This window comes from Rattus rattus, chromosome 5 (genome assembly GCF_011064425.1).
Source record: "Rattus rattus isolate New Zealand chromosome 5, Rrattus_CSIRO_v1, whole genome shotgun sequence".
Classification (NCBI taxonomy): domain Eukaryota; kingdom Metazoa; phylum Chordata; class Mammalia; order Rodentia; family Muridae; genus Rattus; species Rattus rattus.
The window spans coordinates 144,935,644-145,004,689 of record NC_046158.1 but is presented as its reverse complement, the minus strand read 5'-3'; the positions used below and the strand labels follow the sequence as shown (position 1 = coordinate 145,004,689).

General features: G+C 52.7%; 3 protein-coding genes across 8 annotated transcripts in view; all 3 read left to right on the top strand.

Moving 5' to 3' along the window:
- Spo11 (SPO11 initiator of meiotic double stranded breaks) overlaps positions 1 to 8,919 on the top strand; it is a 13,944-nt gene extending 5,025 nt beyond the window's left edge. For 2 of the 4 annotated variants that reach the window (XM_032902459.1, XM_032902458.1), the window contains 10 exons: positions 8 to 74; positions 721 to 829; positions 1,208 to 1,294; positions 1,960 to 1,996; positions 2,313 to 2,422; positions 3,989 to 4,088; positions 4,490 to 4,527; positions 5,103 to 5,179; positions 7,427 to 7,538; positions 8,350 to 8,469. In XM_032902459.1, the coding sequence (XP_032758350.1) occupies positions 8 to 74; positions 721 to 829; positions 1,208 to 1,294; positions 1,960 to 1,996; positions 2,313 to 2,422; positions 3,989 to 4,088; positions 4,490 to 4,527; positions 5,103 to 5,179; positions 7,427 to 7,538; positions 8,350 to 8,469 (857 nt within the window). Of the gene's footprint in view, positions 1 to 7; positions 75 to 675; positions 830 to 1,207; positions 1,295 to 1,959; positions 1,997 to 2,312; positions 2,423 to 3,988; positions 4,089 to 4,489; positions 4,528 to 5,102; positions 5,180 to 7,426; positions 7,539 to 8,349 lie in introns of all 4 variants that reach the window. The other 2 variants (XM_032902461.1, XM_032902460.1) reach the window with 2 other exon arrangements.
- Positions 8,920 to 15,409: 6,490 nt separating this feature from the next.
- Positions 15,410 to 30,720, top strand: Rae1 (ribonucleic acid export 1). 2 transcript variants are annotated; one of them, XM_032904712.1, is made up of 13 exons: positions 15,410 to 15,667; positions 16,816 to 16,966; positions 17,879 to 17,973; positions 18,517 to 18,621; positions 20,112 to 20,204; positions 22,073 to 22,159; positions 23,562 to 23,648; positions 23,753 to 23,824; positions 24,821 to 24,928; positions 27,314 to 27,420; positions 27,496 to 27,571; positions 28,119 to 28,313; positions 30,304 to 30,720. In XM_032904712.1, the coding sequence occupies exons 2-13, from the start codon at positions 16,960 to 16,962 to the stop codon at positions 30,388 to 30,390; spliced, it is 1,119 nt and encodes a 372-aa protein (XP_032760603.1). In that variant the 5' UTR covers positions 15,410 to 15,667; positions 16,816 to 16,959; the 3' UTR covers positions 30,391 to 30,720. The 2 variants fall into 2 exon arrangements, with proteins under 2 accessions (XP_032760603.1, XP_032760604.1); XM_032904713.1 differs by lacking the exon at positions 16,816 to 16,966.
- Positions 30,721 to 40,681: 9,961 nt separating this feature from the next.
- On the top strand, positions 40,682 to 53,439 carry Rbm38 (RNA binding motif protein 38). Of its 2 annotated transcripts, XM_032904711.1 has the most exons (5): positions 40,682 to 41,033; positions 41,338 to 41,424; positions 41,559 to 41,682; positions 42,172 to 42,226; positions 52,212 to 53,439. In XM_032904711.1, exons 1-5 carry the CDS (start codon positions 40,803 to 40,805, stop codon positions 52,513 to 52,515), a joined length of 801 nt encoding a protein of 266 aa, XP_032760602.1. In that variant the 5' UTR covers positions 40,682 to 40,802; the 3' UTR covers positions 52,516 to 53,439. The 2 variants fall into 2 exon arrangements, with proteins under 2 accessions (XP_032760602.1, XP_032760601.1); XM_032904710.1 differs by lacking the exon at positions 41,338 to 41,424.
- Positions 53,440 to 69,046: the final 15,607 nt, after the last annotated feature.

The following is a 69,046-nucleotide window of genomic DNA, read 5'->3' as shown; positions in this document are numbered from 1 at the left end:
TTTCCAGCTCTAATTCTGAAAATATTGTCCATGATTTATAAATTAATACAGAGCAACACTTACGCAACCAAGAGGTAAATATATTGTTCTGGCAAATTCATCTTCAAAAATGCAATGCAGGGCTGGAGATGGCTCAGCGGTTAGAGCACCAACTGCTCTCCCAGAGGTCCTGAGTTCAACTCCCAGCAACCACATGGTGGCTCACAACCATCTGTGATGGGGTCCGATGCCCTTTTCTGGTGTGTCTGAAGATAGTGACAGTGTACTCACATACATTAAATGAATAAATAAATCTTTTATTAATAGATTGCAGTATGAGAGTTAGTTAAATTAATTTTTTTACTTTTAAATTTAATGTCTGGGTGTTTTGCCTGCATGTGTGCCTGTGTGCCATGTGTATTCCTGGTGTCTGAAGAAGCCCGAAGATGGAGTCAGTTCCCCTGGAGCAAGAGTTACAGATGTGTGTGAGCTACTATGTGGGTGCTGGGAATTGAACCCAGGTCCTCTGGAAGAATGGCCAGTGCTCTTAACCACTGAGCCATCCCTCCAGACCCCATTAACTTTCAAAATCTGCTGTGAAAAGCCATGAAGCCTGGACCCTGGGTAATAAGGAGCTTTGCTTGTATGGTGTTTCCTGCAGTCTGTGTTCTCTGCAGTGTTCTGTGTTCGTCACAGTCCGGGAGCACGTGCTCATTCAGTGTTGACCTTACATTTGCACAGAGACATATACTACACTGAGAGCCAGCTCTTCAGGAACCAGGCTGCAGTGGACAGCATTATAGATGACATTTCCTGTATGCTGAAAGTGCCCAGGAGGAGTCTGCATGTGGTGAGCCACTCTAAGTACAAAACACTGCCACAAAACCGGAGTCCCAGAGCAAAGTCTGCAGAGGCAGACAGGTCGGCTGAAGCCACACAGTGAAATCTTGGTGGGGGGCAAGTGTCTCTGCCTTTTTTATGTTGTTTGATACTAAATTTTCTCAACATAACCTTAATCTGTTTCAATGTGTCCCTTTGGTCAAATGACACAAAGCAGGGACCTTATCAAATATTTTTATTTCCTAAATACCCTTACATGTTCTCTCCTTCATCTCTACCTAGATTCTGGTCTAAACTAAAATACAAATATCTTAACAGGTGAGCACGAGGAGAGGCTTGGAACAACAAATACATTAGTGGGCGTTTTCAAATATGTTCTTTTTCCCAGTTATCTACATCGAAGGGATTGATTGCTGGCAACCTGAGATACGTGGAGGAAGATGGTACCCAAGTCCAGTGCATGTGTAGTGCCACGGTGAGCATCTCCCCACCTTACCTGCTCAGAGGCACACGGCCCTCCGTTTTGAATTGTATTTCATTCCTTGGTTTTTGTGTGTAATTTATAGATCGGGCTAAAAATTAATTATTATTGTGTGAATATGAGCATGATGTGTGTGTGTGTGTGTGTGTGTGTGTGTGTGTGCGCGCCCGTGCACGCGCTACAGCACAAGTGTGAAGGTCAGAGGACCACTTTCAGAAACAGTGCCTTCCAAGGAGGGTCTATTTTAAGCACACAGTTTTCTTATGCTATTGCCGTACTGGGATAAAGAGACACACGTTCTTTTGAAGTGTGCTGTTATTTCATGGAGCTGTGGCACAGCAGCCCTGGCATGGCTGTTTACGTAGTCTGTGTGCTTCTGAAGTGAACGCATCTCACTTCAGCGTCTTTGCTGATCAGCGTCCTGGAGTGGCAATGTAGATGCTCTGCTGCTCCATCGGGTGTGCAAAGCGTCTACAACCTCCTCTGCTGGGGAAGCCACAGGACCCTGTGTCTGCTCTCCTGGGAGCTGGTCTGCTCCTCCCTGAGCAGCAGCCTCTAGATGACCTGGAAAGAAAAGTGAAAGCATAGGATTGTTGAGTGAATTATAAAATGCAGCTGCACCCACCTTTGTTCAACTTTTAAACTGTGTTTTAACTCAGGCTACTGCTGTGCCATCTAACATTCAAGGGATGCAGAGTATCCTTTACTGGTGAGACTGTGAACAGGAACGTTCCTTCTACGACCTTTGCCCTCCTGCTGTGTAACATGCAAGTTAGGCTACTGAGACAAGCAGCCACAGTCCCCTTGCCAGAGCTCCCAAGAGCGAGGTCACTGTAGAATAAACACAGGCCCCGGGTGAAGACAGATGCTGGAGGGTACAAGGAAAGCCTTTTCCCTCGAGTGGGCTCTCAGTCGAGGCGTACAGTGCTGTGATGTAGCAGGTGACGATGCTGGAGTGATGATGCTGGGGTGACGATGCTGTGACAGCAGTTTCTCAGCCTTAGCTCCGCAGATCTGGTCACAGATGCGAAGTTTCTGCTAATCGTAGAGAAGGATGCAACATTTCAGCGGCTCCTGGACGACAACTTCTGCAGCAGGATGTCCCCGTGCATCATGGTTACGGTAGGATGCCTGCCTTACTTACCACTATGGAGCCTGGAAGAGGCAATAATGTGTGCATTGTGTCCCTGTCCAACATAATGGGCTCTCTAGCACCACAGAGCAGAAGTGTCCACGGTTTAGTTTAACGTCCCCAAGCCCACTCAGGTTCAGACTCTGGTCTCCATTCTTAAACAGCAGCAGTTTCCCCAAACAGGGTTTGTCTTCATGCTCCTCTGTGCCCACTCATTCCTGCTGCAGCGGGTTTCTTCCTGTGGGTTTCTGTCCCAGGCGACTCACTGGGTCAGCCCAAAGGAGCTTGCTTTTGTGAACACCCGTGTGCAGTCGAGGAGGAGCAGTGGAGCTTCAGGACGGCTCTGCTAAAGACAGGATCTCAGCCAGCCAGTGACAGCCAGCCCAGAAACACCGCAGGCAGGAAGACGAGACAGGAGGACGCCTTTCTGGATTCCCGTACATAAGGGCTTTCATCCATTCAAGGGGTCCCACCCTTCGGTCCTCTACCCCAACGCCCTGTCTCCTGAGCTCACATTGAAGGGAAGGGTTTTGACATGAGTTTGGGAAGGACAAATGTATCAGTCCATCGGGGCAGTTGGTGTCCTGTGGTATGGTGGTGTTTGTGAGCCTGAGTAGCCACAGGAACAGGCTTCAGGAGGGAAGAAAGCTTGGGGTGCAGCATGCGGGGGCTGCAGAGTGAGAGAGTGGACCAGGCTCCCCTCTTCGGTGATCTCTTCCCAGCCTGACTTTACCGGGCTGTAGAAAACCTGCTCCTTGGAGAAGACAGCGTCTCTAGTTTGTTAGATGCAGCAGGAGCACAGCCTCAGCGGAGCAAGGAGCAGGGACAATGAGGCGGCGTCAGGCAGCCAGGGAGCTTCGCAAGGCCTGTCCTGTTCCATAGCATCCCAACTCAGAGCAAAAAGATGGGCTCCCAGGAGGCTTTGCAGTGTGGTTTATGTGGTCGCTGTGGGTCAGATGGCAGAAACGAGAGTCAGATAGCTTCTTGGGAGGTTTGGGCTAACCTGTGAGGGTGCAAGAGGACAACTGAGCGGGAGGACTGTGTGAAGGACTGTGACTGCTGACCGACCGTGAGGAGAGTCTCTGTGGCACTTACTGTGATGTCACCACAGAGCCACAGGAGGACACAAGCACTCAGCTCTTTATCCGAGAAGTCCTAGGGTGCCCTGGGGTGATGGCAGGAAATCCTAGTGGCCTCTGCTTTGCTGCAAGAGCCAAGACACAGAATAGAATAGAGACTTTCAGGTGTCCGGTGTCTTCCCCGGCACCAAGTTGGCAGGCTTTACTGCTGGGACCCTGCACTGGCCCGTCTTTGCCACCTGAGCACTACAGTGAGCACGGTTCGTGTGTAGGCCTTTCTTACTCCCCTTCCTGAGCGTTTCCCTGGGATGGGGTCCTCAAGCAGGCACACCCAAGCAGAGGTGTGAACATGTGGCCCTCGGCTCTCCCCACCCCCGGAAGTCAAGATGGGCCCCACTTGTCAGTGTTGGTGAATATGGGCAGAACGGACCCAGTTCCTCCTCTGGGGTCACAATGCCTGAATCTGTCTGCTTTCAGGGAAAGGGCATTCCAGATCTGAACACGAGGCTCTTGGTAAAGAAGCTGTGGGACACCTTTCATATTCCTGTCTTCACACTGGTAGATGCTGACCCCTACGGTAATCCTTCCTGGACAGTCTGGGACAGTAGTCGTGACTGTTTCCTGTTGTGATTGTGTTTTTCTGCTTTTAGAACATTTGCATAATACATTGTATGGGCCAGGGGAAGGCTCAGTGGTATCATACTTGTCTAGCATGCATGACGTCCTAGGTTCAATCTCCAATATGGTAATCATATTACCATATTAATATAAAATATTTATCAAAATAAATTTGAGACTAGTAATACAGTCAGATTAAAGGTTGTAATTATTTAATGTGATGTTTAACATATGAAACTAAGAACATAATTCTTCATTGGTAATATCTACAGAAATAGAAGATTAGACATTAGATGAAGTTTGAGAGTGGTGGTTCTGTAGCTGTGGCCTGAGTCTAATCTTAAAGCTCACTTTCAACAGGCATCGAGATAATGTGCATCTATAAGTACGGATCCATGGTGAGTACAGCCAAGCGAGCCTGCTCCTCTGCCGCCATACACAGTGTGCATTCGTCGGGGCGGCTGACTTATAGCCCAGTAAGGCGAGGCTTTCCAGAGTGTCCTAGGGCAGCCAATCTGTGCTTCATGGTGTGAGCCCAGCTCAGCATCAGCACCACACTCCAGGTAATGGAGACACGAGGTGTGAGGTGTGTGCAGGAGGTACAGCCATCCCGCCCTCGCTCCTAAAGAGCGCCAGATAGTCCCTAAAGGCCACATGCAGCTTCCAGCCTTGACTTCGCCACTGGGAATGCTACAGTGAGAGAGGGGAAAACACCATCAAGTCCGCTCTGCAGGCTATGCTGACCACATTCAGCATGTCTTAAAAACCCGTAGAGCGTCCCTCCTGCTTCCCTCCAGAGTGGCTGAGCCTGAATCTCTGAGTCAGCTGTAACACAGCCCAGGTCATAGCAGAGGGGAGGCAGAGCAGGAGAAAGGAAGTGAGTGCAGGCCCGAGAGATCACTAGAGGAATGGGGTGCACCTCACCCTGCTGCCACCGGGAAGCCACCTGACACAGCTCCGCTCTTTATTTCAGTCCATGTCTTTTGAAGCCCACAATCTCACTGTCCCAGCAATCAGATGGCTTGGTCTCCTCCCTTCTGATATTAAAAGGTAAGACGGTGCCTGATGTCACTTGCTGTCTGTAGTCATGAGTTAATTTCTTGGAGTTTCTGTTATTTAAACAGTTAATTAAGTCCAAGCATGGTGATACATAGAGGCCCCGTCTCAAAAACAGAAGCAGAGCAGCCTAATGAATTTAGTTAATTTCCCTTTCAGCCAGCTACGGCTGTTTTTACAATTTTTACAAGGGGTTGTGGTTAAGTCCCTTGTACAAGTTTTTCATATGTAAAAGGATAATGCATGGAGAGGTGTGGCAACACACTTATAATCCTGTGCTCAGGGGACTTAAGGGCCAGAGTTGAGGACTTCGAGCACATACCATTGAGAAGCATTTGAGGCAGATCAGTCCTGGGTGACTGGAGATTTTCTGCCAACAGCCATGACCTTTTCCCAGAAACCTCAAGGTCCTCAACTGTTTCTTTGTGATCTTGTTTTTGCATACAACACAATGTGATCACTTTTTTGAACCAATAAATATGTCTTTCCTGTGACCTCACGGAAACAGTTCCTACTCCTGAACTTCAGCTCTTCCTGTGCTAGCATTTTTTCAGGTCGTCCCTCACAGTTACTCTGGGAGGCTGTAGAAGATAGGCAGATCAAAGGGTCCTCCAGTAGTTACCTGAATCTTTATGAAGTCTCTGAGGATTCCCAGAGAGTCGGTGGGTCAAAGGGTGTGCATTTTCGAGGTTTCCCCTGACTTCAATAGGTTCGTTGATTTGTTCTCCCTGGAGAGTGAGCCACCTGGCCCTCACCATGGGGGAGAGCACTGCTTTTCAAATACTTCAAAATATTTATTCAGTGATGTGCAGGCACTGGGGCATGAACATGGGAGTGCAGGTATTGTGCCTGTAGCCATGGGACCTGTGAAGCCAGAGTTACGTGCGGTTATGAGCTACCAAGACAGATGCTAAAATCAAACCTGGGTCCTCTGCAAGAGTAGTATGCACTCTTTTTTTTTTCTTTTTTTCGGAGCTGGGGACTGAACCCAGGGCTCTACCACTGAGCTAAATCCCCAACCCCTAGTATGCACTCTTAACCACGGAGTCAACCCATCCCTCCAGCCCCTCAGGCATCCTCTTGCTATTCTCTTTCCCCTAAGAAGAACTTGAGTGTGTGTGAGGGATTTGCTGTGGCAGTGGGCTGTCTTTGAAGATGCTTATTTCCTGCACATGGGGACCATAAAGCTACAGAGTAAGCAGTAAGGAAGTGTTCCCTTTGGAGTTTTAAATGTTCCCATTAAAGAGAAGCAGAGTTTCAGTCAATGCAGCGTGCTTCTCATGGTCACGATCTCTGGGAGTGTCCTCTTGCAGGAAGGCAATCTCAAGCAGATTTGCAACATGGAACCCAATAGTTTTTAGGGCAGAGAGAGGTCTAGAGGGAACCCAGTGGTGACTCATAACCCTCCAGTGCTCTCAGAGCCACTCCAGATAGAGCATGTGAAAGGGAAGAGGCTTCAAGGAGCAGCCTAGGTTCCCTTCAGACATACAGACAGGAACTGCCACTGGGCAATGCTGGGAATGCTGGGGACACTGAGGCAGGCTTACATTAGAGCTCACCTGAAACCCGGAACTTCAGAACAGATCATGTCTGTCACAAGTCCAGATATTTCTACTGCTTTCCGACTTCAGCTAGGTAAATGTGCATAAGAAAATAAGAGGTATGGCCTTGATGCTGAGACCCCGGTGCTTATAGGCTGCCACTTCCTGATGGTTTTGCGGTTCTGAGTGCCAACCACTGGCCACTCTCACCAGAGCTCACAGCTACAGGAGCAGAAAGCTCCGGCTTGCCCATGCTGAGTGGCTTGACTGGATGTGTCTGACATCAGTGCTCCCTTCAATAGCCACTATTCACCTATCTGTGGTCATCTCTTGAGGGCGAAGAAGGGGAGGGAACCAAATCTGTTGCTATGACAACACAAACTTCTGTTTGTTTGGGTTTTGTTGTTTTTTTTTTTTTTTTTTTTTTCTGGAGCTGGGGACCGAACCCAGGGTCTTGTGCTTGCTAGGAAAGCGCTCTACCCCTGAGCTAAATCCCCAACCTGACAACACAAACTTCTACTTTGAACTGGGAAAACTCCCTGGCCTATGTTACAGAGCCCCCAGATGTTGAGCTTAAAGGAAGCGATGGACAGATCCTCATTTTGCTTAGTTTGTCGATGTAACATCATAAATGAAGGCGAAATAGAGGTGTTACAGGAGCAGCTGGTCTTTACTGATCACTCCAATCCATTTTTTCCAGGTTAAATATACCTAAGGATAGTTTGATCCCACTGACAAGGCGTGACCAGATGAAGCTGGACAGTATCCTGAGGAGGCCTTACATTACCTATCACCCCTTCTGGAAAAAAGAGGTAGATGGTGTGTGTTTTTACAGAACTCTCTTTTCACTGTCATGGTAGCTGTTCACACAATACCTTCAGCAGATTTTATCACCGTCACTGAGTTTTAATCAGTGTGCCCAGTTAGTGTACAAGATAACAGGTCTTATTATGGAATGCCATGCATATATATCACGGTACTTTGTTCATCCCCCTCCCCCACACACACCCCTGCAGGTCCGTTCCTCTCCAACGTGCTCCCCTACCTTCACACACACCTACATGCTAGCCTAGAGTCCACGCAGAAAAGAAGACATGACATGCAGCACTTTGTCCTCCCTCTCCCACTACCAGCTCTGTCCTGCAACCTGTCCCCTGGCCCATGAGAGCCTTCCTCCCGACCCAGCGTCTCCTCCGTGTTCATGTCCTACATGGACATGTTTAAGTCTGGACTCTGCACATGGAAGAAAGCAGGCACTACCTGTCCTTCCGAGTCTGACTTATTTTCTTGAAATTCTGTCTCCAACAACTGATCCCAGCATAGTTTGGCAATGAGAGTGTGTTGGAGTCACATCCCTGAATCCCTCTGACAGAGGAAACCAGTAGGAAGATGTCTGTCTGTGCTCCTTCACAGTGATGTCACGTTATCAGTGATAGAGTGGTGCCATTGCCATTTGTGGTATTAAAAAAGAAAAAACTGTAAAAGTCTTAGAACAAAAACGCTGTAGTCTTGAGGCCGTACCTTACCTCTTGACCAGAAGCCACTCTGGCTGCCCCAGTGGGTCTGAAGACTGTCTGGTCTCAGGCCTGACACATGTGGTAACACTGCGGTGCCTTCTGGCAGATGGAGATGCTGGCAGACTCTAAGACGAAGGCGGAGATCCAAGCCTTGACCTTCCTGTCGTCAGACTATCTGTCCAGAGTGTACTTGCCCAACAAGCTGAGGTTTGGAGGGTGGATATAAAACCACAGTGGGGGACCGTGAACCTCCAGAGCTCTCTATTGGCCTGTTTGAATGAACTGGGCTAAGGAGTGTCGAGTCTTAGTTCTGCGACAGTAAAAATAATTTTACATTAACATATTTTTGTCAAAGCAAACTTCATAGTGCTCTTTAGAAGGTTTGATCTTCTGTAAAGACAGATTTTTATTCTGTTTTAGAGTGATTATAAAATAATTTATTTAATTTTAAATTTTTTATTAGAAAAACTGTCACATATCATAAGCCTATAAAAATATTTACTTCCTACAACATAGCTTGTGTAGCATGAAGTGTCTCACTAGTAACAAAATAGCAAGCGACCCTGAGAGGTTGCAAAGGATCACAAGGTATTGTTTTCTAGTACTTCCTTTTGCCTCATGTATAGGCACCTTGCCCTGTTAATGCATCCTTGAAACTAATAAAACTTATTATAAACAAGTATTCAAGTTGGTGTGTGTCCCACGTCTTCTTCTACTCAGTTTAGTGTGCTTCTCTACCCATAACACCGCCCCAGAGCCGCCACACACCACTGCTCACGGCAGGCCCCGGTTCCACTTTGTCCCCTGAGTGCTGAGATTTACTGCAAGCAGGCTTCTCTTATGGTAGGCGATGCTCTCTGCTCCTCTAGCCTACCATGACCTTGTCAGACTTTGTCAGATGAGACCCTTCATGGTCTCAGTGCATCCCTACAGGGGCAGAAGCTTCAAGTGTCCCCTGCACACGTCCAGAGTGGGAGTGCTGCTCAGTGTGAGGCTCGGGGGCAGCAGGTAGAACAGGACCCACTGGGCTAGCGTGAGTGTGCTATCACCGTGTACACTGCTCATTTCACCTGGAGGGATGACTCGTTTACAGGTCGGAGCTCGAAGGTGTTACTGTCCAAGGCCACAGTAGCATTAGGAGACAGTGATACCACCCGGCTTGGTGGACAAATGAAAGAACATGCAGGGGCTACAGAGAAATGAAGGCAGCCCTGTTCAGAGTTTAGAGTTCCAAGACATTGGCAGCAGAGAATTCAAGCTGGGCTGAATCCTATGTGACCCCACACAGGATGCATAGTGTAACCCCACACAGGATACATAGTGTGACTGCACACAGGATGCATAGCCATGACACTGGCCCTGTCCAAGAGCTTGTAGTAAAATTAAATGAGGCAATGTGACAATCAAAAAAAAGAGACCCACTATGCACAGACCCAGTACACACAGAGATAGTATACATAGACCTAGTGCACAGACCCAGTACACACAGACCCAGTACACACAGACCCAGTACACACAGAGATAGTATACATAGACCCAGTACACACAGACCCAGTACACACAGACCCAGTACACACAGACACAGTACACACAGACCCAGTACACACAGACCCAGTACACAGAGATAGTATACAGACCCAGTACACACAGACCCAGTACACACAGGCCCAGTACACACAGACCCAGTACACACAGACCCAGTACACACGGACCCAGTATACATGGACCCAATACACATGGACCCAGTACACACGGACCCAGTACACACAAACCCAGTATACATAGACCCAGTACAGACCCAGTACACACAGACTCAGTACATTCAGACCCAGTACACACAGACCCAGTACACACAGACTCAGTACACACAGACCTAGTATTCTCAGACCCCAATATGCATCACATGGAAGGTATTTCTCTAGACGAATGCTGACCTGGCTCACCCTGTAAGTTAGGTACCCATTCACCATCCCACTTTATGCATGGGGAATGGGGTGCAGGGAGGTTTCATGACTCACCCTGTAAGTTAGGTACCCATTCACCATCCCACTTTATGCATGGGGAATGGGGTGCAGGGAGGTTTCATGACTAACTGCCCCGTATCCACAAACTAATAGGCAGAACAGGGGACACACCTGTGATCATACCTATGGTGTTAGGATGGCCCCTGCACACACGGGACACTGAAATTTTTGTTTTGAGAACATTTTAATATGCTGTTGACTTCCTTGTGAGACACAAACATTTAAATTTTCTGTAAATTAAAATTTTTTCTTTAAGTTTATATCCAGTACCAATATGCAATAATGTCACTGAATTTTGACAAGCTAAAAAGGAAAATATCAAGTTGGAAATATATTTAACCAGAAGAACATCTGGGTTAGGCTATTTTGTCAAAAATGGGAGGGAAACTCAAGTCTACAGTAGTCATGAAAATTTGGAAATAAACTTCAAAATGGCTTGCAGATTCAGTCATCTAATTAAATTATCTAAAGTTTATGACTGGAAATTTTCTTAAAATAACTTCCCATTGTTTGGGAGGTGGAGGAGCCACCACACTGAAGTTGGCTCTCCTGCCCACCTTTACTGGATGCACACGAGGAACTGGGGCAAGCGTTTTGGGAACCCATCTAGAACTCACAAAACCTGCTTTCAGAACGCATTACTACACAACAGCTCTTTCCAATGGCAGCTGGCAACAGACATGCCCTCAAGGTACCCTGGGCCCATGTGGAAGAAGACAGGGCTGGAATCTGTTTGTAGTTAGAGTGAGGAGGAATGAGGACCACAAAAGATGTTCAGAGACTCTTGGTTTCTCCTTAAGGGCTCGTAATGACCCTCATTTAAAAGGAAAAACAGCTGCGTGTGACATCCCATTTTCTGGGAAATCGGACCGCGGTTATTGGTGATGCTAAGTGATTTCAGAAGTCATGATTTCATGCGGGGAGACAAGCAGTGCACGTCATACAAACATAGGGCAAATCCTCTTGGCTGTCCCTCGTGGCTTCTTTTAGGCCTCTTGGTTGACTGTTAGTGTGGGACAGGTATCTGTCGGGTGCTGCTGGAGAGACCAGACCCTGAAAACTGTGCCACAAGGGTACTTCAGCAGAGACGCTGGGGTGTCTCCAGAAGGTGTTGTGGATCAACGCTGACTTTGTCACCAAGTGAACTAACCCCCGCACCCCCGCACCCCCACATACGCACACCCCACAATTACAGCTACCTAATGCGAGCCAAGGCTGCCCTCTGCTGGCAGAAGCTTGCTCAAATTCTTCCATTCTTTTGAGTAGTAATTGCCTTAAAATGATTTCCACGTTCCACGTCATTTTTAAAAGGGCCTGATGGGAAAGCGCAAGACTCCTTAAAAGAAAGCGTGGGAGGCCAGGAGATGTCCGGTGAGCACTTCTCAGGCTTCATGAGCTAATCGGCTCCAGTCCCAAATCCCAAGACTCCACATTTGACTCCCAAACTGGTTGCAAACCTTAAGCCAGCCTATGAGAAATTTCCTGAAAATTTTCCAATAAAAGTGTCAAAATTAGGGGGCTGGAGAGATGGCTCAGTGGTTAAGGGCAATGACTGCTCTTCCAGAAGTCCTGAGTTCAATTCCCAGCAACCACATGGTGGCTCACAACCGTCTGTAATGGGATCTGATGCCCTCTTCTGGCATGCAGGTGTACATGCAAATAGAGCACTCAGACATTAAATGAATAAAAATAAGTAAATAGAATATGTCAAAATTAAACATCATTTAAGTTGAAATATTTACTAAAACAAAAGTCATAAGCATATCCAATTGGTTGGAAGCAAACTATAAAGTACAGTGCACCCAGACTCCACCACATGTGTTATTCACAGCCAAAATTTCAGTGCTTTATCCTTCTGTGAGGTTTTACCCAGACTGAGTGCATAGATGATTGATCTCCCTTTGGAACTGAGGCATGGAGAAGAGACAACATTGCCTCTCGTGTTGTCCAGGCTTTGGGGCTCCCCTCACTCACTGCCTCTGTGGTGGGGAACGAGTTATAATCTGGTTTCCACCTCACGGCCACGACAAGGGATGGCAATAGCAGTAGGGAAGACCCTAAAAGTGCTGTGAGGAGGAAGTGGGATTATTCATGGGAAGTATGCGTCTGCACGCTAGAGTTTAGAAACAGCCCCAGAATGTGAGCTGCTGTGTTTGGGTAAGCCACTGCCATTGGTGTGCTGACGGGACATGCAGCAGCGGCCAGTCCCTTATATTCCCCCGAACAGCAGGGCTCTTGGCTGTATCTCAAACTCTCTGGGGAGATTTAAAAGAATAATGTCCTGAGCCCCACCCAAGACCTACTAAATTAGAGTCTCTGTGAGTGCAGCCCCGGCGTGAAGGTTTTTTAAAACTCCCAGTGATTCTAACAGCCCGGTTGGAATCTTTTGGTGGGGGTCTTCGGTCCAAGAACCCTAGCTGAGAAGTGGTAGAAATATGGGTCCTCAGGCCTTCCTAGACCTATGAGATGTACATTTTACAAAATCACACGGACGAATCTAAAGCTCTCTGAGAAGGTCACGAGGACTCGGAACACATAAGCAGCCTCACAGTGCTCAGTAGATTCTCAGTAACCAGCAGGCTTTGAGGAGACCCGGGTCCAGACCCACGGATTAGTAGTCTGCAGTCTGTAAACCCCAGGGCTGGGGTGGGGTGGGGGTAGGGGTTGGTAAACATGCTGAAGCCAGGGAGGAAAGATGACCTCTCTGCCCGACACGATCTCTCAGGGGCCTGCGAGATGGACGATGACGACGATTTGAAGCGGGCTCCATAGGCTGCAACACCACCCTTGTCAGTTACAGCTTCTTCTGCTGCGATGAAACACCATGAGGTGAGCAAAGCACACTGGGGAGGAGAGTGCTTACTGGCCTGCTACTCGTGGCCTGCTCAGCCTGCTTTCTTACAGACCCCTGGGCCGCCAGCCCAGGGATGGCTCCACCCACCAATGGCTCCACCCACCATGGGCTGGGCCCTCCCCGCTGGATCACTCACTAATTAAACGCTTTACGGTCTTGCCTACAGTCTAATCTTATGGAAGCATTTTCTTAATTGAGGTTCCCTCCCCTCAGACGACTTCAGCTTGTGTCAAGTCGGCATCAAACCAACCAGCACACCCTGTAGAACTACAGTACAGTACGGCAAGGGCCATGGCCCTAAAGGAAGCCGCGCTGTTTGTTGCTTGAGGGGTGTGAAGTTAGGGTAAAGCTGTGGGCCACTGTCAGCTGCCCTCACTGAGAGCGTGCTGTGCTTGCTCCTGAATGAATTCTTTTTTTTTTTTTTTTTTTTTTTTTTTTTTTTTTTTTTTTTTTTTTTTTTTTCCGGAGCTGGGGACCGAACCCAGGGCCTTGCGCTTCCTAGGCAAGCGCTCTACCACTGAGCTAAATCCCCAACCCGAATTCTTTTTAAAAAGATTTATTCATTTATTCATTTATTATATATAAGTACACTGTAGTTGTCTTCATAGGGCATCGGATCTCTTTACAGATGGTTGTGAGCCACCATGTGGTTGCTGGGAATTGAACTCAGGACCTCTTAACTGCTCTTAACCACTGAGCCGTCTCTCCAGCCCCCCCCCCCCCGTGAATGAATTTTTAAACAGGGATCACAAAGGCTGGGGAGACAGAGGAATCTGCCTGGACTGGTCATGGGGTGGTGCTCGGAAAGTCACAGTAACAATTCCCTGTGAAACCAGACTAAAGGAGCCCACTACTGTGGACCCAACTCTCCCACACTGGACCCCAACAGGAACAGGCACGGCTGCAAACCAAACTCTATGTAACCAAACCGAAACTTGTTATTTGGCTTTCTTTGGGATGGAGGTGGGGAGGAGAGTAGATAGATGATCACCAAATGTCCTACACAGGCCAGTTTCCACTGTTGTAGTGAGGTCCCTTAAAACAAGAAACCAGTGGTCAGTTTTCATTCCATTGTTCTGGAACCCTGTTCCTCCCTTAAATTTTAAAAAACTGCTTGTTTTGGAGTCAGAGCCTTACTGTGTAGCTCACAGAACTAGAACTCACAGAGAATCACCACCTCTGCCTCTACCTACTGAGTGCAAGGATTGGAAGGCCTGTGGTTGCCCAACGAGGAAACTAATTTCGTAGTAACCAATCACATTTTGTTCTTCCTTAATAGCATTCGGCCTTTGTCTCTCTAAAATTGCGTTCCCTGATTGGTTCATTGGAATCCCCATTCTGGAATCTAGCTAATTGTGTCGTCATCTCATCTGACACCTTAAACACTCTATATGGAAGGTATCATAAAGCAAGTCTTTTGTGTGTGTGTGTGTGTGTGTGTGTGTGTGTGTGTGTCTGTTTCAGGCCAGCTTAATACTGACCAGTACATGGGGTTCAGTAATTAAGAGTACTTGTTGTTCTTGAAGAGGGCCTTGGTTTGGTTCCCAGCACCCGCATGATGGTTTTGACTATCTGTAACTCCAGTTCCAGGGGATCCTATACCGTTTTCCGGCCTCCGCATGCATGTGGTGCAGGGAAAACATCCATGAACGGAAATAAATCTTACACATCCCAGGGAGTAAGCACCGTTTTCTTTATCGTTCCGCTCAGGATGTTCCAGGTAGGCAGCCTCTTAGAGGACAGCGCTGGACTTGAGCTGGTGAATCCATTTTTTTTTTTTCCTATTCTTTTTTTCGGAGCTGGGGACCGAACCCAGGGCCTTGAGCTTGCTAGGCAAGCGCTCTACCACTGAGCCAAATCCCCAACCCCCATTTTTATTTTATGTATATGACTATGTTGCCTGAACACGTTTAAGCACCACTGCGTGCAATGCCCATAGAAACCAGAAGAGGGCGTCAGTTCTCCAGGAACTGGCGTTAGTTCTCTTGGAGCTGCGAGTCGTCCAATGGATGCTAGGAATAGAACCTGGGTCTTCTCCAAGCCTCTGCTCTTAGCCACTGAGCCATCTCTTCAACTCACAACAATAAATATGATGATACACAAGTGAAAACAACGCCCTCGCTCAACTAGTTGCCTGGCAACCGTGCCCTCGACTTTCCACCAACCCACAAACTGCTGGCATAAAGACTTCCTCTCGACCTCAGCAGGGCTTCTGCGCATGTGCGGCCGCCTTGAGACAGGCGGAACGTCGTCCCCTGACGCTTTCCGGGCAGTCCCGGAAGTGGCTTGTGGCGCATGCGCGGTGCTTCTGTGGTAACTGGGCAGTTTCCACCGGTTTAAGACGACTGCGAGATCTGGGGTCTCCTTGCTGCGCCCCCTCCGCCCCGCGCCAGAGCAGGCTCGTGGCTTCGGGCCCCGCCGCGTGCGCAACCCTCAGGCGGCCGCGCGCCCCCGTCCCCGCCAGCCGCGCTCCCTCAGGAAAGCCCCCGGCCCGCGTGGGGAAAACTGAGTCCCTCTCTGCAGCCGGACCCTGTGCGCTCCGCCAGGTAGGCCGGGCCTTTCCGCGTGCGCACCCTGCTCAGGCCACGAAGATGGGGAGACGGTGGGGGAGACGTGGCAGGTGGCGGCAGTGCCCGTGGCCTGCGCAGACGGGAGGGGCGCGGCCGAGCCGGCGGGCGTGGACAAGCACTCGGGCGGTGGAGGGTTGGGAGTTCAAGACCAGTCTGAGCTAACAGTGAGTGCCCAGCCAGCCTGGGCTGCATGAGTCCTTGTTTGAGAAAGCATCCCTCAGAGGTACTTGAGGTGGAGAGATGGCTTCACTGGCCTTCCAGAGGTGGGGCAGCTCACAGCCGCCTGTTCACTGCAGCTGCAGGGGATCCGATGCCCTCTTCTGGCCTCGGTGGATACCACACTTTCATGCTCATGCCCATACGATGATCTAAAACTAAAACAAATTATACAGTAGCTTGCTACCTCAAGCACACACTGGGGGTCCTTTGTTTCATAACCCCAGGGAGGAGGAATTAATGTTTCCGGTTTAAAGGTGGGAAAATCAAGATGAATTCACGTTCCCAGGGTACACGGCTGTGCAGAAGCCCTGTCCTTCCTGGCTCACCCAAGCAGGAAACCTGCCTGTCTGCGCATCTCCCTACCTGTACAGACAGGCTTGTAGTCATCAACGCTGAGAGTGAGCGGCTCCCAAGTCGTTTTCGGAGATGTGAATGTGCTCCCTACATCTGTTTTGAAGTCAGCAGATGTCAAATGCGTTCCCAAAGTTCCTCACACTTTCCTCTTTCTGTGAGGAGGCGGCCCTCATTAGGCAGTGGATGGCTGAGGTGTTAGCCTCACCTAGGAGAGGTGGCGGATTTGGTGGAATTCTGGGTTTTAAGAATCTGCTTTTTAGTAACAGCTCGAAGTGTGGCAAAAGCACGTGTGTCTGGAGTTACAGTGCACAGGCGGTTTCCTTGGCAACAACACAGTTTATTACATTCAGTGCTAGACTGTGCACATTTTTCTCTTTGGTAGACCAGGCTGTCCTCAGACTTGTGTACAGTCAGGGATGGCCTGCTCCTCCCGATCCTGCCTCCCAAGTTACAGAGGTCACCTGTGCCATCTCACCTGACTAACCCTAAACTGTCTGTGTATGTCGTTGTGTGTGTGGCCACGCATGTCACTGTCCACGTGTGGTTTTCAGAGGACAGCTTTGAGTTCTCTGGGGATCACACTCATGTCTCCAGGCTTGTGCGCCGGGGGTCTTTGCTGTCTGAGCCGACTGGCCAGCCCCAGAGCAGGCCTGGAGAGTGCGTGCTGCGTTTTCACCACAGCTGGAAGCTGAAGCATGGCAAGTGAGTGGCAGGTGGGCCTGGCAGACTGCCACGCTCAAGAAAGCACAGTGCCAACTCTCGATGGCTCCAAGTCTACACTGTCACACCAGGCCTTCAGTACTCAGTGGACCAACATGGATTGCTTGAGACAAGCTTTCTATGTGTAGCCCTGGCTGTCCTGAAACTCACTCTGTAGACCAGGCTGGCCTCAAACTCTCAGAGGTCCTCCTGCCTCTGCCTCACAAATGCTGGGATTAAAGGCATGGGCCACCACTGCCCGGCATGGGCTGCTTTTCCTAAAGCCTTGAGAAATTGTGGAACACCTGTCGGGACTGGTCGTTCTTTCTAGGTAGCTTCATGCAGACATCCACCTAAAATAGAGTGGAAAGGGAGCCACCAAGAGTGGGCCCTGGGCACAGGAGGCCCTCCCGCCTACTGCCGGGTGCCTAGTGTGCAGTTCTGACTCTGGAGAGTGGTACCTCTTTCCCAACTGCTGATTGAAATGCTGTAATATATCTGCGTTGGTGCCTTAATGCTGGCAAGGGCATCCTTCCATAGAGTAGAGGAAAGTAGATGTAGGAGAGTCTGCCTTCATAGCTTCCAGAGGCTAAAAATGCTGTACAAGTAATTGTGTGTGTTTGGGGGGAAGAGGGGCAGACAGACAGACAAGCTCTGTGTATCCCTGCCTGGCCTGGAACTTAGTATGCAGACTAGGCTGTTCTCATACTCAGAGATCTACCTGCCTTTGCCCAAGTGTTCAGATTATACTATGCTGGGCAGAAAGGCTCCTTTTATTAGGCATTCTGCTCGTGGCATACTTAAATTCTCTTCTGAAGAGCAAGTGGCTTAGCATCACAGTGCTAGTTTCTGCTATGCACTTTGTACCACCTACGGAGGGCCTGTCCTTAACGTTTCCCACTTTGTGTTTTCCAGCCAACATGAGTCTCTTTGGAACAACCTCTGGTTTTGGGACTGGTGGGACCAGCATGTTTGGGAGCACAACCACAGATAACCATAACCCAATGAAGGTAACACACACACACACCCCACCCCAACCCCGTAGGGCACACAGAGAGCCACGGAGCCTCTGTTGGGTGAAGAGAAGTGTGTGGCTTGAGGGATCTCATGGGATGAAGCTGAGGAACACTGGCACACAAAGCTCACCCTCGCAGAATCAGGGTCCCGTCCTCACTTGAGCTCCATCACAGCTACCAAGCCCCCTGTGAGAGCCAGAGCTTCCCCAGGTCAGCTTGCTGTGTAATCTAGTGTGACTCTCACAGCAGCCCTGGAGAATGTCCGCTGTTCTCTGGACTGCAGGAAGTCGAGGACCGGGATGGGACGAGGCAACTCGGCTGCCTCGTGTAAGGCACCTGGCTTTTAGCACATTGCTAAGCCTGCAGCTCTAGTATTTTCCTTGACTTGTGTATTGCTCTTATGTTTGATCAAAGTAAGGAAAGGTCAGATCCAGTTGGGTCTCAAAGCAAAGAGAGATGAGCTTGAAGTGTTTAGTGAGGAAAAAAGGTACCCTATGGTGATGATGTGTACATTTTAACCCTGATGTTCCTCCCCAGGATATTGAAGTAACGTCTTCTCCTGATGACAGCATCGGTTGTCTGTCTTTCAGCCCACCAACCTTACCAGGGAACTTCCTTATTGCAGGATCGTGGGCTAATGATGTAAGTGCTTCTCGGGCAGCTGCCATGTGGGCAAGGCTGGCTTGCCCTTCAGCTCCATTCTGTCTGAGTGAACTGAGGGTAAGGCTTGTGCCTGGTCCTTTCTAAGACATGGTGTAGAAACTGCATCCTTCTGAATGGCAGCACCATAGCCAGGCACTGTCCAACGCTTCCCTGTACCTGACTCAGCTGCACTATTTGTATGGCTTCTTAAGAACCTTCCTTGGCACCCAGAAACTGTTTTATCGGATGAATGTTGAACTTGTTAGACTTTAGCTAACGGCAGATTCTTCGCAGAATGTTCATCAGCCCCTGACCTAAGCTCAGTGACTGCACAAAGGGGAGTTTGCAGGATCTTGGGGGGTGGGGGGGGGTGGGCATGGATGTCAGGAGACTCCACACAGCCCAACAGCTCTGGACACTTCTGCTACTTTTCGTGATCAGAAAGGAGTGTACGTTACACTCATTTCCCCCTAGGAAGTTGGCAAGAATAAGTGGCTGTGGTGGGTCATAGTGTGAGGGGCAAGCCAGAGCCTTCCAGTCCTGCTGGTCACAGTGGCTTCACGTGGGTGTGTGAGAGCCTAGGACACAGATCTGCTAGCTAATCTTGTCACCCCAGGTCCAGGGTTACTGCTCCAGAGGCAGAGCACTCCGATGGGGTGTGTGAGGGCCTGGGTCCCATTCCAAGTACCACACACAGGAAGCCCAAGCTTGGGGCCCATAGTTGGCTTCTGCCTGACCCTGCTGCATAGGGCCAGACTGTTTCCAGAGGTGTTAGGGAGAGAGTCTCACCTGGCCTGCAGCAGTGAGGATGCAGGGGCAGCGAGGAGGAGGAGGTTCACGGAGGTGGAACAGCCTGGATTCTCCTCATTTGACTTGCTGCTTTAGTGTTGGGCGGAGACTAGGTTTGGTGGTGCACACCTGTTCTCCACCCCCTGCAGAGTAAAGCAGGAGGATCACATTCAGGGTCATCTGCAGCTTCGTGGTGAGTTCGAAGCCAGCCTGGACTATGTGAGAAGGCAAGTTAGAAGCATATTCAGAGATGGGCAGGTGAGAGCAGGTGCGGGAGCTTCAGCAGCAGCAGAGGCAGAGGCTGGCTGTGTGTCCTGGTGTTCTGGTTTGTTTGCAGTAAGATGTGCGCATTGAAGGAAGACTGCGTGCATCCAGAACCTAACCAGTTCTCTCTGGTGGAATTCATTTTCTTGTCATAGTTTCAAAATCTGCAAAATGTATAATTTTGCAGGAAAGCGACATGGGAAGCATTTGAGGAGAAAGGTGGATTTCCTCTTAAGCGGCTTGGTGCAGTGTTGGTGTGAGCCGTCCCATCTGTAGGTTTCAGCGGCTTGCTTGTACACGTCACTGAGTTTGCTCTTGAAGTTAGATAATCAGATTTATGCAAGAAGTCTGCAGTAAACTGTACTGTGCATGTGCACATCAGAGACTGGGAACCGCCCTGATCTCATTAATCTTGTTAATTAGTCTTGTTCTTACAGGTTCGCTGCTGGGAAGTGCAAGACAGCGGGCAAACCATTCCAAAGGCCCAGCAAATGCATACCGGGCCAGTGCTTGATGTCTGCTGGAGTGACGTATGTCTTGTTTCCTCTCTGAGATCGGATTTATATCACTTACTCTTCTGTTGCTATGGCAAGACACCAGGGCTACTTAGAAAGGAGATTGTTCAATTGAGCTTGTGGTTTCAGAGGGTTAGGGTCCGTGATGGCAGAGCAAAGTCATGGCCACAAGAACAGTGAGAGCTCACATCTCCATCTGCAGGTAGGAGGCAGAGGAAGCCACTGGGAAGCCTCAAATGTAAGAGTCCATGGGGACTGTTCTCACTCAAAGCCCTGCAGGGCCCCACAGTGCAGCCCTGCATGGTACAAAACTCATAGAATTCTCTGTCCCTCCGATTTTCTGAGCTCCTAATAGCACAGCAAGGAGTCAGTCTTCTGTAACAAAATGCTTGGGCCAGAAGTGTCTTAGTTTCCAAAGCTTTTGAATTTAGTAAGCAGTTGGTTGTGTTAGCACTTTGCAGCCTGGGATTTTGGATTAAGGGTATGAACCCTGAAGCTGGAATATCCAAAATGGGGAGTCTACACTTCCAATTATTCATGCAGGATTTGTTTCTTTCCCTTTCCCTCTCGTGGCTTAGAGGAGGAGGGCTTTTTCCCTTTCTGCCCTGTGCTCTGAGTAAGAGCTCCATGACAGGCGTGGCCACCCTGGCTTCCAAAGACTGTTATGTTTCCCTTGGGTTTTGGGACTGGGGTTTTTTCATTGCTGTTGTTTATTTGTTTTTAGGCTAGGATGGCCTTGAACTCAACTGCTACCACCACCACCCAGCTTGTTTTTTAAATAATGTGTGTTATGGTTTAAATATAGTGACCACGGGTTCTTAGTTTTATTTTTATGAGTATTGTATTTTGCCTGCATATATGTTTTTTTTTTAAGAGAACACATATTTAATGCATAATTTATGTACAACATATTAATAAAACACATAATGTTTCATGTGACATACATGACATGCAGACTCAATTACAAATGCACAAATGTAGATACTCAGCATGGAAACTCAAACAAGACAATGAAATGAGTAACGTAATGATTTAATACTTTAATAGTAAATACATAAATACATACATAAATACATACATAAATATATAAATGAGAGTCCTGGTAAATGCTAAGGCATTTAATCAAATGTCGACCTTGTATACATAGCCAATGCATTTCAAAGTAAAAGAAATTTGACATGTAACTTTGAAGTTATTATCTTGACCGATAAAAAGATGGAATTATTTAAAAATAAGCTAAAACTGTATGTACCAGAAAACCCCAAAAGTTTGGAATGCACTATAAAAGTAAAGCACCATACAGTTCTAACTGTAAATGGTATATTTCTATAATGTCACCACTCAAATCAGAATTGCATATATGTTTTTTGTGGTGTTTTTGAAGGGTGCGGAATCTTTGGGACATGGGGCTTAGATAACAGTGTGAACTATAAAGGCAAACTAGATACTTCTTGATTACCTGGGGTTCCCTGAGCTATGACAGGTGAGGTCATGTGATCAGTCAGTCAGGGTTGGCAGTGGCCACTACCCACTGAGTGTCTCACCAGCCATGTTTGGTTTTCATTTGGTATCTTCAAAGCCACTCAAATTCTTAGAGATTCTGTTTGTTTTTTTTTGGGAGGGGGGTCTTTTTAACACAGGGTTCCTTTGTAACCCTGGCTGTCCAGGAACTCACTCTGTAGGCCAGGCTGCCTCGATTCAGAGAGATTCATCTGCCTCTGCCTTCTATGTGAGCTCCGAGTCTCGTCTGCCTATGGGACTAGTTTGCAGGGTGCTGGCCCTTATTAATAGGAAAACAATGCAGGGCAGATGCTTAATTAACCCGACTTGTTGGCGTGGAGACTTACTTCCGCTCAGCTAGCCGACTGTCTCTTTTATTCTAGGATGGGAGCAAAGTGTTCACAGCATCGTGTGACAAGACAGCCAAGATGTGGGACCTGAACAGCAACCAGGCCATTCAGATAGCACAGGTGAGACACCTTTGTGGGTGGGCCGCCAAGCCAGCACAGGAAGACTCTTCAGCACATTCGTAGGGTGTTTTGTAAGCTCCCTCATTTGAAGTAGTATTTCTCAGAGCACTGGGCTGCAAATCTCCCATGTACATAGGCAGTGACGAGCAGTGACAGTGAGATCTGTAGAGACAAGGACGTAGTTCTTGATACATGTGGCACCTGAGTGTGGCTTGCCTCTGTCAACTACACATGTTTACCTGTCATTCAGCAAGTGTGGGTGAGGGTCTGCCATGTGTCAGGACCCATGTACCCATAGAACAGTGGTCACTTGTCTTAGTTAGGGTTCTGTTGCTGTGAAGAGATACAGTGACCATGACAACTCTTCTAAAGGGAGACATTTCACTGGAGCAGGGTTATAGTCCAGAGGTTTAGTGCATCATTGTCATGGCGGGAAGCATGTGGCAGCATGCAGGCAGACATGGTACTTAGAGTTCTGCATCTGGTTCCACTGGCAGCAGGAAGAGAAAGTGACACTGGGCCTAGCTTGAGCATTTGAAACCTGAAGGCCCAGTGACACACTTCCTCCAACAGAGCCCTGTGAGCCTGCAGAGGCCATTTTCTTTCTTCCTTTTTTTAAAGATTTATTATATATAAGTACCCTGTCACTGTCTTCAGACACAACCAGAAGAGGGCATCAGATCTCATTACAGATGGTTGTGAGCCACCATGTGGTTGCTGGGTTTGAACTCAGGACCTCTGGAAGAGCAGTCAGTGCTCTTAACCGCTGAGCCATCTCTTCAGCCTGGCCATTTTCGTTCTTTGTTTTGTTTTGTTTTGTTTTTTCTTTTTTTCGGAGCTGGGGACTAAACCCAGGGCCTTGCACTTGCTAGGCAAGTACTCTACCACTGAGCTAAATCCCCAACCCCCAGCCTGGCCATTTTCATTCAAACCACCATATCACCTGAGGAGCAGCAGGCTGGTTCTCAGTGTGAAAACCACTAAGAGTAGTGGTGAAAGTGCCACCAGAGGCCACTGTAGATGAGGGGTAGGGAAGGCTCCTGAGGTAGTTTTGCACCAGTACCTGGACTGCAGGTGTCCCCCAGTCTCTGAGGGATGCCTTCCAGTGGCAGACAGATGAGCAGCAGCACTTGCAGCTTTCCCTAGGCTGTCCCCAATGTCCCCTGGGGAGGACCTGGTCATCACCACTGATGACAAGTGAGAGTGAGCCTGGGTCAGCAGCACACGGGAGCAAGTCCCTGGTCTGTGCCCTGGGGTCATGGGAGAACACAACAGTGCCCTTTGGTTTTGTGACTGTTGACTATAACCCAGTGTCTGAGTAAGTCAGTCCCTTTGGATCTCCAGAACTAGAGCTGTTGGGCTAGTTGTTGAACTGTCGCCCTGATTTTTGTCTTGTGGAAAGCACGATGCTCCTGTTAAGACCATACATTGGATCAAAGCCCCAAACTACAGCTGCGTGATGACCGGGAGCTGGGATAAGACCCTGAAGGTAAGCTGTGTGCTTGAGGGGCTGTGCACGCTTGAGGACGGGTCGCTGGGTCCATGCAGACTTCAGCCGGTCTTACTCTTACTTGTGCTCCTCTCTGCTTTCAGTTTTGGGATACCCGGTCGTCAAATCCTATGATGGTCCTGCAGCTCCCTGAGCGCTGTTACTGTGCAGATGTGGTAAGAAATCTCACTTCCTTTCAGCAGCCCAGTAAACGTGGCTCTACAGATCTTGCTGTTTGTCGGTGATGTAAATCCTTCAACGTCAGCAGACCCTGCTCAGACATGACATCTGGGGCTGCCGCGTGTTAGGTTTTGGGCATTTTCCTTTGTTGTCTTTAGGGCTGGAGATGAAAGCGCTGGACTTTCGGCCATTGTTTGAACTCGTGCACTAGCCACCTATCCTCCCTCATGGGAGACAGCGTGGTGTGATGGTAAAGGATTTACGACAGGAGAGACTGTATGTGTGGAAACTGAAGTGCTTTCTCAGTATCTTTGGTTAAGTCCTAAGGGTTTGTAGCAACTGCCCCAGTAATCCCACAGTGAGGAGATCCATCTTCAGAGAAGTGTATGGTGGGGGTTGATGCTCACAGACCACATAGAGAAACACAACTGACCAAGCATGGTTGCTCAGTCCTGTAATCCCAGATGAAGGCAGAGGCAGCACTGAGTTTTAGGCTAGCCAAGTCTACAGTGGAATTCTAGGCTTGCAAGAGCCACACAGTAAGATCCTATCTTAATAAGGAAGGAAGGAAACCCCTGGTATCAGAGACAGGAGGTAATCACTGAAAATCATCATGTGATGGGTGGAGGTGACCATGCATTCACTGGTGACTCGGTGTACTTAAATGTCCATGTTTTATAGTTTAAGAACCACAAAGCATATAGGAACAAAAACTGGGAACTATAGTACTCGGCATGCACCAATAAGAGAATCCAGGTTCAGGACAAAAGAGACCACACTAGGCTATGTAGAAAACAATCCCACCACCAGCGTAAAGCATCTAAGTCCGTGGGTGCTCTAGAGGCTCACAGGCCGGGTTTTTCTAGCTTTTCACAAACACTTTATATCATTTGATTACTAAACTTTTAAAACATTAGGATTTTGTGAACAAAATGTTGACTGAACACTTTGGTGTCTTTATGTCAAGTGTGTGTCTTCCTTCTCTTCTCTAGATCTATCCGATGGCTGTGGTGGCCACTGCAGAAAGGGGCCTGATTGTGTACCAGTTGGAGAACCAGCCCTCTGAGTTCAGGAGGATAGAGTCTCCACTGAAGCACCAGGTGGGTCACACAGCTGAGGTGCGCACTGAGCACCTGCCACGAGCAGGGCGGAGCTCGAGGGGTACAAGTGTGCAGTGTCTCCTTTGAAAAGCTTGCCGCTCTGTTCAGAGGAGGTAAATTTGAGGAAACAAGCATAGATTTTACATAAGTGTGACGGAACCAGACTTCTGTCTCCCAAACATCCCCCAAGGAGCTCGGTGCTACTATACACCCCCAGCTCCTCTGGGTGAACTGCAGCTCTCCAGCTCAGTCCTACCCTGGCTGCAGGACGAAGTCCTTCCTGCTTCCATGATCTAAGTCTCCTCCTAGCACGTATCTCAACAAATGGGATCAGTTCCTGTGAGAACAGTGGAAGAAGGGTTCAACCATCCATGCCTTCTTCCTGCTGCAGCTTCCTCTGCTTGGTGCTGGCCAGGGTCTTTGGAGGGTGGTTCTATGGTAAGCTCTTTTCCCCTGTAGCCTTTGCAGGAAACTGACTTGGTCCATCACTCTAGCACTTCTCTCAAGGGTGCCTACTCTGCTTGATCCCAAGGAACAGACCGCCCTAGGCCTTCCAGAAAGAACTGCCTGTGATGCTTTCCCTCAGTCTTCCTCCCCACACCCCACTCTTGCTCTTTGTCCCCCGTGGATTCACTGACAGCACTCAGTGTAAGTCCTAGCGCATCACTGTCAGGAATTCCCCAGAACACATTGTCCCTGGTGGTCCTCATCTCTAGCCGGACTCCCTTTGCCCTTCAGACTAAAGGTTACCCTTGAGTCATCTCTCTCCCCCTTCCTTTCTCTATCTTCCTACCTCTCCCAGTCCCAAGTCTTCTCGGAGTTACAGAGAAACTTCTGCTGTTCCTCTTTGGTGCTGTGTTGCATGTGACACCAGAAAACATAGGCAAGAAACGAACAATAATCCAGCAGGACCACACCATCCTTATAGGATCCTCATAGGAAGGAGCGACCAGCAATAAAAAACCTACAGGGAACGGACACTAGTGAGGAACCTGTAGGTGCTAGCACGTTACCTTTTAAAGGGGGTAAAGAACTTTTAGCAAAACTAGTGACCCAGTTAAAAGCTCTGAAGGTAACAGCCTGGCTGGCGGGTATGTGAAGGTAGTCGGTGTTCGCTTTTATCCCAGGAAAGCTCTGAGACAGCGCTTCACACATGCGGGGCCCACTGGTTTCAGAACTCAGAACAGGGCTCTAGGGAATGGTTCCTTGGTGGAGAGCACTGCTGCGTAGTAACAAAGACCGAGTTCAGACCCCAGCACTTAGGTGACAGGGTGAGCCTGGTCAAGTGCAGATAGGCCTGGTTCAGTGGGCACCTGTCACCTAGTGCTGTGGGAGCTGGAGACAAGAGTATTTCTTAAGTAGCCTTAAGAAAATACAGAGAAAGGGACAGGGGACACTTGACAACCTCCTCTGGTTCCATGCATTTGCTCACATGCCTGCACATTTGCATCACACCTCACATGTGTGAGCACACACATGAAGTACAAATAAAAGAATAAGAACGATAGCAGGCGTTGGCAAGAGTGTGGCAAGAGCTCCTCCTGCACCTCATAAGTGGCCTGAAGTCCCCAAGGCTCTGACACAGTGCGGTAGGATACTGTTGGCCAGCAGTGCCGAGAACGGAATGGGCTTGTCATTGTGCGGTGGGTGAACTTGGCGTCTGCTATGCTAAGTGTAACAGGGAGCCAGCAGGACACGGCCTAGTCGGATCCTTATACATGGTAGCCAAAGTACTGCCTTAGTGAGGGCTTCACTGCTGGGGACAGACACCCTGACCAAGGCAACTCTTACAAAGAACAACATTTAATTGGGGCTGGCTTACAGGTTCAGAGGTTCAGTCCATTATCATCAAGGTGGGAGCATGGCAGCACCCAGGCAGGCATGGTGCAGGAGCTGAGGGTTCTACATTTCATTCTAAAGGCAAACAGAAGAATGAGGGTGTTAAAGCCTATACCCACAGTGACACACCTTCTCCAGGAACAAGACCACACCTCCTTAACAGCGCCACACTCCCTGGGCTAAGCATATACAAACCATCACACTGGCTTTGCTATGTGTAACTTACCCAGCATTCCCTGTAGGAGAGCTGTCTGTTAGACCATTTCCTGGCCAGGGAAATAGGCCAGACTGGCTGTCTGATCTGAAGGATACCTGCTGATCAAAGTGGAGCTGTGCTGAAGAGGGGCAGCTGCATTTGTGCATGCATAACTCCTGGGATCCTGGGGCTGTAGGGAGGTTAGAGAGTAACACTTGCTGGGAACACAAAAATACCTTCATATTTGAGTCATGGTTTAGTTCTAAACCTAAGTGAGCTGATAGTCTGTTCACATTAACCCGTCTTTACTTCCACGGTGTTGATGTTCCCTCCCCTTTACTTTACAACAGCATCGGTGTGTGGCTATCTTTAAAGACAAACAGAACAAGCCAACGGGTTTTGCTCTTGGGAGTATTGAGGGGAGAGTGGCCATTCACTACATCAACCCTCCAAATCCGTAAGTGACTCTCACTGCATGGGTTGCTCTTTCTAACTGGTTCTGAAAGGAAATTGAGATGCCTTTGCTTTTCAGGGCCAAAGATAACTTCACCTTCAAATGCCATCGATCCAACGGTACCAACACTTCTGCTCCTCAAGACATCTATGCAGTACGTTCCAGCAGCACTCCATTTGAAGGGGTACCTGTGGAACCAGACTTGGAGCTGGTTCTCCAGTGCACTGGAACCAGGAGTTGTGGGAGGGACAGGGGACACTTGACAACCTCCTCTGGCCCCATGCAATTGCTCACATGCCTGCACATTGCTGTTCAAGGTTGCAGACTCCAGTGCTCTTTTGCAAACCTGCTACCTAGCTGTCTTTAATGGCTTGGAATGTGAGGTTGCGACTTGTCTATGGGTGTCCATGGGCAATTTCCACCATAGTGATGGTGTGACGGTCAAGAAATCAGTCTGCTGAGAGAAATCCCACACTTTTTCCTGAGGTTGCTACTTAGTGTGGCCAGTGGGTGCAAACGTGAATTCCTATTTGGGAAGATCCTGCGGTTTAGTTTAGCTCAGGGTTAGTTCTAAGCTGCTGCTGGCTGTCTCAGACAGCATGGCTGGGGAGGGAAATGTGCCCGTGTGTGTGTGTGTGTGTGTGTGTGTTCCTGATGTAAGCAGGGTTTGTGCCTCTCACTCTCCGCGTCCACCTGCACAGGTGAACGGCATCGCCTTCCACCCTGTCCATGGTACCCTGGCCACTGTGGGGTCTGACGGCCGGTTCAGCTTCTGGGACAAAGACGCCAGGACAAAGCTGAAGACCTCAGAGCAGCTGGACCAGCCCGTGGCAGCGTGTGGCTTCAACCACAACGGGAACATATTTGCCTATGCCTCCAGCTACGACTGGTCCAAGGTGAGCACTTCCAAGCCAGTCCTGGTCCCTCCCTCTTGGGCTCTCACTGGCACCAAAGACCTGAGTGTGACTTGATTCTCTCTGGAGAATCTCTGTGTACCCTTAGCCAGGCCATTGCCACCTCCCTGTGGGCAGGGACCTGACTCTTGGTGTGGGGTGCGGAGTGCTGTGTCAGGGAGAGCCATCATGAGCTCTTCCTTCCCTGTTCTTGGACACAGCATGTGAACACAGATGGACATGGGGCCAGGCCGCCAAGGCGTTGCTCCAATGGCATTGGTTGGTTTGAGCAGGGAGAGTTGGGAGCTGGCAGGGTTCTGGCTGAATCTTGAGGCCTTGCAGGCAGGAGTGTGGGCCTGGGGCCACAGTCCCTGTGGAGTCCTGGGGAGATGGCTCTGTTTAGTCCTCATGGTTCTCATTTCTCTCCCTTTTCCGACCCAGCCATGCTCCTCATGGTGGCTTCTCCACCCATCTCAACCTTTGCTGCCCCTTCCTACTCCACTTTTACACTGGTTTCTCACTGCCATCAGCAGGCAGAGTGTGTATGGCCTACTCAGCGCCATGTAGCCTTCGCCCACTCACTGTGGCTGGAGTGCTGAGATGCTCCAGCCTCCTCCCTGTCCCTGTCTGGTCTGGAAACCTGCTTTCCTCTGCTTCTCACAGCTGCTTAAAGCGTCCCTCAGAGGCCGTTTCCACCACTGCTTGTCAGCAGGTCTCCCCCAGTTGGGGTGGCCTGTGGTTCTTTTAGCTGTTGCCATCCTGAGACAGCAACCGTCCTGGCGCACAGGCGCTGCCTCCTGGCTGCTCTGTTCGCTTCTCCTCAGTGTGTTCCCAGCCTTAGCAGGGAAAGCACCCTCGTGACAACCAGTGACTGTCTGTAGCTCCAGTTCTAGGGGTCTGGTGCCCTCTTCTCACCCCTCCATGGAGTGCACACACGCGCTCAAACGTGAACAGAGCTTTAAAACCCTGCATTTGCTGGGCATGAGTAATGGCTCCCTCTACAGTCCTAGCGCTCGGAGCTGGCGCTGAGGCAAAAGGATCACAAAGCCTAAGTGACTGACAGCACTCTCCTCAGACTCAAAGCCCCTGGATGTGTAACTCAGTAGCAGAGGGCTTGCCTAGCATTGTGGCAAGTCCCCTGGCTCAGCCCCTGCACCACCAAAGACAAGGAATGTTTAGAAAATAAATTCCTGCATCCTGGGAGCCATGGTGCGCCTATGCTCTTGAGTGCTACCCAAAGCCTAAAGTCACAGCTGAGCATACCTTTAATCCCAGCACTGGGGAAGCAGAGGCAATAGAGTTCAAGACTAGCCTGGTTACATAGTGAGACCCTGTCTCAAAAAAACAAAAATTAAAAGACAATTGAAGTTGTAATCTGTGGAAGCATGTGGGCTCACAGTGGTGGGTGGACAAGTTCTTGGAACAGGAGCATCTGTCCCCAGTGTGACCATGGCTGCATAGCCATTCCCGAAAGCCTTCACACCCTGTGATGAGCTGCCCTTGACCACTACACTCTCTAGAACTTTGTAAGTGCTGCTGGGGTGAGACTAAAAGTAGCAAGACCGCTGTGCTGCAGCTGAGTCGCCTCTCCAGGTCACACCTCCCCAAGGCTCAGCTCACCTCCCTGTTTGGGACGGTGTTGCGTCTCCTCCTTACTCGGGTCCTAGCGAAAGTGCGGGCCCAGCATTCACAGCCTGTGGGGCTGGCTGGGTCCTCCTGGCCCTGCCCACTGATGCCCCTCTCCTGGGCGCTGTTCCTTCTGTGGAATAGGTCCTTCCCCGAAAGCATCCTAGGTGAGTTTACAGCCTGAGACCCACCCTGAGCAGTTGCTGGGCAGTGCCGTCTGTGACGGCAGAGGCTGTGCACAACAGAACCGTGAACTTCTCTCCATCCTTTCCGCCTTCTCAGAGCTGGCCCCACGTTCTGGAGCAAGACTTGGTGTTTGTGTGGCTATTGCTTTTAATACTAAGGTCATTTGTTTCTCCTCCTTTAGGGGCATGAGTTTTATAATCCCCAAAAGAAAAATTACATTTTCCTGCGTAATGCAGCTGAAGAGCTAAAGCCAAGAAATAAAAAGTAGTGGCCTGAAGCCGGGGCTGTCGGAGCCCCACCTCCTCTGCACCACCTCTGCCCACGCTTGGGCCCTGCCTGTGGTGTCCACCCCTGGAGGGACTGTGTTCTGTCCCGCATCGGTGCAGCCTCCCGGCAGCTTGCTGTCTCTCCATTCCACTCCCTGCTGCGGGTTCTCTAAGGGAACTGAGACTCAATGAAGTCGGATCTCGAGGGGATCATGAGCAGCAGTGTGTACTTGACAGCGTTGGGTAGGAACTGCTGATGAGCCCTGTGTTGTGTTTTATAATAAAATACTTTGAAGATGGCCTAACTCCATCTTCTCCAACTCCTCAGGAAATAGCCATCATTCCCAGAATCAATGCTGGGTTCCGAGTTTCTTCGTTTTTGTCAGCTCCTGAGAGGCTATGTGAGCCGTGTGCCGCTCCTACCTCAGTGCTGAGGGGAGGTACTGCTGTGATGTCCTGGGAGAAGCCACCTTTCCCAGCACTGGGGGTCTCTTCCACAGCCCATTTATCCCACAGAAATGGGAAACAGTGGATCCCAGGTAACTGGCCTGGGGCGCCCTTGGAGTCCCAGCTACTCATCTCGAGACAACATGGAGTCCAGCAGAAGACACTGTTTAGACCCTGTCTGAAAGTACAGGCAGAAGGGTAGGATGGACTAACCCACCACAGGAGCACTTTGGCACGAGATCATGGCTGTGTGTGTGCCCTGGGTTCCTTACAGAATGACCAAGATGTGGTTGACATCCAAGTGTTTTAAATGTCTGGGCTCTGGAGGTAGATCTACGCCCATAGACGTATGAGTGCTGGCTACAAAGACTTGTGGGGCCCACGCCCTAGTGGAGAGCCTGCCTATGGTGGCTTGACGGTGGTGGTGTGAGGGGTTGGGCCTTGGCCCTGGGGGACCAGGAGTGGAGTGGGCAGAGGCAGGCTGGGTGGCTGCTGCTGGACCCCCGTGATCCTGCCTGGCTAGAGGAGCTGGCAAGAGTGACATTATGGGACATGATGGCTCACGGGACTGAGTGAACATGGAAACGGTTTGTCAGTTTCATTTCCTGTTGCTGTGATAAAACACCCTGACAAAAGCAACTTGGAGAAAAAGGTTACTTTAGCTCACAGTTGCAAGTTACAGTAGATCATAGCAGGGGCCGAGGGAGTTGTCAGCTGCTGGATTGATCACATCACGTCCTTAGTCATAGAAAACAACGGATCTGTGTATGCCTGCTCAGCATACTTCTCACACAGCTCAAGATGCCCTACCCAGGGAATGGTGCCGCCCCACAGGCAGGTCTTCTCACACAGCTCAAGATGCCCTACCCGGGGAATGGTGCCGCCCCACAGGCAGGTCTTCTCACACAGCTCAAGATGCCCTACCCGGGGAATGGTGCCGCCCACAGGCAGGTCTTCTCACACAGCTCAAGATGCCCTACCCAGGGAATGGTGCCGCCCTACAGGCAGGTCTTCTCACACAGCTCAAGATGCCCTACGCAGGGAATGGTGCCGCCCCACAGGCAGGTCTTCTCACACAGCTCAAGATGCCCTACGTAGGGAATGGTGCCACCCCACAGGCAGGTCTTCTCACACAGCTCAAGATGCCCGGGGAATGGTGCCGCCCTACAGGTCTTCTCCACAGCCCAAGATGCCTACCAGGGAATGGTGCCGCCCCCACAGGCAGGTCTTCTCACACAGCTCAAGATGCCCTACCCGGGGAATGGTGCCGCCCACAGGCAGGTCTTCTCACACAGCTCAAGATGCCCTACCCAGGGAATGGTGCCGCCCACAGGCAGGTCTTCTCACACAGCTCAAGATGCCCTACCCAGGGAATGGTGCCGCCCCACAGGCAGGTCTTCTCACACAGCTCAAGATGCCCTACCCAGGGAATGGTGCCGCCCCACAGGCAGGTCTTCTCACACAGCTCAAGATGCCCTACCCAGGGAATGGTGCCGCCCCACAGGCAGGTCTTCTCACACAGCTCAAGATGCCCTACCCAGGGAATGGTGCCGCCCCACAGGCAGGTCTTCTCACACAGCTCAAGGTGCCCTACGTAGGGAATGGTGCCGCCCCACAGGCAGGTCTTCTCACACAGCTCAAGATGCCCTACGTAGGGAATGCCACTCTTCTCACACAGCCCAAGATGCCCTTCAAAAGGAATGGTGCCGCCCCACAGGCAGGTCTTCTCACACAGCTCAAGATGCCCTACGTAGGGAATGGTGCCACCCACAGGCAGGTCTTCTCACACAGCTCAAGATGCCCTACGCAGGGAATGGTGCCGCCCCACAGGCAGGTCTTCTCACACAGCTCAAGGTGCCCTACCCGGGGAATGGTGCCCCCCCACGGGCAGGTCTTCTCACACAGCTCAAGATGCCCTACCCGGGGAATGGTGCCACCCACAGGCAGGTCTTCTCACACAGCTCAAGATGCCCTACGCAGGGAATGGTGCCGCCCCACAGGCAGGTCTTCTCACACAGCTCAAGATGCCCTCGTGGGGAATGGTGCCGCCACAGGCAGGTCTTCTCCACACAGCTCAAGATGCCCCAGGGAATGGTGCCCCCACAGGCAGGTCTTCTCACACAGCTCAAGATGCCTTACCCAGGGAATGGTGCCGCCCCACAGGCAGGTCTACTCACACACCTCAAGATGCCCTACCCCGGGAATGGTGCCGCCCCACAGGCAGGTCTTCTCACACAGCTCAAGATGCCCTCATCCCAGGGAATGGTGCGCCCCCACAGGCAGGTCTTCCAAGATGCCCTCCACAGCTCAAGGATGCCTCACACAGCCATTGGGGAATGGTGCCGCCCCACAGGCAGGTCTTCTCACACAGCTCAAGATGCCCTACCCGGGGAATGGTGCCACCCCACAGGCAGGTCTTCTCACACAGCTCAAGATGCCCTACCCGGGGAATGGTGCCACCCACAGGCAGGTCTTCTCACACAGCTCAAGATGCCCTCGTGGGAATGGTGCCACCCACAGGCAGGTCTTCTCACACGACTCAAGATGCCCTACGTAGGGTACGGTGCCGCCCCACAGGCAGGTCTTCTCACACAGCTCAAGATGCCCTACGCAGGGAATGGTGCCGCCCCACAGGCAGGTCTTCTCACACAGCTCAAGATGCCCTACCCGGGAATGGTGCACAGGCAGGTCTTCTCACGCTCAAGATGCCCCACGAGGGAATGGTGCACGCCCACAGGCAGGTCTTCTCACACAGCTCAAGATGCCCTACGCAGGGAATGGTGCCGCCCCACAGGCAGGTCTTCTCACACAGCTCAAGATGCCCTACGCAGGGAATGGTGCCGCCCCACAGGCAGGTCTTCTCACACAGCTCAAGATGCCCTACCCAGGGAATGGTGCCGCCCCACAGGCAGGTCTTCTCACACAGTTCAAGATGCCCTACCCGGGGAATGGTGCTGCTCCACAGGCAGGTCTTCTCACACAGCTCAAGATGCCCTACCCAGGGAATGGTGCCGCCCACAGGCAGGTCTTCTCACACAGCTCAAGATGCCCTACCTAGGGAATGGTGCCGCCCCACAGGCAGGTCTTTCTCATTTTTAACATTCAGATCTTAGTCTAGACAGTTCCTCACTGAGGCTCCCTCTCTAGGTGATTCTAGATTGTGTTAAACTGTCAAAGCTGGCCGTCACATCGGAGACCAGATTTAGCCAGCTGACTCCTCTCTGTCAAACAATGGCCTTCTGATTCCTTAATTTTCAGCTCTTGTGCCTTGAGCACACCGAAGAGCCGACAGGTGAAAAGCACCCCTAAAGTGCTGAGGAGACAGGACAGCTCCCTCCCCTACTTCCAGAGTATCCACCATTAAGGGACTTGGGTATGGCCAACCAGGAGCAGTTGGGTAACCCAGAGTCCCACTAGGGACCAGGACCCAAAAGTGGGAGGGGAGTAGATGAGAAAGCAACAGAGCCCACCAGAAGCCATGAGACCAGAGAGAACTTTGGTCTGGAGCCTGTGAGAGCATGGGGACAGCTAGCTGGCCAAGGAGTGAGGGTTCTGTCCAGAGGGGTCACAGCTCTTCTCATAGAGACTCTGGTCTCCATGAAGGTGAGAGGACTAAGCCGTAATGATTTAGCCTTTGGAGGTGTGGCAATTGGTAATGGGCCACAGGAGAGGTGGCCATAGGAGCTTCTTGCACTCAGACCCGTGGATGTGGTGGGGGAAGGGCCTTGTCTTCCCCAGCCAGAGCTCAAGTGACCCAGGATCATTGTGTGCATGTGGCAGCCCCAGCACTCTCAGCTGCACCAAGCAAGAGGCTGCATGCCAGTATGCAGCTGTCACCAACATGATGACATGGTGGTTCCCTCCACACTGCGATACAATGCAACCACAGTTGGCCCTATTATAATGCACTAGCATAAGAGAACGCATGTGCCTACATCACACAATTAATGAAGCTAATATTCATTAATATGAACTAGGAATACTAACATGAAATACAATGAAATCAATATTTTTTTTTTTTTTGGTTCTTTTTTTCGGAGCTGGGGACCGAACCCAGGGCCTTGCGCTTCCTAGGCAAGGGCTCTACCACTGAGCTAAATCCCCAACCCCAAATGAAATCAATATTAATACAGCAACTGATTTTTTTTTTTGAGACAGGGTCTCATGTAGCCCAGGCTTATCTTGAACTTCCTATGTGACTGAGGAGAACCTTAAAATTTTTTAAAACATATATTTTAAATCTTGCTATGTTTTCATGTATGTGTGTGCCACACACATGCAGATACATGCAGGGGTCAGAAGAGGATGTTGGTCCCCTGGAGGGCGCCACACTTGGGATGCAGCTGGGGCTCTAACTTGGGACTTCATGTATGCCAGGCAAGTGCTCTACCCACTGAACCACATCCCAGCCCTCATAGCTGTGTTTATAATATGATTGTTTCCTTCATATGCTGAAGCATTTGTTTGAGTCTTTAAGCCATGACTCTGAGGAAGTTCCTCCAGTCTCTGGGGATGGCTCCAGGCTCCAGGGCCTAGGAGGACCTGGGAGAGGACTACTTGGCAGAATACAAATTAGTGAGTTGGTGCTTCTATGCAAATGAGAACAAGTTGGATGCTCTCCTAGAGCAACCCCGAACCATTGGCAAAAGCCCTGTAAGAGAGTTCCTGGTGCTCTGCCCTTTAGAGCCTAGAAACAGGCCAGTGGTAAGTGGGAAACGCCACCAACAGAAGATAGGGTACCCTGCTATGACCCGAGGGGATGGGAGGGACAGATGGGGTCAGGCTCTACCTCCTCCTAAAAGTCCAAGCCCTGAGGCTCCCAGGCATCCTCCGCTAGAGGCATCCTCTGCTACATGCTAGTTTGCTATTTTACTCCCGGGCTCTGGCGAGCAGGCTGGCTGAGGTTGGGGCAGGTGGTGTGCAGCTAGGGCTGCTCTGACTGGAATGCACATTCACCTGCCGTAACTGGAGCTCCAGTCTATATAGTTGTACTCTGGGGAGGAGAAGACTGCAAACTGCTGTCCCACATCACCGACCTGAACACTCGAGCCTCTGCACCTGTGCATATTTTACACACACACACACACACACACACACACACACACACACACACACACAGAGAGAGAGAGAGAGAGAGAGAGAGAGAGAGAGAGAGAGAGAGAGAGAGCAGAGACAGCACTGCAACCAACCAACCAATGGACCGGTCACTGGAGGCTTGAGAGCATAAGAAACAGGGCTGAGATCCAAGTCTAAATTGACCCCTGTGCCACAGCAGCTGAGGGGACCGTGGGGAGAAGAGCTGGAACCAGTCCCAGGGTCCCTGACCTCCAGGACAGAGCCACCCCTAACCTGCAGTCCAGGATGCAGTAACACCCCTGACCTCTGCCCCCAGGCACAGCAGCACATCCCACCCCCACCAAGCTGTGACTGTAAAGGATGTCTCCAGGCTTCCCCGCATCTCTGTGTTTAGTTAAATCAGTAGGATTATGAGGATCTTGCCCTTTGCCTCATGGTCACAAGATGTCTTTAGAGCTCCAGACATCTGGTACATTCTCAGGACAGAAAGAGTGCTAAGGTTTGGCTGAGGAATAGCTCAGTTGACAGAGTGCCCCCCCTCCCCGCCCCATATGCTTAGAGCCCAGAACTTGTTCTCCTGTACCACATAAACCCAGCAATCAAGAGGTGGAAGTGAGAGGATGTGAGTTAAAGGTCATCCTTGGCTGTTAGCAAAGTTAAGGGTAGCCTGGGCTACACATGCCTTAACCAAAAAGTATGAAAAAAAGGAAAAAGGGAAAAAAAAAAAGATTGCCCAGGTGTAGTATTGCCTAGTTCTTGATCTCTTTAGTCAGGAAGTGGGAAGCCTCACAGGGGCCCTGCCCGAGCTCCACTGAGGTCTTTCTAGCCACAGACAGTTGGGAAAGTAACTGCATTTTCCCAACCTCTCCCGTCACAGTGCTCCGGAGAGGAAGAAGATTGTGGGGCAGGGTGTTATCAGTCGACTCCAGAGTACTAAGGTTTCACAACAGGTTTCCATGTCCACTGCCTTGGTGCCTTGATGCCACCCACATCCTGCCTGAGGTGCCTGAAAGGCAGCAACAGCAGAGATTCACATTCAGGCAGTCTTTAGAACAGAGTGTGAGGGGTTTCTCTGTTTTTTACTGTTTTGTCTGTGGTGGTGGTGGAAGCATTGGCCGCAATAGCGCTTTCTCTCTGTCTGTCTGTCTGTCTGTCTGTCTGTCTGTCTGTCTGTCTGTCTGTCTCTCTCTCTCTCTCTCTCTCTCTCTCTCTCTCTCTGTGTGTATACACATTCGAGTGCAAGTCAGAGGACAATTTTGTCAAGTCAGTTCTCTCCTTCTACCTTTCCTGTGTTCTTGGGGTTGAACTTGGGTCTCTGGGCTTTCACCTAAACACATTTGACTCCCCGAGTCACCTTGCTGACCCCTGGGTCCAGAAAGATCTTCAAAGAACCAGCTCGCTCCAAGACGCTGTCTCCTACTTCCTTGTGGTATAGTCTCTGGTCACTTGATCCCTTTGCTGGGTCTCTGGCATTTATCTAGCCTTTGCTGGCTCCGGGGCAGGATTTCCCCACTGAAATGGATCCTCCCCGGCACGGGCCAGCGTTGACAGCATCACAGGGGCAGTAAGAGCTGATGGGGCTTTCAGGCTTGTGCCAAGGTCTCCGCCTCCAGAGCTGCTGACCCCGTGAGAGAACTATAATTATCCCCTGGTGGCAGGAGGGTTACAGGGGCTGGCCAGCCCCAGTCCCGCCCCTGTCTTTCTAGGGCCAGCTAGCTAGACAGCCTGTCTATGCCTGCACCGTCAAGGTTCCTGACAACTGGCTTTGCCAGCTGGGTAATGGGGCAGCCCAAGCCTGAAGCCCTATGGGCTCTGAGCCTGAGAGGAGTTTCTCCTTGTCAGGTGCTGTTAGCCCAGCACAGACACAGGTTTAGGCAAAGTTTAATCAACGGACAGTAAGAGGAACCGGGTTATGGCCAACAGCACCTGACTCCAGCCCAGAGGATGAGCTGTCAAGGGTTTTCCCCCAACTTCTGAGTTCTAATCCTAACTCCTCCCAACCTGGCTGTATTGCCCTGGACCTATCTCTCTAGGATTCTGTCTTCCCAGCCCTCACAGCAGGGGACCAGGACAGCTTCCGAAGGATATTGGGAGGATGAAGTGGGGTCTTAGAATTGGATTGGCTCAAGATCCTCTGTGAGTGAGCCTCAGTCCATCCCACCTGAGAACCGTCGTAGTAGCTTGATGACAATGGCTGCTTCTGGGTGAAGTCACCTGATCTAGGGAAATCCTCAGTGAGCAGTCACCGCAAAGGCCAAATGAATTTCATGGTTAGTGCTTCGGTGGCAGTTGCCAGAACTCCAAACATTACCACTGAGCCAAGCATGGAGGTGCAATGCTTATAATTCCAGCACGTGGGAGGCTGAGGCAGGAGGACAGAAAGTTAGAGGTTGGCTGCGTATTGTGTGAGAAGTGCCTGGGAGGTGAGCTTCCGTTAGTAGCTGCAGCTGTCACTTCTGAGCCTTTACAGCCACCATCCCTTACTCCGCGCTGGCCGTGCTTGCTCTTTCCTGTCCTCTTTGTCCCCTTCTAAGTGCCCACCTGGGCAACTGTGCCTAGCGGGCATGCTTTCTGTGTAGACCTATTTATACACTTGCTGGAGTTGAGCGGTTCGGGAATGAAGCTTGGAGGACGTCTGCTTCCATTCATAGCAACCCTGATCTGGAGTCGCGGCCGTTAGAGCGTATGTGTTCAGAGCAAGGTGAATGGACACGCAGTGGGTGGTGACACATAGGAGCTGGAGACCCTGAACAGGTGCAAAAGTGGATGATAAAGACACACAAAGAGCCAGGGGGAAGCTACGAGCAGGGACCGTCCCCCGACAGCCATAGTTTCAGATTCGCAGGCTTAGCCAGACCCTAGGGGTCACGCCCGCGCGCCGCGTTCTCGCAGGTTCTGCGATCCCCTCCCCCTCCTCCCGCCCAGGCGGCAGCACGTGCCTGCAGCGTCCGCCCAGCGATCTTCTTGGGGCGGGGCCCTTGGGAGGCGGAGGGGCGTGGCTGGGCGGTGGCCGGGGCGGCGCTGGGACTTGTAGGCGAGGAGCCCTGAAGCCAACAGTCTTTGCCACCAGCTGCAAGGTGCTGCTAACCAGGGGAAACTGAAGCCCCAGGAAGCGACCGAGGTGGCTCAAAACTTCAGGGCCAAGCAGTCTCGACGCTTTAGGAATAAGTCGAAAACACAGCTTAACCAGCTTTCAAAAGGCGCGCTTAAGGGGTCTTTGGTCTGAGCCTACCCCCGCCCCCGCCCTTTAGATTCCATCATGTCTCTTGCCAATCCCTACAGCTTGAGCAAAACTTGCTAGAGCCCAGAAGCCAGGGAGCTCAGTCAGCAGCAGAAGACCTTAGACCAGGAGGAAGCCCAAGCTGGGTAGTGTCTGGGGGGAAAATAAACCCTACAGCAAAGGAAACGTAAAGCGAGGAGGGCAAAGCTGAGAAAGTGTGGCGCTGGGCAGGGGTATCGCCAGCAGGCGCGGGGGTTCTGCTCTGTGTGAAAGGGGCCAGACTTACTGGGGCTGAGCCTACCCAGAGGCTGCCTGCCTCACTATTCCCCTTGACCAGTGGGCCGGACCAGTTTTAACCCCACTAAAAGCTCCAGGTCTTCAGGTCCCAGTGTGATAACCAGAGATGGGGACATGGGGGACACTCGATCAGGACTGCTTCCTGGCCCGATCGTTCCTGCTTCTGTAGCTGAAATTCCCTTTTTTCTTTTTCTTTTTTTTTTTCTTTTTTTTTTTTTTTATATTTTTTATATTTTATGGTTTCCTGTGATCCAGACTGGCCTCTAAAGTTCTATGTAGCAGGCAATGAACCCGTAATCTTCCCAACTCCGGCGCCTCAGTATTAGGATCACCCGTATACTCCGCTAGACTGTTTGAAATTCACGTCTCTTCAACAAGAGACCCCGCGTTTGCATTTGCGCTGGTGGAAAAGAGTTCTGCAGACTGGCATCCTGGTCCCGCCTTGGCCCACGTTCTACAGGCGACAGGCTATGCTTGTTTTCCTGCTAAGGGTGACCCCGCAGAAGGTCCCATGTCAGTGACAAGGAAGCCCAGCCATCTTTGTCCTCCCCAACAGTCTCACGGCTCTTAGCTCCCTACAAGACCGTAAACGGTGTATTCACTATCATTTACCCCTCATTTCCACAGAAAACCCAGTGTCCCGGGGGTATGCCTTTGTTGAAGTTCCAGCATAGAGTCCTGGTACCACAGAACCTCCAAAGTACGCGTCATGTGAATTATTTCTATATACATGTCAAATCCACTTTGCCTTTTTTTTTTTTTTTTTTTTTTTTTTTTGGGTATGATTTAGCCCAGCTGGCCTCAAACTTAGTATATAGTCAAGGGTAGTCTTGAATTGATTCTCTTTCTTGAGTGCTGGGTTTACAGGTGTGTGCCACCAGCCAGGTTTATGTGATGCGGGGATCAAACAGAAGAGTTAGCGCATGAGTAGCTGAGGCACTCCTTCATTAGCGCATGAGTAGCTGAGGCACTCCTTCGGACCCTTTAACAAGTACGTTTGCACCCCTAGGCGCTCGAGGGTAAGCCACTGACTCAAGCACCGCTTGGAGTCCGCCGGACCGGGCGCCCCGCGAGATAGACAAGCAGATACCGGCGAGCACGCAGGAGCTAAGTGACCTCGCTCGCCGGCCCGGCGTCTTGCACGAGGGACGTGTTTAGAACTACAATTCCCGGCGGCCCCCGCTTTCAAAGGCGTGTCTGAAACGGGGGGCGTGACCGCGGGGCGTGGCCGGCTACAAAGGCGGCCGGCGGCTCGCAGGGCGCGGAGTAGACGATTCGCCGCGGACCGAGGAGCGGCGCGGAACGGCGTGGGGAACTCGGATTCGGCCTGCGACACCCCCGCATGCGCCGGCCGGCCCGGTAGCGGCGGCCCCAATGCTGCTGCAGCCCGCGTGCGCCCCGAGTGTGTTTCCGCGGCCGTCCGCCGCCCCCAGCGCCATGCACGGCTCACAGAAGGACACCACGTTCACCAAGATCTTCGTGGGCGGCCTGCCCTACCACACCACCGACGCATCGCTCAGAAAGTACTTCGAGGGCTTTGGAGACATCGAGGAGGCCGTGGTCATCACCGACCGCCAGACCGGCAAGTCCCGCGGCTACGGCTTCGTGAGTGCCCGCGGCGCGCGCACCTGCCGCCGCCCCTCCCCCACCGCCTCCCAGACCCGCCGCGCGCAGCCGGGACTCCGGGGCTTCCCGGGGCCGTCGGCCCTTCCCCCACACTTTCCAGCCGCCCCAACTAAGCGTAAGCTTTAGCGCCAGCGACTTGAAGACGGTTTCCCACTTCCTTCCACTCTAGTGTCCCCAAACTAATTCTCTGAGAAAGTTAACGGTACTTACTGATGGCCAGAGCAACCGGGGTTGGGGGGGGAGGGACGACTCCTCTTGGGGTTCACTTAACTCCACCTCCCAGGGGATTGTCGCTGCCCTTGAAGGCACTCAGAACTTGAACTCCGGAAGGAGCTGCAGTCCTGGAGGCAGAGAAGACAGTGCCCCAAGGGTCCTAAATACCAGATACTCTCCTGGGAGGAGAAAGACCCAGAGGGCCCGATGCCCGGGCAAAACCCTCTTGCCTTCTGTGCCCTGTTTCCCTCAGCCAGCCACCGAAGCCCCTGACCCTCTGTTTTCCTACAGGTGACCATGGCAGATCGGGCAGCAGCTGATAGGGCTTGCAAAGACCCTAACCCTATCATCGATGGCCGCAAGGCCAACGTGAACCTGGCCTACCTGGGTGCCAAGCCTAGGAGCCTGCAGACGGGTGAGAGTTTGCGCTTTCTCCCCAGCCCTTCTTGTTTCTATATTCAGCTTTGGTATCTGTCTGATGGAAAAACGCTGCCCCAGCTACCCCTTTGTCCCAGAGTGGCAGCCAGCGGTCATGTGCCTTCAGAGGCAGCCCAGGCCAACCACCCCTAATCTTTGGGAGCTTGATCCTCCTCCCTCTGCGGTGTATGGTCAAGGATACCAGTTTTCAAATGTCTCCTGCTCTCGGGGAGGGGGGAAGTCAGATGCCGAGGCAGGAGGTTAGGGGACATCCAGAGACTGATACAACCTGTGGACTTGATGTGTTTTGACTGCTTCTTGAGGGTTCACTTAGCAGGGGCAGAGGTGGTGGCTGGGATGGGAGAGGAAGGCAGCTGTCCTTTGTGACTAAGAGAGTGGCATGTGTTACTCTGCCCTCCCTGTGTGTGGGCCCCGGGAGCTTACCGGTGCAGTATGCCGGTCCTAACTGCCCTCTTGTTTTATTTAGGCTTTGCCGTTGGTGTGCAGCAACTACACCCCACCTTGATCCAGCGCACCTACGGGTGAGTGGATTTAGCTGGTTGTGGGTGGGAAGAAAGCCTTGAGGTGGGACAGCTGTGGGCTTCTCAGTCTCAGAGCTGAAAGGCGGGGGTTGGGGGGGGGATGGCTGTTTTGAGAAATTAGATTGTGTACTGGGGGTGTGGAGGAAGAGATAAGACTTAACTGCATTTCTCAAACCCATGTCTTCAAGCCTGGTGCATACCTCGCCCCGACTTAAGTGACACCGCCTCGGCCAGGTGTCACACGGGCACCTGTGCCCCCACTTGTTACCTGTGCAGTGCGTGTGGGGAGTTCAGCACACACACCGAGTGCGGGCAGCTCCTCTGAGGTGTATGTTAGGTCTGGACCTGGTGGGCTGGGCTCTTCCTGGGGTGCTCTCTGATGTGGGCAGGTGCCGTGAAGGGTAGCTACTGTGGGTCTGTACCGGCTGAGGTTTGATGTTTGTGAATGGTGTAGTAGGTGACTGTCACTGGTTGGCTTTCTGTGTGAGTCACTTGCTTTGTGTCGTCCCCCGTCCTCCCCCTGCTTTCTGTCTTGAGAAGACTGACAGGCCTTGTAGCTGCTTGGGGAAGGACCCACACACCTAAGGGACACAAAAGTTGGACCCTGGTACTTGGTCTGTTTGTCCAGTGTAGACTGGCTGGGAATGAGCCGGTGGGTGGGGACTCTGACACAGACTGGTGGCAGGCTTGTCCATCCCGGCTGCCGGGTTGGTGTCCAAGGTTGGGGCGTGGAGTAGAGTGGGGCATTTGCTGGGGCTGGAGCTGCACTTGGCCAGCACAGTGACTGGGGAGGGTACGCCTGCTTTCTCCAAATGTGCCTGTCCTGTGGGGCGGCACCAGGATTCTCCACAACCATCCTTGGGGATTGATGTGACTGAGCAGGAGTTTGTCTGTGGGGAACTTGGGGTGCTACTGTGGCAGATTGTTCCAGGTCATTTTTCCCTTGGGATCTGTTTCCTGTTCTAGGCTGTCTGGAAGGGACTGTGGGGACAACACAGCCTTGGTAGCTTTGTTTTAGCTTCTCCCTGCTGGCTGTGAGGAGAGTGCCTGCTCTCTGGTAGCTTGTTGTGCTCCTGGGGCTGAGCTCTGTATAAGTGACTACTGTTTACACTGGGACCAGGCCTCCCCACAGGCTCTGAATAATCACTGCCTCACGATCACTAGTGCTTGGACTCTGTGACCCTCAGATCTAGGTTCACAGGTCTGGTCTGTTACTCTGACTATGCCCCCTTTAGTTGCCTTCTGGAAAATGGGGAAAGGCTCTCCTCAGATGCTAGTGACTTACACATTTGGTGAGGTTTGAACTCAGGGCCACAGTGCTGTCTTTGGGGGTGGACAGATTCTGGGAGCCCTGGTACTCGGGGGCGCATCTGGCATCGGGCCACAGTGATTCGTAGCTAGATTAGTAGCTGGGTCATCTACACTGACTACAAAGTGGCCTTACAGTGTTGATTGGGTTATCAAGCAGTGTAGACCCAAACCGACAGACAAGTGGGCACAAGGGACTGGCCAGTCTTCCTTGCCAGTGATCCGTGGGTTCCTCTGAGGAATATCCCACGTTCTGAGCTTGCCAGACTCTGGGGGGCCGGGTGGTCTGTCAGGCCTGGCTGCTTGGGTCAGTTGCTGTTGATGCCCAGTTGGGAGGCAGAGTTAAGCTGTCAGCAGGCAAGCCCCCTTTGTTTTCACAAACAATCTGGCCTGCCTGGCTGGGCCTGACTCAGCGGTTGGTTTTGTCAGCCTGGGGCTGCCGGGGAGCTGGAACCCTGGCAGCTCAGAGCCTGCAGGCTGTACACTTTCCTAGGCCCTTGACATTCTGAAGACCCACAGCCCACTGGCTGCCCAGACCACAGAGGAGGCTCTGTCTGGTCAGAACCACCCAGCGGCTTAGAAAGACTGAGAGAGTCTCTGGCTTTGCTGTTTGCAGAGTCCTCACCAGCTTGCTGCATGCCTGTTTCTGGAATAGGCCTTGTTGGCTGTACAGCCTGTGCTTGTCCATCATGTAACTGTATCTGGGGGCCAAGGCCTATCTGGTGAAGTCTTCTCAGCCACTGAGTAGCTTTTTCCAGCCTCCGGGCCTATGTGGTAATCCCTTGTGGGGATAAGTGACCCAGGGCTGTCCAGCAAGGGGGTCTCTACCAGCCCTGGGGCACAGTAATGCAGGTGAGAAGGGAGGGCCGCACAGTGGAGATATCCCCACCCTGGTTAAGTGTTGGTTTGGTTTGTCAGAGGCCCCAGGGTCAAGGGTGTCTGCCCACATTCAGCCTAAGCCTCATGGAAACTGAGGCCTGTCTCCAGCCTGGCAGCCATCAGAGCCTTTCCTGGGCTTTGGCTCCCGAAGGCTGCTCTCTGCTTTTTGGGGGGAACCTTTCTGTGACAAGATGGCCTGCTTACTCCCATCACACTTTGTCCCCACGACTGAGTCGGGTCCTGAGGGCTGAGGTCAGGTCATGGTCCCCAGGTTGCTGGGTGTCAGGCTACACCTCTGTAGAGTAGTGATGGTGGCCGGGCCACATGAATGACTAGTTGATCGTGGTGTGTGGAACATGTGATCCCAAGGCTGTGGAAAGCTGTGGGGTTTCTGCTGGGGGTTGTACGGCATGCCCAGGCCCAGCAGTGAGCTTTGGTGGCCTAAGCTGGGAACCGTGTAGGTGAGTGGTGGTCTGCCCTCTCCCAGGGGCCACTTGGGCCCGTGCCTCCCTTCCTAGAGCCTCATGGGACAGCTCTTGGATGCATGTGTTCTTTCTCTGAGACCCACGGCATACAGCATCCTCTCCTGGTTTGGGCTTTCCTGCAGGAATTGTTTTAGAGACTGTGTTCACTGTGGGATAAGCCTGGTACACACATGGAGATGTCTGTCCTGACGCCATGATATCAGGCCTGTGCATGAGGACTGAGGAGAGGTGTTGGGGAGGAGTCTGTCTCCCAAAGACTGGGGGAGGGGTGGTGGTGGTGGTGGGAATATACACGTTGACTCAGATGCTCTGAGTGAGATGGGCGTTCCCACCTGGGCACCCAGCGTGGCAAGGACTACATAGTAAAACGGTGCTTCAGGGCTGTTCCTCAGGAAATGTGTGCTGAATCTGATTGGCTAGTTGTGCCACACTGGTATAAATGAGTGCTGTGGTGTCTCGGTCCCACAGGGCCCCACACTGTACCCGACATTTCCTGCACAGACAGTACACTGAGTGGGGCAGATTGGGGGAGGGGCATTGCTCCTGTGCCTTCAGAGAGGGCTCCTATTTTCACTGAGCATAGTGAGGCCTCAGTAGAGCAGGTGTGGGACACTCGCAGGCCTGTCTAGGGCTGCCTGCTGGCAGTGAAGAGTTAGAAGTGCAGGCAGGCACACAGCCAGACCCAGGGCAGCAGTGTGAGCATGCTCGCCCCACCACCTGTGGGTGCTTAGGGGTGGCCCTGCTTGCTCCCCCATCATCACTTCCTGTTTGGCAGCCTGTCTGGAGGCAGCAGGCGTGGGCTGTCATGTCTGACCCTCCCAGAGGGCGTGTAGCCTATGCTGCTGCACCTGTTGTTTGTCCTTGTCTGCTGTGACAGACAGAAGCTAGCCTCTGGCGCCCTTAGGTTCCTCTCAGAGTTCAGTTATTACCACGTGCCTGAGGAACCTCTAAGGCCATGGCGTGGAGAGGCTGTTAGCCCCAAAGATGTGTTCTCGGCATGAAGTCCACCCAGTGGCCCACTGGCCCCTTGAAGATTTTGGCCCAGGACTTTAGGCGTCCCTTGGAGCGCAGGCCTTGCTCCCTGGCCACCCCTCCAGGCTCCGCGTCAATCGGGAGTGGGAGGGAATCTGCAGCCAGGCCAGAGCCCCTAACTCTGCTCCGTGACCACAGTGCTCCCTGCCATGAGCCTTGCAGCATGATGGGGCTGAAGGAACACAGGATGGTAGAGAGCTGTGGAGGGGCTGTGGGTGATGTAAGAGCAAACCCCGGCCAGAGTGTGCTCCCAGTGACAGATACCACCCCTCTGGAGAGCTGAGCTGAGGAGAACACAGGTCTTCCTTGTTTTTGTTTGTTTTTTTCCTTTCTGGGACAGGCCTTGGTGTGGAACCTAGGTTGGTGTGGAGCCTGCAGTGGGCCTCCCCGGCCTCTCTGGTTGCTGGGATCAAAGGCATGTGCCGTCACTTTTTCTTTTTTAAGACAGGGTGTTACAGCCCGGCAAGCTGAACTCTGATTCTCCTGCCTCCATTCTCCTGCTTTCCCTGGAGGTGGTTCTTCTAGCCTTATGCATGCTAGACAGACAAGCTCTCTATCCCTGGGCTACAGAGCAGTGCCCCTGCTTCCCAAGGCTTTGGGCTTGTTTGAGGGTGTCCCTCTAGAGCTGAGTTGAGCCAGGCCTCCCTTGGGACAGCAGCCGTCCCACCTGAGACAGTGGAATCACCTGACCCCTGGCCCTGGGGAGAAGACCAAGATGCCAGAGTGGGCAGTAGCTGGCCTAGGAGGAGGAGACCATCACAGTGTACAACTTTGAAAGTAGGTAGGAGACGGGGTTTAGACAGTGCAGGTGGACCTGCTGTTCCCAGCTGGCTCCCACAGTAACCCGTCCTCTCCCTGTTTGCATTCACCTGTGCCAACACTCACCAGCTGTCTGAACCCAGAGAACTGGTGTCCAAGTCACAGGAGATTCCCAGGAGGCTTGCCAGGCTGACACACACACACACACACACACACACACACACACACACACACACACACACACACACACACACACACACACACACACACATTCATCACCACCCCAAGGCTGGGCCTGCTGGTCAGCTGCCAGATGCCTCCAGCATCGTGGTGCAAGGCCTCCAGGGAGAGGAAAAGGTGAAATGGGTTCATTTGCCTTTTTCATTTTTATTTTCGGCAGTGGCTTTGTGTTCGGGAAGTGGCCCCCTGGGCTGCAGCCAGTGAGTTGGTTTTGTTTTGTTTTTTGTTTTTTTTCTGAGTTTGGCTACATACAGGGCCAGGGCCTCTACCGGCACTGCTCACCGTTCACCGTCAACTCCAGTACTTGCCATGTGTGGTAGCTGTGCTCAGGGTGGGGAGACAGATGCCGTAAGTGTCACCACAGAGTTCCCACCCCTCTTCTGGGGTAGCCAGGAGTCCAGGGGATGTGCCTGTGGCATCTTGGTTTCCTGGTTGGGAAGCTGAGACCAGGGAAGACTCAGATAGGGGTGGGGTCTGGACCCTGGGTCTTCTGTGCTGAGTGAGGCGGGGCTCCTGGCTGCTCACTCGTCATCCTGCCTCTGGACTTGGTGTAAGGAGAGGCCACCTCTTCCGCCACTGCAGTGGGATAGATTCCCATGGCTCAGCTGTCAGCCCTAGACTCCCCTGGTGGCCTGTGGCCTGGGACTCTTCTGCTGCTGCTACACAGGGGTGGGGTTAATTGTCTCGGGACTACCCTGGCTCGAGAAAGGGCAAAAGGTTCCCTGAAGAGGCTGAGGAAGCGGAACTCTGGGTGTGAGGAGACGATGGCTTGGGACTGAGCCTGAGAATTCCATGGCAGAGCCCCCTGAGCTGGGAGTGGGAGCTACCCTGGAGTTTGTGGGTCACCCTGCCTTTAGGTTCTAACCCCCAAGACTTGGGTGTGAAAGGTCTCTGTCCATTTGGCGTTCCCCAGGCCCTAGTTCTGCCAAAGGTATGGGGTTCCCACACAGGTTGAGGATCCAGCAGCTGAGGGTGTGTTATCCAAGCGAGGGCCATGATAAGGACATTGTAGGGCTGAACCAGGCAGCTGTTGGGCGGACTGCGGCTATCAGGTCAGACTGCCTGCTGTGAGCCTGACAAGCAGAACTGAGCCTGTCTCATCGCCCAGCTGAGGGCTAAGCCTGTCCCTCTCAGGACTGGGTCTTCTGGCTTGTCCGGGGTGCTCAGGGATCCACGGTGCTGTGCTGGGCCCGTGGGGACCTTGGAAACAAGCAAACTCTGTCCTGTTGGTCATATAGGTACACAGAGTAAAAAATGGGGTGGTTTTATTCAGAAAGGAAACGCAGGGACAGGAGGCCCCTTGGGATGGTGTTAGGGCAAGAAACCTTCGGGCTGTGTGCCCCAAGTGCCAACACCTTCAACACCTTGGAGTGGGCAGAGTCCAGGACAGCAGGCATTCGGGGAGAGATTCAAGTGGAGAGGTAGGTGTGGGCTGCCATGGAGGAAGCACAGAAACCATTTGCATTTGCTTCTAGTCCAGTAGGGAGGTGCTGGAAGGCGCTGGTCCCTGCATTGACAGGGGCTTGAAATCTTTGAGACTCTTTGAAATGGTATGGGAGAGGGTCAGTGCACTGGCCCAGAGGGGTCGGAGGGAGGGAGGGAGAGCAGCAGCAGCATTGGAGCATTTTGCGTGGGTGGTGCACTGAGACATGGAGGGCATTGAGTTCTACAGAGCACTCTGTCACTGACGTGTGGTGGTCGAGAGGCTGGTGCCTTTGCTGGACTGGGCTTGATGAAGGTCAAGTGGTAGCTGGCATTCCCCTGGGGGGCTGGGACCGAACCCAGGACCTTGCGCTTCCTAGGCAAGCGCTATACCACTGAGCCAAATCCCCAACCCCGGTAGCTGGCATTCTTACCTCTTGAGTCTGACTGAGGGGCACTAGGGAAGTCTCTGGATGGACACACACACGGACACACACACACACACACACGGACACACACACACACACACACACACGGACACACACAGAGCGCGAGCGCATGTGCACAGTTCAGGTCTCAGGCAAGAAGGGTTGGGGCTTTGTAGTAAGTTCGCAGCCAGGGACCACGGCCACCCTTGGACAGGGCACAGATAAGCACCCAGGTGGGTCTTGAAGTGCAGACTAAATATAGAATGTGACTGTGCAGAGTGTTCTCTGTCCCAGCTGTGCTGCCATTGGCTGAGTGCCTGTGGTGGCCTTCCAGTAGTAGGGTCCCACTGCAGAGAGCTGACTCTACATGGCTGCATGTGGCGTTAGAAGCTGGATAATTCTGTTTAAGATGTTAGCTGTGTTCCTGTTCTCTACCAGTACCATCCCGCTGAAGTGTCCACAGGTGACGGTTTAGATCACGTTCCATTGGAGTGTGGCAAAGGTGATTTAGTGGGCCCTTCAAGCCTCTGGGCCTTTCTACCTGTCTGTGTCTTGGAATGGCATGGTGTCGGGCGTCACAGTGGTACCTGACTGAGCTTCAAGGCAAGTAGAGGTGATGTAAGCAGATGCGGGTGAGCCCCAGCATTCAGGGCATGTGGGAAACCAGGCTCAGCTGGGGGCACATGTCCTCGCATGCGGCTGTGGGTTGGCTCTGCGAGAAGCCTCCGTGTTAGCAAATGCCACCCCTAGAGGTATTGGGTGTCTCCCTGCCTCTTACTCATGGTTGGGGAAGTTCAGAACATGGCACTCTCAAGGCCTCAAACTGGTGAACGCTTCTGAGTCTTAGGGTTGGGGGTGGGAGACCCCACCCGCTCAGGTAGGGGGCTTCCCTCACATACACACACACCCAGGTAGGGGCACCAAGATAAGCTGCACTTCTCTGGGAAGGCCTCAGACCCAGTCAGGACCCTGTCTTGATGCCAGGGAGTAGGCATTAGCAGCACCCTCTACCACAGCTCTGATTCAGGAGGGTCAGGCCTGTGAGCAGGGCAGGGAGTGGTCCCGGCCCCAGATGGAGGCAGGGGAGTCTCGGGTGCTGAGGACTCTGCTGCTCTGCAGCTTTGGTCTCAGCTAGGGCTTGGGAGCTGGTGGGGCAGCTGAGTGGTTCTGGGGGAGGAGTCTCACTCCTGCTGGGCTTCCTCCCTGCTGTCCTCTCAGACCCTACTTTCCCCAGCCTTGCCTGAGCTCTGGCTCCTGTCCTGCAGAGCCCAGCCATGTGTCTGTTCACAGTTGTGTGCTGGCATGAGTCTGAGAGGGTTCGTGCAGCTCAGAGGTAGTGTTTGGGTCCACATCAGTGCCATTCCCATCAAGAGAGTACCGCAGCCAGCCAGGGAGGGCACACACCTCCCTGGGGCTCCTGTCATAGGTTGCTTGCCCTTAAAGCTGCAGTCAGATGCCCATGGGATGTAAGGATGCTAATCCGTGCTGGTGCGTGTCGTCCTGGCAACATCTGGTCAGCTGCCCATGCACTTTGAAACTGGAGAGGGGAGCTGTGAGGAGGGTGATGGGCACAGAGTGAAAGTCACAGCTGGGTCAGGGATGCCTTCTTGTCTGCACCCTGGACTGTTTCTTCTAGCTCTGCCCCGCCTGGCCTCTGTCCCTTTGGTAAGTGCGCTGTGAGAGGCTGCTCTTGGGGCTGGGGAGAGGTGGCTCATTAGGTAACGTGTTTGCTGCACAAGTGTGAGGACCACAATTCAGATCCCCAGAACCTAGGAAGTACCGGGTAGACATGACAGCTCACCTGTAATCCCACCACGCAGAAGACGAGAGACAGGGTCCCCAGAGCTAGTCTATAGAATCTATAGGTCTGGTTCAAGTGAGAGACCCTACCTCAATTACATAACGTGGAGACTATCCGAAGACACCTGGCACCTGTCTGTGCCTTCCTGCACACTCTGCTCCAGCCCTCCTGTGTGGTACTTGTTCTTGCCGCTCTGCTGCCCGCTGGCCATGGTTGGCCAATGCTCTACTACACACGCAGGCCATGTATCACTTGTCTACTTATGACTGGTGGGTGCTGGGATGCTGCTCTTGTCACCGATGAGTAGAGGTCTTGTTTTAAATCATGCACATGTGACCTCAGACCTCAGCAGAACTGCCTCTTCCCTCGGCCCCCGCACCACACCTCCCTAGGACAGCCTTGGGCAGCCCTGGTCTCTTGGACCTGTGTACGTTAGATGTCCTTGACCTGGGGTCTGCACCAACCTCAGCTGTCACGGGTTTCTCCTTCAACAGTGCTATGTGGGCAGTGGCCTGGCCTGGGGTGTGGATGCCACTGTACTGGGCTGATCTCACACATACAAGCTGCTGGGGACTCTCCTCACCACGTTTCTCTGGGAATGACTTCTCCCTAGAGATGCCCACGTCCTACTACAGGCGGGCTGGGGAGCCGTTTGCTTTTCCTTTTAGGGCACAGCCTCTGGAGTTGGGCTGGATTCTGGGCCTGTCTTAAGTGAAGCTGAGGCTCCAGTGGCTCAGAGGCAGAGCTGGGACAAACCCGGAGAGAGCTGTGTTGTGTGCTCGCACTCCTGGTACATGGTGCTCCGACACTGGCACTCTGCTGCTGCTGGTGCCGCCTTGATACACGGGGCAGGGGTGCTGCTGCTGCAGACAGGCCTGGGGCCCAGAGAGGCTCAGCTCTTTAACCAGGCCTGCTCAGCAGGAGGCTGGCCATCCAAGCACCTAGCAGTGGGTCCACTGCCTTGTGCGTCATTTCCCTGTTACCTAGCCTGTTTCCTGCTGCAGTGGTGCTGTGCTTCCTGGGAGAGGCCACAGCCGAGGGCAGCAGGTGGCACCCAAGTGCATTTCCACAGGGGCTGGGGCACAGGACAGGGGCCTTCCAGTTATGTTATAAGCTGCAGGACCTGTGTGGTCACCTGGCACAGGGCACTTGGCCTTTCTGACTTTAAAATGGACTTGCTTGTAGGGCAGTGGATAAGGCCTCTGGAGAACCTTGTTCAGCAGGGCACAAGCACCCCAGGAGCCCTGTGCCCCTGACCTGCAGTGGGTGTGCCTGTCCTGATGGGTGTTGGGGAGGTAGTGGGTGTCTCTGGGAGAGATAGGTAGGTGCCTGACCTGTGAGCTATACCATTCCCAGAGCGTTTGCACAGGCCTTGAGCTCTGTAGTTCACCGTGTCCTAAGTGGGTTCTAAGGGAGAGTGGGAGTCAAGTCTGGGGAGGAAGGTACCGTGAGAAGTGGTGCTAAGTAGCCCATGGATGGTGGCACTGCCTGCTCAAAGGCCCTGGGCTGGTGCTCACCTGACGGTCGCTGTAGACGGTTCATAGGTGAGAGCAGGTACATAGGCGAGAGCAGGTACATAGGCGAGAGCAGGGTACGGATCTGCAGCCACTGACACTCTGCTTGGCCCACAGGCTGACTCCCCACTACATCTACCCACCAGCCATTGTACAGCCCAGCGTGGTAATCCCTGCCACCCCTGTCCCGTCACTGTCTTCGCCCTACCTTGAGTATACACCAGCCAGCCCAGCCTACGCCCAGTACCCTCCAGCCACTTACGACCAGTACCCGTACGCCGCCTCGCCTGCCACGGCCACCAGCTTTGTGGGCTATGGCTACCCTGCCGCCATGCCCCCAGCCTTGTCTGCCGCGGCACCTGCAGGCACCACCTTCGTGCAGTACCAGGCACCTCAGCTACAGCCTGACAGGATGCAGTGAGGCGCGTCCTGCACAGGGCCACAGCCACCACCTGCCAGCCTTGGGAGCCACCACCACATGGGTCTCCTCAGGCCCCGGGGCCCACCTGCCCTGAAGGCACCAGCAAGCTTCTTCTGCAGCCCTGCCGAGCTTGAGGAAGGGCCTGAGAAGGAAGGTACACTCTGGGAGTTCTGCAGCCACTCCGTGCTAGGTGCCTTACTCTGGGACGCATAAGACGTCCTCCCTCCTCTTTGGGAACTGTCCTCTTGGTGGATCCGGGTTCCCGAAACCCCGCCCAGGTGCCCTCAGCCGAAGCACTGTGCCATGTCCTGCTGGGAATTTTCTGTGGTGCAGGCAAGACCATCAGCACCGAGAGCCCCAAACCTATTTTTACTTAGAGACTGGCTTTGGTCAGTAGCTCCCTGTGGAGACAGTTGACAGTATTTCTCTGTGCCGGTGTCACTGATGGAGCTGCCCCTCCCCCGCAGGGTTGCCCTCACAAACTGCAGCCCTGCAGGGGGCTGGGCTCCTGCCTGCTGATGCTGCCCACCTCACCTGCAGAGGTGCCTGCCAGGGCGAGTTCTCAGGTGTCTGTTGCTGTGCCATGGGGGCCTTCTTCCTGGCCCTGTGCCCCTCAGGCAGGCTCTGTGCCCACCCAGCCCCCCATTGTCACCTGTACCAGTCTGGAGCATGACCTAGCTGCACAGGGAGAAGGTCCAGCCCACACACGTCTGGGAGGGGAGGAGTGGGCATCTCTGGCAGCATGGGCTGCCCACAGGCTGGGCAGTGGGTCCCTCCACACCTACCTCAGGGAGCCAGTGTGTAGGCACTCCACAGCATGCCTGTTAGTCAAGGCCTGGAGGACAGAGGGAGTAATGTTATAATAATATTTTTATTAGAATGTTCTGATTATAAAAAATAAAACTTGTTTTCTTTAAAGAAAAAGGTGTTTTTTGAGGTTTTTCTCTCAATGCCATGGTGGTCCTATGTCCAGGGTTTTTGACAGTTGTCCATCAAATCCTTAACCTTCTTTAGCCTCTGCTGGTCACTAGTTCAGGGCTTGCTCCAGTGTGCCCCGTCCAGCAGTCTGAACCGGAGGGCTCCAGCCCCACAAGGTAGGGATCTGCTGCAGCCAGGACTAGGCACGGCCCACTGTTGACCTGATGCTCAAGTCCTTAGACATGGACCTGGGACTGCTTTCTTGCACTGTCCTTGGGTCCCTCGGAGACCTGTTCTGGTTTCCCCTTGATTTGACTTTGAGCTGTGCCTTCCTCCTGCTCCTGTGGCCCACGCCTGTTTGGGCCAGCAGGACTGGGTTTGCTTTCATCCCAAGCCTCTACCTCAGTGTCAGTTTGCAAACACTGAAGGGTCAGGAGGTCAGTGTGGGGCTCTCAACCCACAGCTGACATTTGCTGCTGCTGATAAGAGTGTGGGGCCAGGGAGGGGTGGCGGGCACTGCCAGGGTTATCAGGAAGGCCATTCGAAGCCAGTACATTTCCTGTCTCTTATCAGCTGGTGGCAGCCCAAGAACAGGCCCTAGGTCTGGAAAGTGCCCTCCTGGGTCTTGACAGAGCAAGCTTAAGAGACCTCAGAGGCGCCCTTTTGAGCCAGGAGCACTGCCACCAGTAAGGGCGGCGATACCTGCTATTCCTGCTATAGGACAGTTTCCCACGGGGTGTTCGCACGTGTTGGTGGCAAGCCGCAGAGTCCCCATCACCCCGGCGCAGCATGGTGAAAGGTCTGGTGTAGGAGAGGACAGGACTTGTGTCATCAGTGTCTCCGGCTGCCAGCACACAGGCAGCGCGCAGGCATAACCCAGGGGAGGCTGGGTAGAGGGGCGGGCAGGGCCCTGGAGTCCTCTGCAGGGGCAGTTGGCCCTGCTCCCTGACGGAGCCTTTTCCTGGAGCTAAGTGCAGGTGGGCACAGGCGATAGAGTGGGGCCCAGCTGCTGTCCTTCCCATGTGAAAAGCTCAATGCTTGCCCAGAGCCTGTAGCCTAACCGAGGTCCAGTTGCCCCTTTGGCTGGCCTTTCCCTGGGGACCTACCCCTGCTCACTGGGATCCGCATCCCTGAGCACCCACGGCTATGAAGTGCTCAGGGCGGGAGGTGTGCGTGTCACTGGCAGATCCTGTTTGCTGTTCAGGTCTCCAGCCTCAGTATGACCAAGGCATCCAAGTGCAGACTGCCTCTAGCCAGTATCTCAGCTGAGAACTCAGGAGTAGTCATCTGCAGCCTGAAGACTGGCTAGGGGTGGGAACGTGCAGGCTCAGAGACGACCTGAGACCTGAATTTGGAGCCTATGGCCCTAGGTGCTTTTCTTACTCCTGTACTCCATCGCAGTCATAGCCCCTAAGGAGTGGTTGTGAAATGACCTCCTAATGCCTCACCAGGCCCACCCTGTCCCCCCATGCCCTTGTGTCTCCCGTGCTTTTGCATGTATGTGTTCCTCGTTCCTTCCCGGGCTTGGTTTCCTCCGTACAAGCTAAGCTGACCCTACTCTGCTTCAGCCTTCCTGGGCCCAGTGGGTGGATGGGGTCAAGGGGCCTCTCCTGCTACCCAGTGTCCTCAGCTGAGCAGGCATTCGCTCCCTCCTACCCCAGCAGTTGGGTCAGGAATGTATGTGGTCCTGGTCTGGGTCACAAGAGCCACAGGATCCTTCTGGAACTTCTGGAGGAAGCAGGCTAGGAACAGATAACCCAGAGTTTCTGTCAGGGAGGCGGGGTGTGCTGATGGACAGGCTGAGGATGGAGAGTCGGGAGCCAAACGGTCTCGGTGACCTGTGACTCCTCGGCTCAGTTGACTTGAAGCTGGTCCTTGTTTGTTTGCTTTCAACAAGAGCCAGCTGCTTCCCCTTGCACTAGAAGATGGTCCTCAGACAAAAATCTTGTCCAGAGTCCCAGGGTAGGCATTTGTAATCCTGGGCAGGGTTGGGGACAGTAGCTGCCCGTGGTTCTGCTCCCAGCTGCCCCTGCTCCTCACTGAGATCCCACCCAGGGAGTGTGATGGGCAGCCCTCTGGAAGGAAGCTGGGCCAGGGCAAAGTTGATCCAGGCTCAGCTCCTCTTACCCGTCTGTACATCTGTGTTGTGGTCCACTGGCAAGCTGGTGCCCACGGGTGCCAGGTGGAACATCTTGACCAGTCCTTTCTCCTGTCTCTATTTCTCGATCAAGTATGCAGACCTACCCCAAGGACCTACTGCAGTCAGGGTACAGTGGGAAGGGACAATGTGTAGGCCATCTCTGGCTCTACCACTCTAGAACTTGGACATGAGGGCTGGAGCCCCAACAGCCATCCTGCTGCTTGGGTGATTGACCCAGCCATAGTTCTATCTCCTGTAAACTGCCTAATTACCAAGCCCTACCTCCCTAGATCATCACGGAAACAAGAGGGACTGGCTTAGTACCAAGTCCTACCTCCCTAGATCATCACAGAAGCCAGAGGGGCTGGCTTAGGTAAGCTGCCCGGTAGAGACTGGTGTGAGGTGGGAGAAAGACTGGACAGTCAGCAGGAGTGAGATTTACACCCAGTTCCCGTGAAACGCTTAGGCCTCTGCCCCCCAGAGAGAGTAGCCACGGTTCCAGCCATCCGTAGCAACATGAGCTCCAGCCTCCAGAACTCCAGCTATCCTTGGAGTCTGAGAGCTGGTGGGCTCTCCAACTGACATGTCCCTGAGACCCTTGAGCCTCGTGGGAGGTTGACCATTCCTGTGCCAGACAGGCAGCCAAGGCAGAGAATATCCAGTTGTGTCCAGATGCTGCCAGAATGCTGGAGGGTGGCTGGACCCAATTTAACCCAAGCACCTTGAATCTAGCCATGTAAGACCTCAGGACCAGGTCCAGGCCACCACTCCATCTCTTTCACCTCACCCACAGCTAGCTGGGTGTTGTCCCCACTCATGGGCCTCCCTGCCTGCTGACTCACAGTGGTGTTTTCCCTCAGACATGTAAACACAGCCAGGACCCCAGGAAACAGGTTGGTGTGTCTAGATACAGCTGCCCAGAGCTCCGTGCCCTGGGTGTGGGGGAGGGGTTGGCACCTGCCCTCCCACTACCTCCTGGGGCTGCTGATAACAGCCAGGCTTTGCCTATCAGCCTGGAATTCTACCTCTGGGTGCTCACAGGGGCTCAGAACAGAGATGGGGAGCCCCTACCACCCCACCCCCAGCTCCCGCAGGACCCAGGGCTCAGCCCTGAGTGCCACCTGCTGGCCCCTACCTGGTGATGGGGGTGTTTTTAGAGGGATTTTAAGAATAGAGATTCTGTTCTAAATTATAAATAGCCCTGTTAGAATCTGGGTTTTGTGACTTAAGCCTGTAATCTCAGTCCTCAGGAGACTGAGGCAGGAGGATTACCTTGAGTTTGGAGCCAGCCTCTGTTTCACAGTGAGACACTATCTCAAAGGGAAGGTAAGTAAATAAATGAATACACGTCCATTGCAATGCAGGTAAACATCCTCTGATAGAGAATCAGCGGGGTGGCTTTGCGCATGCATCTCTGTGTGCACACAGAGAAGTGATGGAATGATTTGTGCATGCAAGTCTGTGTGTGCACAGAAGAAATCGACGGTTTTCTTTGTAAAATTTTTGAGACAGGGCTTTACTCTGTGTCCCAGGTTATGGCCTGGAACTGGAGATCCTCCTGCCTCAGCTTCCCACCACACAGGATGCAGGCTTTGCACTTGGGGCCAGGCCCTGTGCTGAGACAAAGGAGCACGTAACACTAAGCCTCAACGTTTGGGGGTGTTCCTTATATAGCAACTGAGACATAGCTGAGGGCAGAAAAGCACCTTCTAGAATATGAGGAAACCCTACACAAAAGTATTTTAGAACCCCACCCTGGAGGGCTGGGATGCACCTCAGTATTCGAGTGAGCGTGGGTAAAGTCCCAGCTTCCATCCCCAGCAACACACACACACACACACACACACACACACACACACACACACACACACCCTGCAGCCAGGTTTGTAGAGCTGTTCAGGGAAGGCTGTCATACCCTGTCTCGTACTGCCAAGCTGAGCCCCTGTGAGGCAGGAGGCTGGCTCTGCAGAGAGGCCTTCATGCCAGCCGTGGGGAGCAGAGGGCAGAGGACACCACCTCTGAGCAGACAGTGCCAGTGTGTCCCAGGTCCCCAGCAAACGCATCCTTCCCACCTGGATGGACGTGCACTGCACTTTCCTGAGCAAATGACTCAGAGCCTTGTCGAGAGTGGGTGAGTACCAGGCAGGATGAAGAGGGAGAGACGCGATGGTGGCCGTGCTGCTCACCTCTGGGTCTGATCCACGGAGGCCTCCATGAAGAACCATGGAGAAATGCGTGCTTGGAGCACGCGGCAGAAGGAAGCGCACACCGCACGGGCACAGGTCCCGGGGGTATGGGTTTGATGTATTGGAGGGACAAGGATGTGTCCACAGCGGCTGGAGGGGAGGCCAGCTGGCGTGTTTGAAGGGAGAACTGGGCTGGAGAGATGGCTCAGTGGTTAGAGCACTGGCTGCTCTTCCAGAGACCTCAGGTTCGATTCCCAGCAACCACATGGTGGCTCACAACTGTCTGCGACTCCAGCTCCAGAAGCTCTGACACCCTCAGACACGCATGCAGTCCGAACACCATTACACACAAATAAAAGTAGGCATTCCTGAAGGAGGAACTGATAGGCAAGGCTGATGAGTCGGTTGAGGGCCAGAAACAACAAAAACAATGGGGTGGTGCTTTCTAGCCCTGAGCTGCAGGAATCTAGGGTGGGGACATAGGGCCTGGGCATGGCAGGCAGGTGGCATGCCACAGCCACACCCAGCTTTGTCTGGGAAGCAGATACAGCCTATGGCGTGCCTGGGAGCACTGTGTGTGCATTGGGGGGTGGGGGGAGACCTCAGCATCTCCCACACACAAGGGTCACTACCTGAGACCATGCAAACTACCTTCAGAGAGATGCTGGCTCAGGGTGGGTGGATCCCAGCTTCTCAGAGAGTGTCTTGAGGGCCTGAGGAGGGGCTGAGGAAGGCCTCAGCCAGCACTGCTTCACTGAGTCACCTGCATCGGAGGACCAGGAATCCGACTCAGCTGGACCCTGTGATCCCAACACAGAGGGACAGGGTTTTGTCATTCCGGTACCCAAATGCCATGTCTGGAATGCACTCGGTGCTCAATAATGTCTGGGGAGAGAGTAGCCAGGAGGGAAGTGCTCCCCACCAGAGCACCTCTCAACCACGGGACCCCTCAGTGTGCCCTCAGTGTCCTCTCCTGGCAGTTCCTGCTGCCCCACCAGGCACTCTGTGCCTCCTCCTCACTGCTCAGCAAGCTTCTGGGTTTGACCCCTGGGTTAGGCCGTGAGATCCATTAGCTGCTCTCTCTCTCCCCATCCTGAACATTGAGCTCAGAGGAGGTAGGGTGTTTCCGGCGCATCATGACAAGCCAGCCTCCAGCGCCAGCTTCACTTCCTCTGTGACCGAGTTCTGAAGAACTTAGTTTAGAGGCTCTGGAGGTATGGCTCAAGGAAGAGCCTGCACCACTAGGTTCAAATCCCAGCCCCCTCTAAACTGAGCATGGTGGTGTACTTCTGTAATCCTGGCACCCGGGAGGCAGGAGCATCAGAAGTTCAGGATCATTCTTGGCTACAGTTTGAGTCCAGGGCTAGCCTGGGCTAAGAAAGAACCTATTACAAACAAACAAAATTTAACTTAAACAATTCTACAGTCATGGAAGTCCCCCAAAGTAGGAACATCTGCTCCCGGATTCCCTCAAGGAGACTGATACTTCACAAGCCTAGGGAAGGGAGATTCAGCTCAGCTGTGGCCTGTAGACTCAGAGCGCAAGCCGACTCTGCTCCTGGGAGCGTCTCTCCTGAGAGAGGTCAGAGGTGACCCCTGGGAGGTGGAGTGGCCCCCTGGGCCTGGCTGTCTGTGGAGTTTTGACCATATTTGTCCAGTGACATGTGGCCACCCCAGGCTGTGGCATAAATACCAGTATATCTATCGGGTTTATTTGCTTTGTCCCCACAGAGCACAGAGGGAGCCAGCAACCTCCCTGGGTGGTGTCCTCCACTCAGAACGCAGCCCCGGGCTGGAGGCTGGAGGCTGGACCGGGAGTTTAGGAGCCATGGGATGAGGTCCTGGCTCATAGGAGACCTGCTTCAGCCTGCTGAGCGTCCTGTCAGTCTCCAGAAGGCCAAACAGGGCGTGCTTTTCCCCAGTGGAGTCTGTTTGTTTTGTTTTTCCAGATAGGGTTTCTCCTTGAGGCTCTGCAGTCTTCGGACTCGCCCTGGAGACCAGACTGGCCTCAACTCATCTTCCTGCCTCACCTCCCAGGCACTAGAGTTCCAGGTGTGCTTTTCCATTCCTTTGCGCTTTGTCTTCCTTTTTATTATTTTTGGTTTTGGTTAGAGATAGAGTCTTATGTAGCCCAGGCTAGCCTCATACTGTAGCAGAGGATAACCCATGACCTTGAACATCTGATCTTCCTGTCTCCATCTCCCTGGGACTAGGATTACAGGTGTAGAGCTCTGTGCTGGGTTGATATGGCTTTGAACCTGCTAGATAAGCCCTGGCCAACTCGCTGGCATACCCTGCTCGATTTTCCCCTGCAGCTTGTAGATGGTACCCAGGGCCTCCTGCCCACTCAGCACATGTGCTGCTACCATGACACAAGGTAGCCCTGTATAGTCCAAGATGGCTTTTTGTTTTGTTTTGCTCTTCAGATAAGGTGTCTCTGTATAACAGAGTCATGGCTGTCCTAGAACTACCTACCTGCCTCTGCCTCCCGAGTGCTGGGATTAAAGGAATGGTGATACCCAGTGTGGGATAGCTTTGACCCAATAATCCTCTTGCCTCTCAGACAGCTGGACCTACAGCCCTAACCAATTACACCTCACCAGTGTGTTGACTTTCTTTTTTATTTTTATTATTTGTGCTGTGTGTGTGTGTGTGTGTGTATGTGTATGGTGTGTGTATGTATAGTATGTAAGGTGCATGTGTGGTATGTGTGTGTGTGTGTATGTGTATGGTGTGTGTATGTATAGTATGTAAGGTGCATGTGTGGTATGTGTGTGTGTGTATGTGTATGGTGTGTGTATGTATAGTATGTAAGGTGCATGTGTGGTATGTGTATGTGTGTGTATGTATGTGTGTGTGGTGTGTGTGTATATGTGTGAGTGGTTTTTGTGTATATAAGGTGTATGTGGTGTGTGTGTATGTGTGGTATGTGTGTATGTGTGTATGTGTGTGTGTGTATGTGTATGTGTGTGTATGTGTGTGTGTGTGTATGTGTGTGTGGTGTGTGTGTGTGTGTATGTATATGGTGTGTGTGTGTGTGTGTGTGGTATGTGTGTATATGTGTGTGTATGTATGGTATGTGTGTGTATGTGTGTGTTTATGTGGGTATGTGGTGTGTGTGTATGTGTGGTATGTTTGAGGTGTGTGTGTGGTATGTGTGTGCTATGTGTATGTGCTATGTGTGTGCTATGTGTATATGTGTAGTATGTGTGTGCTGTGTGTGTGTGGTGTGTGTGTGTGTGTATGTACATATGTGCAGATGTCCACAGTGGTCATCAGAAATCATCAGATCCCCTGGAGCTGGAGTTTTAGGTAGTTGTGAGCCCCACAGTGTGAGTGCTGAGATCTGAACCCAGCCCTCACCCCAGAGCACAGCTCTTAACCTCTGAGCTCTCTCTCCAGCCCACCCATTGGCCTGCTATTACAAATTGCTACCAACTAGGCTTAAAGCAGCTCTCATCTGTTGTCACAGTGCAGTGAGTAGCCCGGGACTCCACAAGGACAAATCAACGAGCTGTGTCCCTTGCAGAGGGTTCCAGGCTGGTTCCCATGCTTCATCTGAGGACCAGGATCTAGGCTCGCTCAGCTGTGGGCACAGCAAGCATCTGCCCAACGTAGCCACCCTCCTCCTGCCCAAGGCCCTCGAACTTCCAGCCATCAGCTTCCCTCTCTGCTCAGGCTGGAAAATGTCCACTGCTGTCATATACTAGGAACAGGCAGGAACAGCCTGGAAGGCCAGACAGCTTCCTCTCTAACGTACACGATCAAAACTCCTCTACAACTCTCATTCCCCATGGAATTATATGTAGTCTGATGACTGGAAGGAGGGCGGGATGCCTCTTTATTCTTTTTATTTTCAGATTTGCTATGTGTATGAGTGTTTTGACTTGTCAGGGCATTGTGTGAGTCCAGTGCCTGTAGAGGCCATAAGAAGGCCTCAAACCCCCGGACCCGGGGACACAGATGGCTCTGGGCTGCCATGTGGGTGCTGGGAACTGAACCTGGACCCTCTACAAGAGCAGCACTTCCTCAACCACTGAGCCACCTCTCCTGGCCCAAATATTTTCATTCTTGTCCACGCCTTTAATCTTAGCGCTGGGAGGCAGAGGCAGGTGGAGCTCTGAGTTCAAGGCCGGCCTGGTTTACAAAGTGAGTTCCAGGACAGCCAGGGCTGCGCAGAGAAACCCTGTCTTGACAAAACAAAAACAAAGTAGTAAACAAACAAACGAACATACGGTCGGTGTTTTATCATAGCACCAGAGATCGAAGTATGACACACAGCATTTTCTCTGGTGCGGATCAAGGTCAGCCGATTTCTGAGAGAGGTTCCCGCCCTGGATCCTCTGAGGTCTCTTGACCCCACTCGCTCAGTGCAGACCACCATATCAGTGTCTCCTTCACAGTCAGGGCTGGGACCCCTGCGCCCTGCAGACTCCTTTACCATCCTGGAGAGGACCACGGGTCTGTGTGGTCCTTCCAACTGGTGGATGTCAGCAGCACTTACAGTGTGATGTCTGTGGCAGGCAGCGTGGGCACACGGGAGCAGGGGGAACAAGGACACAGGGGGCACTTGGGACATGGGCTGGGCTGTACTGGCTTCATTCTTACCCCGTTCGGGTTGAATATGACCCTGGGCCTTGGAAACCTTGTGTTGCTATTGTCCAGACTGGAAGCGAGCTTGATGGGACTCATGGGGCGCCCCTCCCCTCACTGCTCACTCATGTCTGGTGCTCCACCAACATCTGGCCTGCTTCAGAACCAGCCCCTCCTAACCCTCCCAGACCCAACTCACTGACCCTTTCCTGGAGCTGCTTCTCCCTGCTCCGAGGGCACAGCAGTCGGCTATGCGTTGGAGATCCGTGACGTTCAAAATTCGCCTGCGACATAGTGAGCAGTACATAGTCCTCGTGGGGAGACAGGGTGTCACTCCTGGAGCCACGGTTTAATTTTAGTCCCTTAGATGCCACGATGAGGCGGTCCTTTACCCTACCCGCTAGCTAGCTGGTCACCAAGTGCCCACTGAGGGGCATGAGTCAGCATGGGGGTTCGGGTGTGCTCCTCCTGCCCAGCTGTCCCGGAGCCTAGCGCTTAGACTCTTTTGGTCAAAAGAACACTGAGTCACATCCACACACCCGGGGGCCAGGGTTTGCCCTAAGCAGCCTCAAGCATGCATGGGGAACAGAGCCTGACTCCCGAAGGGAGCAGCATTCCAGGCAAGGGCTTAGCAGTGAGGGAGTTCTGGGGTGCAGGGGCAGCGAGAGGGGCAGCCGGAGGGAAGTCCTCTGTGGCTGAAGCTTGGCAAGGGGAGCCAGGAAGACGGAGACTCAGTGGGGCCCTGCCGGAAGTGGTACTTGTGACAAACTGAGACTCAGCGAGAGAGCCCAGAAAGATGACAGTTCCCAAAGGACTCTGCCCTGGACAGCCAGAGCCTGGCCACTTGTGCATGGCCTCCTTGCTGCTGTCGGAAACGCATTGCCTAAGATTGGGATCCCTGCGCACCCCAGCCCTCTGAAAGTCCCTCCAGGCTGGTGAGGAAAGGCCCTTCCCTTCCCAAGCTTCACTCAGATTGAAAGCACAGAAGACCTGGCTGGGGACCGTCCCTTCCCCAAGAAGCCACTGCGTCACAGGCGAGACTGGGTATAGGCCAGCCTGCCTGGTACCACCCCAAGTGACCTGAGGACACAGGCCAGAAACCAGACATTGAACATGCCAGCCCCCCAACCCTCACACGTCCCTCCGGGAGGACACCTGGTCCTCAGTGCCTGGGAGCCTCCCGATCCAGCAGCCCAGCTGAGGAGAGTACACTCCTCTCCAGGCAGATGAACTCGGTGCCAGCCCAGGAGCTCCGTGTGACGGGGCTGGAGTCCATCCACATCCTTTCTCTCCTTAGGCTCTCAGGCAGTCTCTCTCCACTTTTAGAGAAGAGGACCGAGAGTCAGAGAGGGTGTGTGACATGCACAGGGTGACTCAGTGGACAGGATTCACATCTTTCTGTTGTACACAGTCTTCTCAAGGCCATTGAGTTGGCAGGCTCTCTGGGACACAGCCGCATGCTCCGTGTACGTGTGACCTCGTGTGACCTCGTGTGACTTCGTGTGACCTCGTGTGACTGACTTCCTGTGACTTCCTATGACTTCCTGTGACTTCGTGTGACTGTCCACATTGCTGGATCATGGGGACAGAGAGCACAGCCTGCCTGGTGTGTAACAATTCTGTCGTGCGCCCCTTCATGTGGTCAGGACTCCATTGTTTTCACCATAAACTGAAGGAATTGGCCGCACAGACTCTTTGGAGCATCTCGCTTGCCACCGGCAAGTTCCAGGACAACTAGGGTTACACAGAGAAACGCTGTCTTGAACAGAAAACAAAACAAACAAAAACCAGAGCAAAACAAAATGAAACAAACACAAAGAAACAAACTTGGAGTTTATTAAGGGATTTTTGGGATTTTTTTTTTCTTTTTTCCGGAGCTGAGGACCGAACCCAGGGCCTTGCGCTTGCTAGGCAAGCGCTCTACCACTGAGCCAAATCCCCAACTGATTAAGGGATTTTTAAACAGATGCTAACACAGGTGTTAGAGGAGAAGCAAGAGTCACTTAGGAAAAGCAGAATGCATTCCCGGAAGCGTGGGTGTGTGCTGCTTTTTTTTTTTTTTAATAAAAGATTTATTTATCTTATGTATATGAGTACACTGCAGCTGTCCTCAGACACACCAGAAGAGGGCATCAGATCCCATTACAGATGGTTGTGAGCCACCATGGGGGTGCTGGGAATTGAACTCAGGACCTCTGGAAGAGCAGCCAGCGCCCTTCACCACTGAGCCATCTCTCCAGCCTTGGTATGTGCTTCTCGAGAGACCCGTGGATGAAGTGTATTTAGTTTTAGTTTTAGGTGTATTTATTTTATTTATGTTATGTATGCGTGCCTGAGGGAGTATATGTTCAGTGACCACCGAGGGCAGAAGAGGTCTTGGTCCCCCGGAACTGCAGTTACAAAAGTCCTGAGCTGCCCCATGGGTGGTACGAACAGAATCCAGGCCGTCTGGAAGAGCAGCCATTGCCCTTAACCACGGAGCCATCTCTCCAGCCCCTTGATGTCTTTGCAGCAGCCGTGTGTAGGATTTGGGGGCTTGGGACTGTGCTGCTGAGGTGAGGTCTCAGGAGGATGTGTGTATTGGAAACAGTTCAGAGTCTGCCTGGGAGACGCTCAGAACGTTGTGAGTTTACCCTTGTAAAGGAGGCCGGCTGTACACAAGGTCATATCTCCTTAGCCCTTAAGCACAGCTCCTTGCTAATTTTACATTTTTTTTTTCAAGATAAAGGTTTCTCTCTGGCTGTCCCGAAACTCCCTCTGTAGACCAGTTGGCCTTGAACTCCTGCCTCTGCCTCTCAAGTGCTGGGATTAAAGGTGTGTGTCACCATGCCTAGGTGACTCCTGGAATCCTGGACTCTTGTCCTCAAGAGGATTCAACCTGACTCCAGAGGGAGGGGCTCTCTTCCCTTCCCACACCTCAGTCTCCCTGTCCTGCCCAGAGGCTAAGAGCCAAGGCCTGACTTGACGCTCTAAGCTGGTCCGGAGCAGAGGGACTTACTCTGCTCTCAGGGTTCACTCAGGGAACCCTGCTGGTGTTGCAGAATCGGGTCCCAGCTGTCCCCAGGAAGCACCCAGACACCCATGCCTTGCAGTGAGCCTCCTCTTTGTGAGAAGGTACCCCGGACTGGAGGAGTTCATTTCTCCATTTTCGTTCCTGGGGCTGAGAGTGCTCACCAAGGGCTGAACCGCTGGTAATCAAAGCCACCACTTCCTTGCACAACCTGTGGCTATATTTAGAGCTACAGCCTCTTGGGCTCAGAGTCCGGGCGTGGCTGGGCCTGCGGCTGTTTCCTGAGCTGAAGGAAGTTCCCACCTGCTTCCTCTCATGCCTAGGCCAGGGGCACCTGCAAGTTGTGCTAGCAGCAGGCTACACAAAGATCCAAACCTCCCATGTCACCGAGCCCCGTGAGCCACGGACTGTGTCTATGCCTAAAGGAGAGAGCTCGGCCAGGGTGTCCCCTCCTCCAGGGACCCTGTGTTTCCTGAGGGTCTTCTAGCCCCATGGCATGGTAGACCCCCAGGAGAAGACTTGTGAGTTCAGAGCACTGTTCATAGTGGGGGAAATGGAAATTAAAACCACGAATGGTGATTTAAGAAAAAGCCAGGGGCTGAGATGTGGCTCGGTTAGTAGAATGTTTGCCTAGCGTGTATGAAGCCCTGGGTTCAGTTCCCTGTGATGCATAAACCAGGCATGGTGTGTAGCCATCAGGGCACGGAGGGCTGGGGTGAGGCTGGTGTCGGCAGGAGGATCAGAAGCACAAAAGTCGACCGTTGGGGACACAGAAAGTTTGAGGCCAGACTGGCTTGACCATTAGGAAACCTTACCCCCCCCCTTTTTTAAGGGGAGGTGCAATATGGCTCTGCTGGTAAAAGTACTTGCCATCAAACATAACTTTCTGAGTTTGATCCCACGACTCACGCAGTGAGAGGCAAAAACTTTATTCCCCGGGAGTTGTCCTCTGACCTCCACATTCACACCATGGCTCGACCAGCATTAAAAAAAGAGAGAGATTGGGAGAGGGGAGGGAGACCTCTGGTCAGTGCGCATCTGGAAGCCAGGAGTGTGCAGGAGGAGGTCCCAGGCTTAGAAGAGAAGTGTGGTGTGGTGATGTGGGGGCGGGCGCTGCCTGGCCATGGGTCAGCTGCTGGAGGTAGGTGGTTCAGCCTGGAGAAGCCTCTGTGGGTCACCAGGACGGGAGAAAGAGCTGCTCTGCCACCCAGAGAGGCACCAGCTGGGCACGGGTGGTTACTGTGCCTGGTTAGGTGACAACAGGAGAGGGAGGGGCAGAGCCGTCTGCAGTAGCCAGGGCTTCTCCCAAGGAGTCAGGACACCAGTGAGGTCAGGAGCTGTCACTGTCACAAGCACAGGTGATCAAATGATGGAGGCCAGGGACACACAGTGTGCAGCAGGGCTCCCCTCCCCAGACAGTCCCCAATAACTGGAAAGCTGGGGTGGAGGGGCCTGGGGAGGACAGTGCATGGGTGTGTGGGGACCCAAGGCATACAGGATGGATGTCAGTGTCTCTCACTCAGGAATGTGATGAGCTCCGCACTGAAGAACCGGCGGCTTCTGAGAGCGTGCGAGTGACCCCACCAGCATTGGCACGCCGCAAGGCGCGTGAGCTCACAGGACTTGGACCTGGTGGCAGAAAGCTACAGCAATGGTGGGGCAAGGACCTCCTGCTCAGGCAGCGTCTGGCACACAAAATGACCACGGAAGAAAGAAAGGGTTCTGTCACAGGTGCAAGCTGGTAGAGTGGGTGGCTCTGATCTCTGACCTGGAGACATCCAGGAAACAGCGGCTGCGGTGGTCCCTGGAACCAGGAAAAGCGCCTGGTGCTCTGGTGACTCTGGATGTGCTGATCCAAGAGCAGGAGACAATCCCTTTGTCTCAGCCTTGGTGGCTTCGGCTTGTCGTGACCTGACCGGTGCCAATGAAGAACTCACTCAGTCACAGGGTGGGAGGGTCCTCTGGAAGGTGTGGCTGGGGTGGGGGACTGAGGAGGGTCCTCTGGAAGGTGTGACTGGGGCAGGGACTGGGGCGGACACTTGGCCTTTTCATAGGCTCAGAGGGTTAAGGTTTTTGCCACCAAATGACCTGGCGGAAGTTGTCCTTTGCCTACTACATGAACTGTGGTGTGTGTGCGCCCTCCCCATAGAAAGAAATAAATGAATGTGTAAATAAATGAATGTAATAAAAAGTTTTTTTTTAGGGACCCTGCCCTGTGACATTGAGAGATGTGACCCCAGAGGTCATACAACCCGCACCTTCCTAGGGAATTCTGCTATTCTGCCATTCAGAAGGGGGCACAGCCTGCAGCTGGGAAGACAGCCCGACAAGCCCTGCCCACACCGTTTATATCAGAAGTGAAAACAAGAAAAGCCACAAACTTTGCCAAAATGAGCCAGATTTTGGGGCTCAGACCTGCATATCAGACATGCGCTGTGAAGCTTCCCAGCTTCCGTCTGGCCTACCCCGCCGCCTTGCTCCAGCCAAGGAGGCAACTTGGGAGCAACGGTGTTCGGAATAGTACTATATAAAAACAGGAGGGGCAGGGACGAGAAGACAGCTCAGCCAGTAATCTACTTGCTGCATAAGTGTGAGGGACGTGAGTTCGAATCCCCAGACCCCACGTGAAAAGCCAGATGTGGTATCACACGGATCCCTGGCTCGGCGGCCAGACAGTCTAGCTCCAGGTTCAAAGAGACCTTGTCTGCAAAACGAGGAGGAGAATGAGAGAGGAAGGTGCCCGACAGTAGCTTCTGTGTCCCCTCACATGTACCCCACACATGAACATGTGTGAACACATGCACACCCCCATACACACACACACAGGACCAGACAATGAAATCAGCAGAAGATACTGAGAAGCTCAGGGCCCTTGCACATGTCCCTGTGGTGCCCACACTGTACAGAGCGCTGACACAAGTCAGTCCCTCATAACTACGTACTTACTATCTTCTCTTTAGGTTTTTGAGGCAGGGTGTCATGTAGCCCAGGCTGGCCTTGAACTTGCTAAGTAACTGAAGATGACCTTGAACTTCTGACAGCCCTGCCTTTTCTTTCCTCGGGGCTGGGATTAGAGGTATGTGTGGTCCTGCGAATCAAGCCCAGGGCTTCCTGCATGCTGGGCAACACTTCACCAACGGAGCCGCAGCCAAGCTCTGAGTTAAGGTGCTTTTACCCACTCTCTGTTTTGTGTTCTTTCTGAGAGCCATTTCCTGCTGATGACCAGGTGACATGGAGCCAGGGTTCAAACCAAGCAGAGAGCTACTAGGGAGATATAGACAGTTTCCAGGAGGGTGCTGTCACCAGGAGACACCAGCAAACTAAGGAAATGCAAGCTCCAGGCATGTCCCAGCCTTCAGCTCTAGGATGTGGGCATTGCAGTCCCTGGGGATCTGCCTTTGTGGTGGGTTCAGAGGGGCTGGGCCCAGTCACTGCCCCAGGCAGCTCTCTATGCCCTCTGTCCTCACAGAGCCAAGTGAGCTTCCTACTCTGGGAACAGACGGCTGGGTGCTGCTCAGACCCGGGTTTCTCCCTGCCAGTGTCAGCAGAGTCCACACGGGAGGAGAGCAGCGTTCCAGAGCCAAGGTCTGAAGGCAACCGTGAACCCAGAGGTGCGTAATGGGCTTCCCACCCTCCCGCAAACAGGACAGGAGGGGACAGCTCACCAGGTGCCAGAGAACTTCC

What these genes read in the sequence shown, in the direction of transcription:
- Rae1 (XM_032904712.1), top strand. An exon ending in TTGATGTCTGCTGGAGTGAC is followed by an intron (nt 20,205 to 22,072) that starts GTATGTCTTGTT and finishes CTTTTATTCTAG; the next exon opens with GATGGGAGCAAAGTGTTCAC. An exon ending in CCAGCTACGACTGGTCCAAG is followed by an intron (nt 28,314 to 30,303) that starts GTGAGCACTTCC and finishes CTCCTCCTTTAG; the next exon opens with GGGCATGAGTTTTATAATCC.
- Rbm38 (XM_032904711.1), top strand. Translation starts at nt 40,803, where the DNA reads ATGCTGCTGCAGCCCGCGTGCGCCCCGAGTGTGTTTCCGCGGCCGTCC. An exon ending in AGTCCCGCGGCTACGGCTTC is followed by an intron (nt 41,034 to 41,337) that starts GTGAGTGCCCGC and finishes TCCACCTCCCAG; the next exon opens with GGGATTGTCGCTGCCCTTGA. An exon ending in TTGATCCAGCGCACCTACGG is followed by an intron (nt 42,227 to 52,211) that starts GTGAGTGGATTT and finishes CTTGGCCCACAG; the next exon opens with GCTGACTCCCCACTACATCT.